The sequence below is a fragment of the Euwallacea similis genome, chromosome 13, assembly GCF_039881205.1.
Source record: "Euwallacea similis isolate ESF13 chromosome 13, ESF131.1, whole genome shotgun sequence".
NCBI lineage: Eukaryota > Metazoa > Arthropoda > Insecta > Coleoptera > Curculionidae > Euwallacea > Euwallacea similis.
Genome location: NC_089621.1, coordinates 2,787,613 through 2,859,701, shown reverse-complemented (window position 1 = coordinate 2,859,701; position 72,089 = coordinate 2,787,613). Strand labels below are relative to the sequence as shown.

Sequence of the window (72,089 nt, the reverse complement as noted above, 5' to 3'; positions counted from 1 at the left end):
TTTCCTCCGCAAATATACATTATTTTTTAAAGTGGAGTTTATGAGAAAAACGGTTGAATAATAAACTGTATAATAAATTTTTGATAATTTTATGTACGCAATAATGACAAAAAAGTTCACTTTCCTCTGAGCATCTGCCAGATTCCCAAAAAGAACCCTCTGTTCCTCCCATTCAGCTCATATTTTCGGTTCAGTTGAAACTATAGGTTTTTTGCTCCTTCCGCGGAGGTCATTAATAGTCTCCAATATTGAGTGATGCATCATTGCACAGAAAATGGTAAAAAAGCGAGCGGGCAGGAACTAGATATGAGCCAGCCAACTGAATTATGCCGCAGGAGGCCGCGGATTTTCCGAAAATGAAAAATAACACAGTCGGGCTTAGAGCCTCGCTCTATGGTCAAGTTATTTATATGTCCCACAATTTGTGTGTCTCTCTATCTCCCTATAATCCCTACCTGCCGTTTTGTTATTGGACAGTTCAAATGCAGTTTATTGCGAATTTTTCGTGACGTTAATAAGGAAAATGCACCCCAAATTGCGCTTTGCCTTTAATTATACATATACGGAATCGTTCAAATAAAATTTAAAGTTGGACCCTGCTATTTAGCATAATATTCCTGTTTCACCCGACCGACAGGCCGATTGCTAATCCGTGCACTCATCGCGAGAAGGGCTCCTGCTTAGGGCCCTTTTAAATTAGAACAGAGCTGTATTTAGGAATTTCTTTAAAAAGCAGGGGATTCGGTTGTGTGTAACAAAACTGTGCTGAATAAGGAATTTGTCCCCCTTTTGTCTACCAATAAGACCGTTCACCAATTTGTCCAGAACAATTGTTCAATTATAATCAAGGTCGTCAGTTAGCACAGTTTTCCTTCACCATTTGATCGGGAAAAAACGAAAAAGTTTGTTTAAATGGACAAAATGGCGAAACTTCCTACAACTTCTTAACAATTGAGACTTCATTTCACCTAGCAGGCGTGTGGTTTTTAGGACCTGAGTGGAGTCCTGTCCTGAAGCCATGGACTAACCCCTTCATCATCTCGAAAGACGTAATTATAATATTTCCCTAATAAGCAAGACAGAGACAGAAGTGACTCACGCAAAAGTAAATTATACATTGAAAAGGCTTTAATATAATGAATTCATTCATATGCATGAGTCGAGAGAATGCCGCGCGCGGCAATATTTGGCCCCGGCGTCGTAATGAAATGAATTTATGCAAGGCTGTAATGCGGGGATGTTTAGCATACAGCCCTTGCCGAAACATCGAACTGTGTGTCGGGGAATCTGCCCCTTCCTATTCCGCAACGGCCTTCCACGACATTACGACGTGATGCCCCGAATATTGGATATTAATTGTACCAATCGTGACATTGTCGTTGGTCCGTTCCTGAGGCCTGGATGCGATTTCCACTGCCGCTTTTAAATTGCTCCGAAGACCGAGTTTTCCATCATCATCACAACTATGAGCATTTTCCTCTGTCGCAAAACTTTACGTTAAAGCTCCCATATCGACTAGTGTGATCGAGTGTATAGCTCTAACGGTATAATTAGCTACATAGCTGAGATCGAGTGAGGTAATTAGAGAAAATGTTACGTTTAATTGCTAATTGAGTTTCTGGCCGGGGCGATGTGACTCCAAATTTTAATTACCTAATTACGTGACTGCCACTGCATCAATCGAAGAACGCTATCGGAAGTGGCGAAGGCAGAAAGGGGGGGTACTAATCACCTGCAGCCCTTTATTACCGCGGATTCAGGGGAAATCCTTCGTTATCACAGCGAAAAAATATTGTTTTCCCTGGATAAGTACGCCGTCGAATCAATAAGGCAATGCACGCTCTAGATTAGCGATTGAAAAGAGAGGGGCCCACAGAAAAGGGACGAAGGGCGCCGATATATCGGATTTTTAAAATTTCGTTCGTCCATCCCCGGGGGTCGGTGCATCAACGGTTTAGACCACGTTAGGCGAGAGGTTTAGTCAGGAATCCGATGATTCTCCAGTCGGGGAACGGCCCCAAAAAGAGGTCAATACGGATTTAGGTTCGGGTTCGAGAACGTTCCTCACCTAATTTAGTAGCCCGCTACAGCGAACACCCTGTGTGTTGGGCGAGGAGGAGAGACAGGAGAAGGATCAGGAGGTTTACTTCCATTGCGAAGGCTTCTGAAAGTTTGCGAGAGAAAGATGAACCTGATTTTTTCCAATTGTCGGACTTCGACCGTCGATATATAGGGAATTTGCGGATAAAAGTGCTCGAAAATATTCATCGACAAGCTGTAAAAGACTGTCCAAACAGGGTTGAAAGGGGTTGTAATATCTCCTTTGCTTTCCCAGACCTGGGGCCATTTTGCAAGGAAAGCCATTAACCCGGAGAGATATTTCTAGGCCAAAATATAGTTCCAGTATAATTAAATTTGTTTGGAGAAACGCTCAAAATGACTACATTAGACGATTTTAGGTCTGGGCCGATTGCTGGCATAAAGAGTCTTTGGGTACCTGCCCACCAAGAAGGCATTAAATGGGAGAATTCCTGTTGGGGGAATTCGATCGTTGAGACGCCCTAAAAGAGGTTTTTTTCCGATAAAGCTTCCAATGGCAAAAAATCGGTAACTTAAGAGGTAAGACTTCGGTTAAGACACCTGCTCAACCCTCGTCTTTTAAATTTAGCTGCCCAGGAATTTTTCTGGTTTTTTGGTCGCTCTAGCGAATTTAACTTGATAAGTACATCCATTTTCATATAGATATCTGCTAATCAGTCACAAATGCGCCAAGGGTGTCGACCTATGCCCCCGGACTACATCACCCCATTTTTCCCATATTTTTTCATCCCTTCCGACAGCCACCCCCTCCGGCCAACATCAGCGACGGGGACCTCTATTGGTTAATGCCGATTGGTTTTTTCCCTTTTTTTAATTTTTAATGTGTACAGATTTATTGTTATATGTAGTTATGACTTTCCCGGGCCCATATATACATTATTTACAGATGAATATTTATTTTCAGCTGCAGACATTTTTTATATAAAAATGATGCATATCGAAATTAAGCGCTCCGGTTTTTTTTTCGTATTTTTATAGGCGTTTGCGTTTTTTCCTGTTTGTTGCATTTTAATTTTGATTGGCGATTTTTAGCGTTAGTCCTAGATGATTTCGGAAAACGAATCATTAAAGTTTTTTCGAGGGCAAACATTGGGAAATTCGGGAGACCTGGACGCCGGGTGCGCGTCGCTTGTGGAATTTTGGGTAAATTTGCCTTAAACATAAAGAAGAAAAATTCCGAAACTTAAATGAATAGACTTGGAAATTAGTAAGTTCCCTTCGTCAAAATGTGGGACGCTTTTGACCGGAGTAATGTGGGAGTTTATTTAGCGTTCCAAAATAAATGCGGCCCTGATAAAAAACGGCCGGAATGTTTTTTATGTCGATAAAATTTATTTTTATTTTTACGTATGCGCAAAATGTAATTTGTTTTTTTTTCTATGCGTCGGAAAAATTCCCGGGCCGCGGACCGATGCGAAAAAAATTTAATTGTGAATACGTTTAAGCATATTTCTATTTTGATATACAGTTTCAATTAAAAATTAACATGTATTGTTGAATTTTTCGTCGGATAAAAATTATTTTAATGTTTTTTTTTTTTTTATTTTCGCAAACGGAATCAATTTGGACTTTTTAATTAAATATCTATGAGGCCGCGCCGGCGAGGATGGAATACATTTTTTCCAATATTATTAATTCAATAAAAATAATTTATTACAAATATTGCATTGGACGAAATAAAAGAAATAATTCGATATTATTTAATTATAATGTGAGCTCGCCTGGCTTAAAAACATTCACTTGAAAAATAAATTAAAAATTGACAATATTAACAATTTTCCAATCCACGTCGATTTAGGAAGAAATTAACTGCAGCCTGTTGGAGATGAGTGCGGGTATGGACCAGGCGGTGGACCGTTTCTATCGGATTATCTATGAATTAAAAAATATATTCCGAGAGAATCCAGATATTCCAACAAATATCAAAAGTGGGACACAACAGACGCTTTGAAAGGAAAATTGGGAATCGAAACGCTTAACGGGCCTCAGCGTCACCTTTTGTCAAGAAAACTGGTCCGGTGTTCTGGCGACCAGATACTCGGGTAATCACTGAAGCACCTCTGCTACCTTATCCAATTCCTTTAGGAATATAACGTCAGGATCGAAGAGGGCTACGAATTGCTACCATCTAATCAACTCGTCTTCCGCTAGTTGTTCCACACTCTCCTCATCTGATGTGATTTTTTAAAAATCTACTGTCTCTTTAGATCATTTCGGGTCTGTTGTTTCGTCCTTCGTGTAATTGAAAGGGCCCTCCTGATGGCTTCGTACATTCCTATGCGCGGTTTGCGTCCTTTCAGGTCGCGAGGCAAGACCACTTTTCCTCCTACCAACCACTTGGTCTTTGCCCTTCTGGCCTTGTAACGTGGCACTCTTGATGTGTGGACCCGACAGAAATTTTTACTTTTCTCTTCAGCAATGAAAATTGTGTCTGCACGTTTACGAATTCTCCTGAGGTGCTTCTCTTTGCGTTGTGACATTCATACCCCTTTTCTGCATGGTCATCCCTAGGTATGTGGTCCTTTTATCTTTTTTTTAGCTTTTCTCGTCCTTCTTTCTAATTCTTGGCTAGTTTCTGATATTTCTTTGGCAGGCTTGCACACAAGCACTCTTACCCATTATACGTTTGTCCTTCAATTTTCTGGATGTGTCACTTCTTTCTTTCTTCACCAGGAGTGGTTCCCGCAACTTGGCAGACAAGGCATCTAGGGATCACCACGTGGAGGTGCGGATAGGTCTTCGACTCTCATTTTTTCAGTCTCATCATGTTAAATGTTTCAGAGGATGGTGGTATTTTTAGGCTCATGGAGCTCAACAAAAAAGCGTAAACCACCCAGATAGAAATTGCGACCACTTTGCGCGTTGAGTTAACCTAAGAGTGAATATCCTTAGGGCTTGCTTGAGGATGAAATTAACGATCTTCCTTCGAATGTGGAAGATCGAAAAAAATGCTTTTACGCCTCTCGAAGTGGGAAAAGATCCACACTCAGCGCTGGCTTTGATAAAGTAACTTCGACACTTTTTAAGAACTGTGCTTCCTGTGGCCTTTCGAAAAGGGCGATTTTCCTACCAGCTGGAAGCATTCCTGGCTTGGATCAACCTTCAAACTTGGATCGGATAGGACAATACGAGATATAGGAATGCTTCGTCCAATTTTAGTAGTCGAATTTTCCAGTCGGACAGTTGCTATATCAATCGTAAAAATCAGAGAATTTATCATCACACAAGGGATCTGTATACAGGGTGTAACATGTCATCATGGAGGTATTTCAGGGAGCAATTGTACTCTGCAAAATAATCAGAAATACACCGTTTCCGATATACAGGGTGACAAAATTTCACATTTTTTATGTATTTTTTTGAGATTTACATCCAGCGATGTTCCATGGCTTCTATACCGTGGTTATAGTACGCAGCTTCGAATGTTTTAAAGTAGGTATCAATTTCGGGCTCCACATTTTCATGATTGACAAATCTCTTTTCACCGAACCATTTTTTCAAGTTTGGAAAGAGAAGAAAATCTACGGGGGCTAAATCTGGCCAATAGAGTGGATGAGGAAAAAGTTCAAAACCAAAATTATTGATTTTGGCTATCGCGATGACGGAAGTGTGGGCTGGTGCGTTGTCTCGACGAAGTAAGATTCTTCCGCCAAATGTGGTCGCTTTTTCCTAATTTCTTCGCTTAAACACTACAATAAATGTGTTTAATATTTTCAGTTTATTGTTTTTCTTTTGGGAAGATAGTCAACAAAAATGATCCCACGTGCATCCCAAAAAACTGACGTCATCACCTTTCCTGCACATGGAACGGTTTTCACCTCCTTTGAAGCCGATTCTCCCCTTTCATCAGTTTTTGCCCAATAGTGAGTAATCGCGACACCCATCCTGCGCACAGTTTTCTCATATCCAACTGTTCGGTCAAAGTGCGGTGTACAGTACTTTTTAAAATCCTTATCATGTCTGCTAGCTCGCGCAATTTTAGCCGACAGTCTTCCAGTAAGGTGTTGTGAATTTTCACCACAATTTCTGGAGTGGTCACCTCATTGGGTCGACCACTGCGGAGTGCGTCTTGACCGCATTTAAATTCTGCCACCCGATATTTTACAGTCGTTGACGAAGGACCGGATTCTTGCAGAGCAGAATCTAACTCTGCTATGGTGTTGGAGGGACCAAGAACTTTTAAATGAAAGTATTGAATCACGCATCGATGACCAATTTTTTTCACGTTCACAAAATCTCTGAGAGCCTTAAAAGAGATTAAAAACGGCTCTAAACCAAAAGAAATCAACGGAGCACCCAACTTTAGACATAGGCTTTTTAAAATTAAGTTTCTGCAATAAGGCAAAATTTCAATTAAAAAATCACTATATGCCAGGTCGGACACTTCTGGGACTATCCTCGCACTATCGCTTCCTGAAATATTGCCATTATGATATGTTACACTCTGTATAGTCCTTTCCCTGCCACGTTCCGGTTTTTGGGGAGAAATATAAATGATCCCAGACGTCTTGGTAGTGATATTTACAAGATAATAATAATATTCAAGAGGGACGTTCCTTGGGAGATTCGTTCCTGGGTTGCCTCAACTGAGCCCGTCCGGCCACCCCATGCGGCCTCCTAACATCAACCCTCCGAATAAGTAAATCAGAACAATTTTGGGGTTTTTGAAATCAAATTTTGCAGTGTTTTCAGCCGCGTTTTTCAGAACGAACCTTCCTCGACTAACGCCCTATCTAAATGGCTCAAAAGCCGACGTCTCGATTGGTTGAAACGGTCTATCCAAATCAAGTTAATCTCACACGATTGGACGGTATTACAAGGCATGATAATTTGACAGTAATCGTTAGTCGGTAATTGCCCATCAAGCTTATTAAACTGACCCGATTTCACATCACAAGCAAAAATTACCAAGTATTAATCACGGAAATCTGACGGGGTAATTGTTAGCCTTCTCAATAAAGTATCGGTGTTTCAATACTGAGGAATTTAATGGAAAAGGAGTTTAAATTATGCTAAGCAAAAGATTATGTAAACATAAGTCATTAAGGAAGCTTGTTCGATTAAAAGTTTATAATGGCCAGGGGCCATTCTTGATCATAATTCATCTGGTGCTTATTTGTGGTTGTTACACAGGAAAAATTTTGGTTTGCTAATGGATAAATGAGAATTCAATCGTTTCAAGTGGCACTCGACGGGCGCCCAAGAGATATCTCCATAGTGGAAGTTTCGCAATGGTCGGGTGGATGAGTTTAAAAAAATTGCTTTTGCCAAAGTCACGAAAAACACTTCCTTAAGGGTCGAATTATTAAGCTTGAAAAAGCTCTGAAATCGTTGGCGCATCACAGCCTTTTAAGATTCAGCAATTTTCCGCATTTTCTTCGTCCATTTCGTTTGTTGGCTTATTTGCATTAAAAATCTAAGGGTAAGTGGCGAGAGGGGGAGGGGGGGGGGTTGTTGCTGCTCTACTCCTTCCTCCCTCGTTTTTTATTTCTTCTACCTCGTCTGTCGCCGTTGTTTTCATTAAAATTAATTATTTAATTTCATCTCTGTCTCTCCCAACTGAAGCATCACGATAACATGGTTTGATGGACGAATGTTATTTGCGTTAAACATCTAGGAGTGTGTGATGAATTCTTCCTTCTTTCTTCATCTCTCGTCTCTTCTACTTCTTCTATCGCTGTGGTTTTCATTAAAACTAATTATTTGATTTCGTCTTTCTTTCTCCCATTCAAGTATTACGAAACCATGGTTTAGTGGGCGGATGTTATTTGTTTTAGAAATCTAAGGGTAAGTGGTGACGAAAAGGGTTGTTACTGCATCCCTCCTTCCCCTCTCTTTCCTCATTTCTTCTCTCTCCTCTATCTCTGTTGTTTGCATGAAAATTGGATATTTGATTTCGTCCCTGTCTCTCCCATTGAAACGTTACGAGATCACGGTTCGGTGGGGGGATGTTATTTGCGTTAAAAATCTAGGGGCACGTGCTGAGGGGAGGTTGTTGCTGCGCTCTTCCTTCTTCTTTCATCCCTCATTTCCTCTACATCTTCTGTCGCTACAGTTTTAATTAAAATTGATTATTTAATTTCAGCTCCGTCTCTCCCATCGAAACATTGCAAGACCATTATTATTTATTGATCAATTATCAGAATAGCCCTGTTATGTTAATCTAATATCCCCCGATGCCATTAATTAATTTGTAGAAAGTAGTATCAGTTGCAATAATAATAACACAGTAATCTAGGTTTCATGTATTATTTCCCACCTGAACAGGGACCGGCTTGAGGAATTTTCATAAAAATCCGTTCAGAGAAACGAGTTTCTTAATTATATTAGACCAGTTGATAATAATTACAAATTTAAATCAAAGTGTCAACTAATATTATTGACTTGTTTGGAGTGCAATGCAAGGCATGCGGCTTGGAAAATCAGCCTTATGCATTAATACATGAGGCAGCCTTATGCCGGCAATGGACCTTCAGAGAGATATCTTCAAAAATCCTGAGCATTTGAAGCGCCTCACTTCCGTGAGGAGCGGAATTCTTCATCGTCGTAGGAAAGCTCTACTGCGAGCTTCGAGAGGCTTCACCGCCGCATATATATATATATATATATATATATATATATATATATTCGAGGATAAAACGTTATTATTTCCCTGTTTATTTAAATTAACCCGCAATAATCGTAATTTTTCATTACCATGTCTGCACGCATTAAATCGTTCTCCATATGTGACACTTCCAGATCATGTTTCGTGAGTGATACCCTCAGATTTTCACGCTCGTAAGTTGTCCCAGAATTATCAAGGAAATGGAGTTTTAGCGGTAATTATTGTTAAATCTTCGGCAGGAATGTTGATGTTCGTGCATCCTCCAGGACTTACGCCTGGATCAGTTTGGCCGAGGCGAAGAGGTGGATGCTCTTGATGGCGCTGTCGCAGCGGGAGCGTGGCTCCCTATGGGCGGATATTGGGCGCGGAGCGAGTGCCAAAACTCTTAATAAGACCATTTTATAATGGCAATGGTACTAATTTATTCCGAACTCTCTGCGGCGCGTATAAATGGGTCTAAATTCAATTACCAGATCAGCAATAGAAATTAAGCCGAGCTCGTTCTGAAAGTTATTACTTTAATTACCTCCCTATGTATAAATATCAAACTTTTTGCGATTTTTCTTAACGCTCAGTTTATTAGGTCTACTTTAACTATTTATTTCATTACCCTCGATATTTAAACTGTTTTTGATACCGAGTGGACAGCTTTATGTAGCCGATAGCGCATTCGCCCGTACATAACTAACTATCACATAGTGAGACGATTTAATTCCGAATCGATTCATCTATATCGAAATAAATTGCGAAAGTTGTATACGAAAATCCACCTGATCGAACAATCGCGATCGTGATTTTTATTGGACATTTTTATGGGAGTAATTGAAGTTTGGCAATTTCGGAGAGACCGCACTTTAAATGAAACATCGAGTGCGCCTTTTTCCCGCAAAAACGCATTAAAATCGGACAAAATGTAAATGAAAATTCAACCGCAGAAACGAATGGCCAAGTCAAATCATCAAACACAATAAAAGTTCGCATGAGGGCACTTTTTTTGATTTTACTGTAAATCACATCGGGGCGAAGGAAATGATGACTGCGCGGAGGGGCTGAGAGTGACGAAGAATGTTGCGTCTACTTAGGTGTTCAAGTGGTGCTAACAGGTTTTCTCCTTGCTAAAGAAGGCAAAAACGACATCTAGGACCGGCAGTTTCTTGCATTGTACAGGATGTCCCATATTTGACTCTCGACACGGGAGTCTCGGAGACCGTAGGAGACACACAGCCGGTTAAATAGAGGCAATGTCGTGCCTTTACGAGAAGAGCGCTTTGCCTTTCTAGTTTAATAAAAAAATCCAATTACTTCCGGATATATCCGAAAAAACCAAAAATTGCTATTTCCATTTTATTTTTTTCTGCCTTAAATTATAGAGAAACATGAAAATAGAGAACGCTTTCTTAAGGCGCATTTTCCCGCGCTGCGACCTGAAAATGGTTTTTCGGAGATACGACGTTTCAGTTTTTCAATGTCATCATCAACTTTTTTTCAGATACGAACCTGACTTTTTTTATGAATTCTATTAATCACTGACAATTAAAAAACATCCATGTGTCGCACTTGCCGATTGGCGACGTCTAGATCAGAAATATTCATTGCAGGGTTTTGAAAATATATTTTAAACATTCTGGTTGTTGATTCAAGTCTGAACTGCGGGCAGGCCAATGAACCGCACCACGGTTACCCATCCACTTATTTGGAAACATTCGGTTTAGCAATAATAATATAAATAAAATAGACAAGTGTGCCGCGCCTGTGACACCAATCGCTATGCATCTATGTCTGTCATGTAATCAATGTCTGATATTTATTGAACTATTCATTTTGACATAGGGGTTTTCGATTCTTACCTTGAAAGTGGAGTAAGTAGGATGCATCAATGCAGAATATGAAAATGTTGAAGCGTTGTTTCTCTTGATAATGAATATTTTAATCTAGACCTCGCAAATCGGCAAATGCGACACATTGTAGTTTTTCAATTATCAACGACTAGTAAAATTTGTAAAAAAACGGTCAGGTCCCTATTTGAAAAAAAAATTGATGATGGTATTGAAAAACCGAAACGTCGTATGTCCGAAAAACTATTTTCAGGTTGTAGCGCGGGAAAATGCGCCTTTAGAAAGCGTTTTCCATTCTCATGTTTCTCTATAATTTAAGGCAGAAAAAAATAAAAAAGAAATAGCAATTTTCGGGTTTTTCCGGAAGTAATCGGATTTTTTTTTTAATTAAAAAGGCAAAGTGCCCCTCTCGTAAAGGCACAACTTTGCCTCCATTTAACCGACTCTGAATCTCCCACAGTTTCCGAGGTCCCTACGTTGAGAGTTGAATATGGGACACCCTTTACATTGGGAACCATCTGGTGGTCTCTTTCTTTGCAATGATCGGGCCTTTGTCTAGCTGCTTCACGGGGCCTCACTGGTCATTTCATCGATTTTGGTCAGCGACTTGCTGAATTTTCCTTCAAACTTCGCAACCAGACCGTCGCATTTCTTCCGGGTGTGCCAATGTGCAAATAGCTCGGCATGAAACAGCTCCCAAGGCAACGAGATCTAAAGAATTGATGTACCTTTAATCTCTACCAAAATTATCATTTGTTCGCTCTTTTTAATTTTTATTTCAATTTAAATCCATTTACTCGATGTTTACTAAGGAAATTACTTACAGCTTTAGACATTCCAAACAAGTATTCATTTTTTTTCGTGTAGCTGCGCTAAAGTGGGGCTTAAGTTCCTGCTCTTCTGCATCAGAGATGGTTATTCTTACACAAAAAAAGTGAACACTTGTTTTGAATATCTAAATCACTTGCGGATCTGCTTAGTTAACATCAATTAAATTCATTTAAATTCAGAATATAGGACGAATCGAGAGTAATTGAACGTCTGTTTGAAATAAAAGATCAATTGAAGTAGTGCCTGTTCATCTTACGCATTTTCATACTGCAAACGGACTCTACGAGCATTTTCTCAACATGAGAATTGAGCATTTCAAGTCGGTAAAAGACCTACTTAAAGCAGATTGAAGCTTTATTTCAACACAACATTTACTCGATAGAAACGCAGGCAAAGCTGCAGCGAAGAAATGAATTTATAATTAAAAACAATAAAAATACACAAAGTTACACGCGTTAATATTGAATTATTTACGAGTTGTTTGATAATGAAAAACCTAGAAAACGGCTTTTATCTTCGACGGAATTTGAACCAGCGGCCACCTCCAGGTTCTGGCTCCATCTACCGAGCTGTACAGGTACAGTGGTTCGCTCCGCCTTTTTCGACATGTTCCTTCAGGTTAGTTCAGCTGAGCAGTCGAGCATTTTGAAAGGGGACAGGATCGTATTCACGACCCGAGACACTCACATCTCATTTTCCCGCCACGCTTATCCACATACCATACCTTGGTCGTGAAGTGCCCATGACCCTCACGTTTTAGATCCCTCGGTACTTCGTCTGGCTTTTGGACGTACCTTAGCTTTTCAGGTGTTAGTTCGGGTTGGAAATCAGCTTGTCTGAAGTAATGCCTTGAGGCGGTCCCGGACACGAGGAAAGGGCGCTTAGTCGATCGGTAATTTCAGGACGAAAACGCTATCCCAGCTCAAAGAGGACGCATAAGGTTACCTTAGCCCTCAAAGTCTGTTAGGCAGATCAACCTCGGAAAAAAGGTTAATTCAGGTAGTTGGGGACTTTAAAGGGAACGGGAACGCACTCACTCAGATCCCTCGCAGCCTCGTGGCTCCTCGCGACTTAAGCTTGAGGTTCGGGTCATAATGGTGCACTTCAGAGCCTAGGGGTGTAATATACTATTATGATTCAGTTACTGCCAGCGCAGTAGCTGAATATTGATTGATCGATACACATTTCTTTTAACAGTTGATTAAGTTATTTCGAAGCATTTTAATTTTCACTTGAAACTCGAATTACTAGCAAATTAACACGGAAAAACAGCGTTACGCGTTGTATATGTAACGCGTATGTAATGAGATTTGATTCAACTCGTTCGTTTACGGATTCGCTCGCTAGCTCGTAAAGCCATAATAAATTTATATACTTATTGCCTTAATAACTGCTATTTCTGGTATCTAAATATCTCTAAGTTTTGACTTAAAAGTTTAATTATTGGAAAATTAACATAAAATCAGACATAAAACGTTATATATGTAACCCGCGCGTAATAAGATTTTATTTGACTCGTCCATTTACTTAATAGTCATTATTTATGAAATTTAAATGCCTCTCTTAAGTCTCAAAATATAAAAAATCTTACGTGTCTTGCGGTAACTCAGAGCACATTTTATCACGCCAAAAGTCGCTTTAAAGCTTCACAGCTCTGATTGTACGGAGTGTTTCATAATAGTATGTAAAAATTCGGAGGGAGGATTTTAGGAAAAAAACTGCCATGATCGTGGGTCCGTTTTCGCTTCTTGTGTGAAATGCAGGTTAATCATTTTTTTAAAACTTTTTTTCCTAGTAAGTCCGTTCCGGCTGTAAATGTTTTTACGGAATTTGGGGAGCGTATAATGAGTGTAGAGACACATCTTTTAAGGGGAAAATGATAGTTTCAATTTCGCCAGTGGCGTCCCCACTGATGTGACTATGAGCACTTTAAACGAAAAATATGGCTTTTCATTTAAAGGTTTTTTTGTTTTTTTTTTTAATAAAAATAATTTTCTAAGTGCTCCATATTTCTGTGAAAAACGGTATCTTGAATATTTCTCACAATGTTAACCGTTTTCAAAGAAAAAAATGAAATACTGAGAAATTGCATTCAAGTTATTCATTCGTTGAGCATAATGAAAAATACACCAGGGGTTTTTCAAAGAGTGCGCGATAACATGCGAAACAGGACGTGCATCACCTTATTTACTGGTTCTTTTATAAGTAACGTAATGCACCTAATTGAGTCTTGTAGCTCTAATGTTAGTTGGAAAATAATGTTTTTTTTTTAATTGTTTCCATGGAAATGGTTAATTTTATGAAAAATATTTCCGAGATCTTTTTGTCACAGAATATTAAGAACATTATTTTTATTTTTTTAAAAACTAGCGGCGATCACATTTTTCGTTAAAAGGTTCAGGATGGTACCAAGGGTGGTTTCCCTGGTCAAGTAAAAAAATTTGTTTTTCCCTCGAAAGATGCGCCTCTATAGCTATTTTACTTTCCCTAATTTTCATAAAAGCATTTAATGCCTGTACGGGCTTAATAGGAAAAAACTTAAAAAAAAAATGTATCATCACTCTTGGTGGTAGACATTTTTATCACGAGTTTAATCCTCGCTATATCTCATATAAAATATAAATTTTACGCGGAGCTTTCCTCTGCCTTTCCTCGATGCCGCCAAGGGTTGGGGCCCTTAACTCGGAGCCCTTAATTGTGCTTAATTTTCTAATCGCTATTCAAATTAGCCCAAAAAACTTTCTCCTCGAAGGACTGGCAAGGGCGAAAGGGTGCCTTTACTTAATGCAGATTATTCGAACAATAGAGCCGCGAAAACAATTCCAGAAAGTACCCAAAATTTGATTTTTAGATTGTTTGATATTAATTTTAGGAGTTGATAAGCAAAATATCAAAAAAATTAAACATGCAATTTTTATTGAATTCAATTTTGATTACAACTCCGGTAAAATACAATTTGATATCGAAATTTCTCCCGAATGCCTCGTTTTTTATTAATGGAATAATTAAAGAGATTTAGTTTTTTCGAATAAAAATTAATGGATTTTACATGCAAAATATAAAAAACGCTCCCTCCAATATAATGCTCATATATGCGCGTTCGCTTTTTTTATTTTGCATACAAAATAAACTGCCTAAAATATTAATTAAGGCTTTATTCGGACTGCAGCCCGCCCCCTAAATGCAGTTTTTTGATTGGCCGATTTAATATTGATAGAAAAATCGCATTTACCGAAGAAAATTGTGTCATTTTAACCCTCATAGAAGGACCAATCCGCAATTTGTTCATCAATTTGGGAGATGAAATTGATTTATTCATAGGACGAGCTTAATGGTCTTAGCTACCAACTTTTAAATATTAAAGTTAAGCTTTCTGATGATTAGCCATTGAAATAAGGCAGCTTTTACGGCCGGTTGCATTTAAATTGAGCTTTTTCTGTCTCACGCACTCTGAAGTATTAATTACAGTTTGCGAGATACTGAGATTTGAGCATAATGTTTTGCTAATATAAATGTAAATTCTCGTGTTCATCAGGCTGTTTAGCGGGTAACTTCGAGTAATGAATAAAATTACGCAATTTTTCTCTATATTTACTTTAAAAATCACTTTGGTAGCAACAAGACATTAACAAACATTAATTCGATTCAAAAGGCATTTTGCATACATCCATTTTTTGCGCACTAATTGCGGCAATATTTAAAATTTCCAAGCATAACAACAATTAATAACGAACCTAATTGCAGGCGGCCTTTAACGGCTGCACCCTTGTGGTGATAATCTATTAATCAGACAGGTAAATAATAATTAATTGATAGCTAGATCGGTGACATCATGGTCAGTCACAATGTGACGGAAAAGAATAAGGTCGAATTAAGGGAAGTACATTCCTAGAAACGCCTGCGGAACAAACCTGGTCAATGTCTCGGGAATTGGGGTTGACAAGCGGGATCCAGGGGGAGCACCGCGACGCGGGCGATAGGGCCTGCAATGTTGGTTGCATATGCTCGTGCAAGTGAGTTCGTTTACGTCGCGATGCCTTTTTGTGTTTGCAGAACTGTTGAAACCTCGGCGATATGCAAGTAAGCCTAATAAGGCAATTGCAACTTATACATAATGTAAACTAAATTTCTTTTTGCCTTATTCCGTATGCATGGAATGGAAAATGCAATAATTACATTAATCCGTAAACGTAAAAACGTAAAAAACTGAATCGCAGTGTCTTATTTGAGACAAACATGCATTTGATTAAGGGCAATTAATTTTCAGTCGGACAGCGACATTTTTGCATGTGAACCGTTATGATCGCGGCCGAGTCCGTTAACCAGATTTGCAGAAAAATTCAACGAATAAGGCCGATATTGACCCCACCCAAAGGAGGTCCTGCAGCCGTGTTCCAGACAGCGATTTTCAATCTAATCAAAATCGGTAATTTCATTTGCGGCCTGCATAATATCCCATTCTATTAGGAATCAATTACGGCTTAAATTAATTGCACTCATACCGCATTTTTTCGAATTGTAATGAAATTACTTTATATTGCATTAATATTTTTTAGGGTCAGTTTGCTTATTAGCTTTGGGCGTTCGCGGAGATAGTAATCTTGGTGTGCCGGGGTATTTGCCTCTCCGTCATTTAAAAGCCTCCACGAAGACCTATTGGGAGGACTGGGCATTGTTTTGTTAGCATTATTATTCAAAAATACGTGGTTTTTTTTTCAATTCGGGGGACCGTTTCATCAATTCCCGCGCGAGCTATCAGGAAATTCAGGCCGCGTTTGAATAATTAGTCCCTGCTTCGGCCGTTTTTATTTCGCAAATAAATTATGGACGGCCGCCCTTTTCCCTGCACCGGAGGCCACCAGCCGCCCACCCTCGTGTGCAGTCCGTCCACTGGCGGAGATACGTTCCACCGTTGCATATGTATGATAAGCAGCCGCGAGTTCCTCTACAGTGTGTTGGAAATTCTACTGGAACCGTGGCAAAGGGTTTTCCACCAACGTTTTATATCTCGCAAGGGTGAAGTGGCATGCTCGGTGGGCGATGGGGGGGCGAGCTCACCGCGATACGCGAAGTCAAACTGCAAAGTGAGATTCTAAAATTTGGTGTATCAAAATGATGGAAATCCTTTAGTTTTCTTTAGCTAGTGAAAATACAATTTTCTATTTGACTTTTCATAAAATTCAATTTAAAACTTTTCACCTCTAGAAAAGAGCATACAGGCTTTAGTGCCTTCCGCAGATAATTGAGGACTCTTTAACTGCTCGCTCGGGCGTACCAGAGGCGCAAACACCCCTGTCCTCTCTCTGCTACATAATTCAAAGTCCATCGTCCAATTTTTATTATTTTCCACAGTCAAATTCCCTCTGTTTTTCTGCCGTTGCCGCTCTCGGTCAGCGAGGGACTTTTCCGATGCGATCCCGCGTAATCATATTTCCATCCAATTCCGGTTGGCTCTTCATTTTCCATCTCCCATCCCATTAAAGGCTCGCTAATGCCCCCACGTGATATTTTCAGGTTTTTCATCAGCACCCAAAGTCACTCTTTTGTCACATTTTCACAACGCAGTGGTAGGTTTTTTCCAATATCTACAACCTGATAGGATTTTGCGGGTCCAATACTCCGATTTCCGTCGAGAGTGATCCATCGTGGTAATTCAGGTCAAGACTAAATTGAAGACGTTTGATGCGACGAGATGGATTGAAGGAGGATGAAGAGGTTTTCTGTGTAGTTAAATTGAAAAAAAAACGTTCTTGACTCCATGGAAAGGAACGAGGCCTGCGAATGCCCAAAATGCAAGTACCTGGGAGATTCAAAGGGAAACTGGACAATACAGCTAAGATTTTGTTGGAACGGATGGATCCAAATGGATGTCGGGGCTTGAATGAGTTGGAATATGGGTAATACATCAAAATTGGCCCAGTTCCAATCCATCTTTGATACATCCAAGATCCATCCATTTCATCCGACTCGAGATGCTGAATAATGGACACGTCTCATTAATTTTTCCATTGTTCCAAGAGGTTGTTTTGTGAAAACTGAGTGGTTTTTGACCACTGTTTTTTATTAAAAAAGCCAGAAAGAGGGATGGGAGGGACGGATGAAGGAAGATATCTTAAAATGGAGACAGGTGATTTCCCTAGAATCTGGAGCGCTGCGTCTCTCCCGGAGGCTTTTGCACGAATTAGTTCCACAAAGTGTTATTTTATTCAATTACCACACAACACCTGCAGGTCGCAACCTTTGATGTGACCCCTTTTACCCATCTTCAGTTAAACAAAAGTCAAATACAAGTTCGAATTAGCCTTCGGAATATATTAGGGCGCTCCTATATCTCGGCAATTATGGCGCCTTTGTAATTATTGTTATTCAAAATTATGGCATTTTCGATGTTTTATTATGGTGATTTAGGGGCGTCGTGCCGAATTTACTCCTTTATTCCTTTAATGTCGTTCGCTAGGCATCCTTAAGAGTCCCAGGCCGGCAAAAATTTGAATTTGAATAATAATTAATAGACCCTTAGATCGTAGTTTTCAAAGCAGGAATATGAATGCGAATCGAGAAACCTGAGCCGGGAGTAACATTTTCATGCAGAGTCCTGCTTGAATAATAATTATTGAAGTCTGCCATTAGTCAGTTGCAGGTCTCATAAACATCCGAGTTGGGGCATAAATTTGGACATGGCCGGTATGTGTTTTAGACACGTGTTAGCTTCCTGATTTAATTATTATTAACACATTATGATCATAAGATTCGGCCTACAACATGAGAGAATCAGTTACAGACAGCCTCGATTCGATTTGCATAAAGATATTAAAAACGCTAATTGTTTCGTAAAGAAAAAAGGGTTGCCGGGGAATTACAGGACGGGAGGATTAAGTGACAAAATAGCCATTTTTTCGAATTAGGGGCTTAATGGCGAAATGAATTTTTTAAAATTTGTTTACGAAATATTAAAATTTACATCAGTACTGTTTTTAATTATGGAGACGGATTACTGCGCTATATTGCCTCGCGCATATTAAACAGCTTTTTTTTATCGTCGTGTAATTAGAGTTATGTTCACAAACAACATGCATATACAGGGTGTGCGATTATGCTCAAGGGGGAGGCAGGACGATGACCACCCCTCCTCGAGGAGTGTAAAAAGCCGCAATAATCACACCGGAATTATTATTTTCATCATATAATGGTGTAAGCGCAATCTAAATGCAAATGGTCTTATGTTAATTCGGTCGCTCTGCGCCCATTAATTTTAAGTAGCCTATAATTAAATTTTATATTATTTTTCCGGGGGGCGACGGGGGACAGTGATGGATGTTTCAGCTCGTGCAAAAACGGCTTATTATGGGTTTGTAACCCTTTTAATTAAAAATCGCGGACGCAGCCATTGCATGAGATTTTTAATCGAGTTTTTCGGGGGCTTATAATATAATGTTGCGCCGCGTAGATTTATGACAAATGAGATTTTTAAATAGGATCCTGTAATCATGTCCCAAGGTTGATGCTGCTTTAGGAAAGTTCACCAATTCGCGTCCATTTTCTTTATTTTTCTACCTCTCTGCACAACTACTATTATTCACCTTCTTCTAAGCCGTATTTCGATCCGAGGAACGGACGAAGCAAGTCTATTGTCCGAAAGTTCGTATCATTAAAAGCGCCCAGAAATAAAATGAACAATAAAAAATAAGTGCGAAATTAAAAAAAATCATACCTTTGGGAGAATTTGCAGGGACACGTGATTTTTCTAAGAAACTTGGACCCGTCAATTCAGATAAATGAGCAATGGCTTCTAATTGGACTTCAAAACTCAGTGCTGTACACAAACTTCAGAGAGTTGCACCTAAGTTGGAACTTACCAAAAACCAAACCCAAAAATAATTTCTTAATTTTGTCCGTCAAAATTTGTAACTACCGCCACTGTTCCATCGGAACGTAGAACTGCCACCATTGTGCTGCTATCATCCATGACCGCATGCAACGTCAATTGCTCCGATCATAGAGTCGTCTTTATTTATCACGCAAAGGCAGATAAGGACAAATATTAAACTCTTCTTCCTATGATCCCAAGTCAGAGGCGGAACTTTGGGAGCTCTATCGAATTTTTTTAATGTTTGGGGATTTTTATCGGAGACTCAAACCCCATATTAAGCGCAGTTTGGCACATATCTGATTTAGAAACTCTCTCATAAGTCATAAATTATAGAGCTGAATTTTCGGGGTGTTAAACCAGTTAGAGGCTTAACTTTCTTTGGGGAACTGCCTGAATAGAAAAAACATATAATTGTTGATTTTTTGGGAGTTTTACAATCCTGATGTTTGGAAACTATGCTTCTCTCTCTCTCTCTCTCTCTCTCTCTCTCTCCCTCTCTCTCTCTCCCTCTCTCTCTCTCTCTCTTTTCTCATGTTTTAAAGCCCAATCTTCAGGTCGTTAACCTCTCTAGAATCAGGAGCAGTTACACCTCTTTTGGAAGCAATTTTTTTAAAGTTTGGATATTGTAGGCGTTTTTACGCCCTATGGCACGGTCATGGCTCATGAAAATTCTCTAATAAAATATTACAGTTTGAGGCTGAACCTTCATGATATTAAACCCCTTAATGTCAGAAACGTAATTTCCTTTGGGAAACGCTATGAGACTTCTTAAGAATAGGCAAATATTTGGAAAATATACTGGAGTTTGGCCCCCCCTTTTAGGCCGTTGGCAATAGCCTAATATCCAGGACACTCTATTAAAAATCACAAATTTTGAAGTTCAGAGCGTGAAGAGCTCTAAAGTCAGTGGCGTCAGCGACCTTACATACTCAGTCGTGTTTTCCCAGGCCGACTAACACCACTTATCCTGAAATAGTTGTCTGAAGTCACCTGATGTACTACGATGAGGGTCAATTTCTCCAAAGTTCTGCTCAGGACAGCGGGGGCACAAGCCAGGCCTTCGAGATTTCGTGCAACTACCAGCATTAAACTCATTTTGTTTGGGACACCCTGTATCCCTAAAATGGGTAAATTTCTCATCTTTCCTGAGCCTCTAGCTCAGTAAAACCTAACCTAAATCTAAAACTAAGACGATCTATGTTGCATTCCGTGGCCACTCTTCCTCTAATTGGCTCAATTAACGAATATAAACCGAGATGCCTTTATACTGACCCAGAGGCGAAAATTTTAGACCGGATCGTAAATTACGCCGATGGCGGTTTCGCCATTGCGATCCGGCCACGCAATTAACATAATATATTATGACTAAGCTGGAACTGAAAATTAGTCGGATTGTGCTGACGTGACCCGTTCCGTTCAATCGTAGGCGGTTGAGTGCAGAACAAAATCTTCCATGGTCGTACCGAACTTTTCTTTCAAGAAAGTCATCATTTTTTGCTGTTTCCAATTTAGCATTTCCTCTATCTTCATTGTAGCCAAGGCTGCCTTCATTGAAGCTGACAACGATATGCTGCTCGGGGTTCACTCGAAAAAACAGACGGGACGCCACTGAGCTATCTGAATGGGAAGTTCAATTTAAATTTAGTTGCAGGAGCGCCTTCTGTAAATCCATACACACGCAATCCGAATCATTAAAACCTGTTTCTGCTTCTATTGAAAAGTCCGTTTTCATTATTACTAATCGTTTAATTATAATATCCTAATTATACCATCGAACAATAATTGCTTGATGGTGGAAAATTTATTAATGGATATCTCAGTAATTGAAGGTGTGGATTAGATTCTCCTGCATTTCACTACATACTTAATTACAGGACTATATGACATGTATTTTAACCTTGAGATCTGATTTGTTCCATCGTCACTTGAGCTTAAATGGTCTATGGTCAGTGATTCAGAAAATGGGTAAATACATATACACACACGCATTTATGCCAAAATTAGCTATTCTTTTTGCTCGTTAAATTTTGTAATTATCACCACTGTGTCATCAAAATTTGCCATCGTCAGCATTGTCATCCATGGCGGCGGCACCTGCTCCTGATCATATAGTCATCTTTGTTCATCGCATGAAAGTAAATGAAGCAAACTCCTTTCTGGGACTCAGTACTCAGAGTGCTTGAATAAAATCGCCCAGTGCTGATATTCATCGTATGAGACATAAAAATAAAATGTTTTTTTAGTTGGGCGATTGCAGTTTGGAGGGGTTTTTGGGGTTTGGGGAGTTTTCGTATATGTACGTTCAAGTTAAATCCTTAAGTAAGGACTAATTTCACTTATCAAAAAACCATAAATCTTAATATTGAAATTTATGTGGAAAAAAATAATGAAAGAGCAAAGAAATCGGGAGCTGGGACACCCACCCTTGACCCTGATCTCCGTCTGGGGATCTCCAGAGTCATCCCACCAGCTGGGATGCCACAGATCGTAAAGGCACCGCAAGTGCTGTTGGTTCTTGGTTAATCGAACGCTCCTTCTATGTAAAAGAAGAATCTTTCTCTGTCTTAATGGGATATAAATTTGATATGTGGGATGACCACTGACGAAGACGAAGTTATTCAATTACCAGAATATGCCGTTACAGAGACTACTTATTTCCGAATCGTCCGAGTCGTTATCCGAGCAATCAACGCATGACTTTTCATCACCGAGTGCAGCTGCAGAGAATGTAGTGAAATGGAAATTTCTTTTTTTCTTGTTATCATTATTAATGCCTATTTATTTTGTTATTTTGTTTCGTCCATTGTTTTCGTTTTAATATTAATATACCTATTAATATTCATTTCATATTGTTGTTAGACATGAGCAAAATTTTAATTGGCGAGCTCTCTACCTATTTTTTTATTCGCAATCACATTTTTATCTTTCAGATTTTAGTTTTCGTTAAAAAAATAGAAATCTCAAGAGAACGTTCTCGGAAATATCTCCTTTAGCGAGAATATTTTCGAGGAATAACCCCACAAAGATTTTTCGACAATTTTACGGTACTGGGCTCCATTTTGATTTTTCGAAAAGTGTGTTTTGTGCCGTCATTTTGAATACGAACATCGCATGACGGTAACGTTTTGAAAAATGGAATTTTGCGCTCTTTTGAATGCACGAGAAATTTCGTTGAATTCAATATCGGAAAGGAGGCTGCACCCGATTCGAATAAAAATTGGAAAATTTTCGAAAAATCAACGATATTCAAAGAAGTATGTCCAATAGAACTAGAGATACACCATTTTATCTAGTTTCTACTTTGCGTCTCGCACATCAAACAAACAAGAAGTTTTTCACTTAAATCGAGGATTTATCATCTCCCTCTCATCATAGTGTCTTCCACCATTCCGTCGGTTTGGCTCTTCATCAAACCTGGACCAAACTATATTGCGAATGAAGATACTAAACGACAGGGTGAGTGTTAAGAAGGCTCAGTAGTTAATCCTCGGAATCGTTCGAGAAATAATGAGGGCCGTATTTCAAGCCGGCACAGCTCGGTTTAGGGCTGCGAACCCTGAAAAGGGTTGCGTTAAACTTTCGACTTTCCGCCAGAAACTTTCAAATTTCCCCACGAGGATGAGGCGCACCAATACCGTAAAACTTCCATAGATCTGGATCTTGTCTCCGCGCTGTTGTCGATACACTCAAATTCGCAATATTTCATAAATAGCCTCCCCCGGACGTCACCGCTGCCGCCTCTCGATTCCTCCCCCCACCCCGAAAACCCACCCTCATCGGCCACCTAAAATACGAAACTGGACATTCGAATCTAATTACAATTCTTGCTCATGCGTGGCCCTGATAAGGGGGGGACGCGAGGGGGATGTCCGGGGGGTGCGACTTACCCCCTTCCCACCCGCACCGTAAGGGGTAAGTCGCGAAACAAGCGAAGAGCGGCCCGCGACGGCGACCGGCAGTTGTTTCAGTCAGTCAGTTGTTTTATCGCGGCTTGCCTATTGAGATCGTTGCAGGGGATCCAGCCGCGGCGATTGTCACATGTTTTTGAACGTACGCGATGGCGCGAAATTGAGTTTTTTCGAATTTGAATATTTTTGAGTTGGGTTCGGAGAGCGGAGCTTGAAGAGATTTTGGCGCGTTTACTTATACACGATTTAATTGGCACTTGGTTGGCTAATATCGCGGATGTATTGGACAATACATTAACTATTTAAGCATACTTAAACGAAGGTTAAATTGATTGAAAAACAGTTTGATTTAGCCGAGGCATCATTGATATTTTGCGGGAAAAAATTGGGCGACTAGTGGTTAAGGCAGCCGAGGAATTGAGAAACTTTCCAGGGAGAAAAGAATCGGAGGTCAAAACGGCGGGATATTTTCAAGACTGGTACGCAGTTGTTGCACAAAATAATTTGCCACATTCTGGTAAGTTTTTCCGCTAAAATTATGACTAGTTTATGCTTTATTATGGTCTCACATTAGTTTTAATGCGATATGAACAGTCAGTTGGGTCGCAAATCTCCCACCATCACTTTCATCGCCAATAAAACCGCAACAAGCTGGAAAACCATGTATTTCTCATTATTGAACTACGTACCTGAAATTATCTTTCATGAAGTTTCTGCAGGCCCCTATTATTCAAATCAGCTATTGTGGCTCAAACTTATTCTTAATAATGAAAGAATCGCGTTTTTTCGACTTCAATCAGATATCCTTCTTTAACCTTAATTATTATTTCTTTCGGTAATTACCTGTTTTGCTTACGCTTGGCGTTTGTATCGTTAAAACCCGTCAAGCACCGTATAACACCATTTTCCCTATACGCCATTTAACTAGAGAGAGTCGATGCTTGGGAATACCCCACAATAACCATAATTCGAAGAAATTCTGTTATTTGGCTAAGCATATAATTTATAAATATATTTAGATTATTTCAACAATTTCGTGAAAATTAATTTAATTTCTTTGGTTTGTTAGAGCCAGCCGATCAAATTTTCAAATTCGCCATGGTAATTACGCGAGTTTACGTAACGTAATGATGGTTTCTAATTTTTGGGCAATTAGGCGCGAAGGAAATTGGAAAAAGTATTAAGTAAAATTAGCCTCGGGAATTAGATCATATCATTACCAAAACTAATTACGGTTATGCCGTTAATGGACGATGCTCTGCCATGTTTCTTCCCCGGTTTTACCTGACAACGTTCAGTCTAAGTCTTCCATGAAATGAGAATTTAAGGCACTCCCGATAAAAGGCGCGAAAAAAGCTCTATTACAAATTTCGTTTATACCATTAAAGTTTAATTATTTTGTTTTGTTTAATGGTCTACAACATTCCTATTCACTTACAATCGAGGCGAGAAATCATTAAAGAGCATGATCGTGATTGACGGTTCTAACTCCATAAAGAAATACATATTCCTGTACCTGATTGAAAATCGGTATGCACTTCATTTATATTTATTTTCAGAACTCGTAAGTCTGGAGAGCAGAATATAACAGTAGAAGAAATACAAAGAATTGAACTAAAAAAATTAAAAGGCGCATAAATTAAATCAAGGGTAATTCGCTTACTCCTGAATGGCATGAAACTGAATGCCCGATCTTGGTGGGTTCGGGAATTTCCGTAAGGATTCCCCACTTTAGTAGCCAATAGCAAGCCTCGTTAATAAATTGTAATTTATCAGACACATGTCAACTCCACTACTCGTTTTTAAAGGACAAAACTAAATAAACACTTCTGGGCAAATTTGTTTAAAAAATGCTCCTCGTTAGGACTTAAAATTATTCAAAAATTTGAGGAATTTCGTTTTCCTCCTATGCTCAAGCGAGCAGACTTGGTTGCATGAAATACTATTTGAAGAAGTCGCACTACTAAAACACTTTAAGAAGAATAAATATTACAAAATCCGCATTGAGAAATAAATGTAAGAGGAAAATTAAAATAACACAGCAATTGCGGTTAATTTAAGAATAACATCTGATTATGACATGGTGATTTACACAATAATTTTTTCCATGAATCAAGACTGGGGATTATTAACGGAGTTGTTAATAATGATTAAACACTTGAATTAAATAGAGGAAATTAAGAAATTTTATATTTAGAATATTCGTCAGTGGTTTATACTTTTAATTAGTAATGCCATTAAAACTCAGTTATCAGTGTAAAACGGGGAAAAATTCGCATATATATGTCAGCAAAAGTATTAGTGTCCAGAGTTTAACTGTGATGTTAAATATAATATCAAAACTACTCGTAAATAATTATGCACGAACCAAAACAGGCGGTATAAATCGAGTGCTGGGAGGAAATTTTGCATAAATAATGGAGTTAAAAGGGAAATAATAGCTATTTAGAGTGTCTGGCGATAGCAAATATTATGCATGTTCACATTCCGATATTGGCCGAATTACGTAAATTAGACGGGAGTTCACGTTTTGGGGATGGAATTTTGTGAGATGATCAATGATGCCTTAAAACTGAAAGGGAAAGTGTTTAATGCAGGATTAAATTGTTGCAAATCCATTCAAAACAAGAGACATTTATAACGTGAAATTTTAAAAATTACTCCTGCTGAATTTGCGGGATTAACGGCCAGTTTTAGGGATTCGCGGAAGTCGAATCTGAGAGTTCAATTGAGAAGTTAGTCAATTGGGAAAATTTATGCCTAATGCCTTCAGTTTAAGATCGCCCTAAAAATTGTCGGTAAGCTGGTGAAATAGCTGGGAAATTAGGCGGAAACCGTTCATAAATCGTGTAAAAAAAATTTAAATATATTGGGACCAATAAGTTGATGGTTTTTGTTAACACGGAGAAAATCCTATAGAAAGCTATAGATCTCAATTTTCTTCGGGAGAATTGCATACCTGGCACAGTTGAACGCCTTGGAGAAATCACAAAATCAGCTGTGCCAAACTCACCGGACCTTAAATACGACCTCTCTAAAAATGCAAAAATTGCATTGTTTGCACCTTTGAATGATTAAAAGCTAAACAAACTCTCATCCAATATTTTATGTTTAGCACGAAGTGTTATCATACTGCCTTTCACGAGCTTTTCGATTATCGTGGACATTGTCGGTAATAGAGCCTCAGGCCTGTAGTTTCCGGGAGCGCGCCTATTATATACCGGATTATATACCCTTATTATATAATGGAAGAGGAAAGTCACCCTCTGCAAAAGACATATTTATAGATCTAGCCAACGCTCCCAGAACATCATCCAGTAGCGCTCTGAGAGTTTCGATGCACGTTCCATCCTCCGTCTTATTGCTCTGGAAATAGCAAAGAATGTTTTAAACAGGAATGAAGAATACTGAGGGGTCCGGCAAGTTTCTTGAATGCACGAAGAAACTAAATACTTCTAAAAATTGGAAAATGGGGTTCAGGTGAGTTCAAGAGATATATCAGGTTCCCCTTGTACGTATATTCTAACTTCACTCATACCATCCTCTATCTCTTTGATATCAATTGGTGTAGCTGTATTCCTCCACTGCACCACACACACCCACACACAGAAAAGCTGTAAGCTATGGAGTAATAAAACCCATTGAAGCTGCGGGACTCAAGCAACTCTGAGTCGGAACTGGAAGTACACTCATTACTTCGAAGATCATTCATGATCCGCCAAGCTTTTCTAGATTTATTTGAGGTGCCATTCATCCTATGCTTGTAGCAACGATGTCAATTGTTTGTGTAACTTGGTTAAAGTCCTATAGAAGGCTTCCAAGGGATGGCACTCAAGGTTAAGTCTCAGCCACTGGACTCGGAAAAACTCCTCCTTTAGAACTTCCTCTCACATTATCCTCTTCTTGCACCTTTCTTTTATCCTCTTCTTGCACCCTTTTTTTTTCTTCTCCTCGACTGCCCTCTTCTCTCCTGTTTTCTAATCCTCTTCCATCAGTTCTATTGGAACTTTCTGGTCTCCTTTCTTCCTAAACTTTCTTCTGCCTTTTTGGACTTACACTTTTCTGATTTTTGACATCAAACACTCGTGTCCGCACTAAGAAGATCTGGATGAGAGTTGATTGGAATTACCAAAAAAACGATCCATTTTCTCTTGCGAATTATTTTTTGTGGCATGGTTAGTCAGAATTAACCCGACTCGAGTTTCGAACTAGCCTGCACGGTCAGCATTCCTGGCTTATGCTGGAAATGTGCTTTGTCATTTTAGACGATTAGAATTAGGAGCTAGAATGATCTGCTAGCGCCGTTTAATGGTTTTCCTCAAACCGGACGGACCGTCTGGTAAATGGTTCTTTGCGCGTTTCAGCGAGCTGGTCTTCGGAGCCGCTTTCCTCAAATTCCAGCAAACTCGTTTGGGGTTTGGTGCCCCCCAGCACTTCTGCCAACTCAAGCTGACGCACATGCACTACGAAAATTTCAAGTTTGCTCTCTAATTGATTAACTTTGTTCTCGGAACGTAGGGCTGGTCCATGCCCAGGGTCTCCCGGCACAAACCCCTCATCGGGAAAGAACAAAAAACTAATAACGTCACGTTTGGTCATCAAGATAAGCCCGATCGGCACTTAAAACACCTCAGCATAACAATCAAATTATACCGTTGGAATCTTCAGAGTCATCATTTTTAATGTGTTAACACCGTGGATTACAATTAATATTATTAACTATGATTCGGGGGCTTATTTGAATTACAGAAACCGGGGCCCTCTGATGTTCTCTGTTTGGTTTCCGTGAGTCACACAAGGTGTTCCTTTTCTAATGGCACTCATGGGGAAAACAAACGTTGGTAATTTTGACTAATTATTAAAATAATAAAAATCCGTTGGAAAGCTGCATCGTATCGGAAGTATGATTTATTTGAACTGAAAATTACTAATTATTTTTTTGCTAATGTTTGTTAGTACGAGAGCTATTATTAATTAGCCATAGTTTTGTTGCGGCTATAAATAAATATGAAAAGCGCGTGTGGGCAAATGCTACAGTGAGTAATAAAGCGCACCTTTAGCAATTCGACAATGCGGCCCAAAGTATTCTTATTAATGACCGAGCCATTTGCATTTCAGATGTCCCATTATTAACTATGGGACGTCACAATAATTAATAACAAATGAAACATTTCAGACAGTGGGAGCACTTATGTAATAAATTGAACAAATTTGTTAACAGGCTGTTCCGCGTTAAAGCATTAACAAGAAATTAACGAAACAAACTCGGCATTATTATAACAAATTTGACTAATAAATCCCGGAGAGGGAATATTTAACAGGCGATTTTCCCGCGAAATATATGTTGAATGTTCCATCGGTTTTGAAAGTTTTTAACGCTCAGAATTTGTGTTATTTTCTTATCGTGCTCATTACGCTGCACACAGTTTTGTCATTCCCGACACACGTCCATCGCAGAATTTTTATTCTTTTCTAATTTATCCTACTTAACCCTAGTTAAGTTAAAATTATGTCAACATTGTTAACGACAATCAAAGAAAGTACGTAATACGAATTACCATACCACAATAACCGTTTACACAGCGCTGAGAATGGCCGCGTTTACACCGGAGGAAGACTAATTTCAGCAAAGAACGCAACGAGCAAACGACTCTGACTATCATAGTTTGCTCAACAATAGCACCGTTCCCACAGGAAACGAAACCAATTCCGGATCGTCAGAAACAGTCAGAAGGATGTGCAAGGAGTCGCGGTATGCTGCGCATATTTCTGACTGCGTGTGACGGTCCGGAATCAGTTTTCGGAACCGACCTAATGTTTCTGAAGTAAACCCTAAAATTACTCGACAAATTTGAGCTCCATACAAAATCATTTTTACCTCAAAATTTACTGCATTAAATGGGCCGCAGTTATAGGGGAAATGTAAGTCCTCGGGAACTGAAAGGAGAAACCAGAAACAACTGCTCCCAGGACTAATACCTCTACCGGCATTGAATTACACTATTTTTTCGACCATTTCATGGGAAAAGCGGAATTTCCTAGATTTCAAGTATTTCCCTCAAGTATTAGCCCTCGAAGTGGTTGTGCCGGGTTTTCATCCTCCCAACGGCCCCTTACACGAGGCTTTTTGTCTACGGCCCACAGTGGAACGATCCTCTAATGAATGTTGGACATCTTGCCATAAACTAAAATATTTTTCCGGGACATGACGGTTACAATATGATTTATTATTGTACGTACGGCTAAAGTGAGTATTAAATGGTCCTAGTGTCTGAAACGTATGTTTGGTTCGTATAATTCGAGATTTTTTAATTGAATTTGAAAATTTTTTTGGCTCCAAAAAGTGCTTCTCTTTGTAATCGTACATCTTTATTGAGTGTCTCTGGATCACCCATGGTCTAACCTAAACATTTTTAATATGTCAAAACCTAAGGGGCAATCTTAAGGACCGAAGTACAGGAAGAAACGTGAGGAACGAATTTATATTGTATATCCGATGTCGAAATAAATTTCGTAAAAATTCCCATCAAATTTTAAATATATCTTACCTCATAAATCAAAGAATTTGATCGTTAAGGTTCTACATTTCCCATCCAAGAAACGATGAGTAATAAACAGATGTTATTAAATTAAAAGCTCCCTCACTATTTTTTTAGCTTAACGAATAAAAGCTACTAAGCTGTGGAAGAAGAGATTCAGAGGCTTGACTACGTATGATGAAATTTTACGTGCATGTACAAATAGCTGTAAAAATGTATTTAGTTTGAAAAGTAAGTTGTTTTCTTGTTGGTTCCATATCTCCATTGTTCAAAAGCTCATTAAAATCTTAAACAACATACGAGCACGTTAATTGGACCCTCTTGAAATTGCCATGGTTTTTGAGATATTTTTTCCGATTTGGCATAATATTCAATTTCTAGCCTATCCATTGCTTCTGGTGTAAACGCGCCCATTACCTTCGATACTCTAATGAATCATTCTTTATTTAGAACACTTTGTATACAATACTGATTCGAACAAACGTTATTTTGTAATTACGTTTATTGTAAATTGGGTTATTTATTGCCTCTTTTATTATGATATTTCGACCCGGTCTATGCGAAGAATATTTATTTGAGCCGTGTAATGGGAGTGTCTCAGACGTTTAGACATTTTCAGCGTTGCATCACGCAGTGATTGTCACTAATAAGGAATTGTAAAATTGTAGTGACCATTCATTTTATACTTATTTATCGTAAATGTCTCAAAATAAATCGGTCGCAAAATATAAAGAAAAGCCGCAAATGGACTTGCGAAAAGTTTATCGAATCAAATACCTCGAGGTAAAAGTTTGCTCGAATTGCGGAAACGTCGCCGGTTTTGAAGAAAAACCGATCAAGAGGGAAAGAAGAGGCCCATTATGGAGTTCTTTAGGCCGAAAAAGTTGGGCAAAGAAAATGCTTTTTTCAGGAGATGGCGTATCTCATTAAGATAAAGTCTTTGGTAAATCCGGTCTAATGTTTTAACGTTTACGTATTTTTAAAGTTCGTGAATTTATGTCAAGAAATCGGATAGAAGCACGCCAATGACGTTCAATCTGGGTGATAGAGCAATTCAAAGAGCACCTAAACCCAAATTTAGAGCACCATAATGTTAGTCTTATGGAAGCACCAGATTTTTAAATCAAACTTGTCAGAATTTCGAGACTTTTAATTTATTTGTATCATTCAAGATTATGAATTTATACCTCATATACCAGGAGAACAACACTTATAAAGTTCAACCTGTGCAATAGAGCAACTCAAAGAGAGCTTAAACCCAAATTTAGAGCACTGTAGCGTTAGTCCTATGGAAGCATTAAATTTTTAAATCAAGCTTGTCAGAATTTCGAGATTTTCAATTTCGTCACATCATTCAAGATTATGAATTTATATCTCGTATATCGGGAAAACAACATTTCCAAATTTCACCCTGGATAATAGAGGAACTTAAAAACTACCCAAATCCAAATTTAGGGCACTAGAGCGTTAGTCCCATGGAAGCACCAAACTTTTAAATTAAGCTTGTCAAGGTTTCAAAATTGTCAATGTCCGCGTATGATTCAAGATTATTCATTTATATCTCGTATGCAGGGAGAGCAACACTTACGAGGTTCAGTCTAAATAATAGAGAAACTCAAAGGGTACTTAAATTTCAATTTAGAGTGCTGCTGTGTTAGTGCTGTGGGAGTACCAAATTTTTAAACAAAGCTCGTCTGTGTTGGAAATGAAAGATGACGTTTCAAATGGACTTCCTGGCCTGTTGCCCTGCATAAAACCCCCGAAATATCCAGGTGGTGGAAGTAACTTCTCTCTCTCCTTTCCACCTTCAAACGTTTGGGCTTCTCTGTCCCCCCCAAAGGCAGTTGAACCGGGTTTTCTTTGCCTCTCTTTGGTCGGCTATTCGGAGGTGCAAAGCGTACTTTCATAGCTTTTCAAGTTGGGGATTATCTCGATCTTTCGCTTTAGCTCATACTTAATTTTCAGAGAGTTGACAGCGGTCTCGCGCCTCTTTGTATTTCGGATCTTTCGCTCGTTTGGCTTTAGGAAAAAAAGCGATGACCTGTTGCGCTTTCGAGGTGTTGATTCGAGCTTTTATGGTCATTTCGTTCCACCTTTGGTCTTTGACAGTGTTTGTTTTAGCACTTTACCGCTATCTGGAGCTCAGGCAATTTCACACGTGGTTTAATCCCATTTTTCCGGAAAAGCCTCATTACATGTAATACAAGATAACACGAATCTGCTCTTGTTTGTAATTATAATTTCCTCATTTGCCGGCTTGTTTATGTCCGTGAAGGCATTTAATGCGATGATCGACTGCCGATTAGATCTAATGGGAAAGTTTACACTGACGACTTGAGTGCAGAATGAAAACAAAAATAAGAGGCAACAGCTTCTATGCAAACACGTTACATTGCGCCAACGGAATCATTAGCTGAAAAGATCATTAAGCTGCCCAACCAAACTTCCACGATTCGGCTCGCCTAATTATCTTCATTAATCATATTTAATTAGCATATTTTTTATCTCATTACTGTGGCCAACTTGCTGACTTTGTTTCACGTGGGAGGGACCTTTAGCAACGAAGATAATAATATATTGTTTCGATAGTCGCTTTTGTCGTCGTAATTAGTTACCTCTAAATTAAGACTCTATATACCAGATTTAGGTTAAGTAAGAAAGTTGTACCTGAATGTCTTTAATATGTGACAATGATTCTAATATTGGTCGTGTGGGCGTGGATAATGAAACGCAATTATTAGCCGTTACGAGTGGTTTATATATGGAATGTTTTATTTACCATGGTTACGAGAGATTCTTGAATAGCTGCGTTGATGTAATGACTAAAGAAATTATCATATATAAGAATAGTTTTTAAAATTATCCATAAAAACCACTCATGCATTACTATCTCAACTCAAAGTTAATGGTCTTAATGAGCATATCTTTTTCAGTTCCTAAGTACAGGGATGCATTTGATGCACTGACATCTAAACTAATTTTAGCTAAAGTTAAAGATAAGTCACTCATACATCAAAGTTACCCTTCTGGTTCAAAATAGAGATGTATACAAATACTTTTTGTTAACATTGGCAATGTTGCTTGTGCCGCGGCAAGTCACGTGAATTATCGTCTAGCCACTAGGACGGCGAGGAGTGTGACTTACGTGCCCAGCGGCGTTGCCATTTACGTAAAGAGACAACTAAAAATCTTGAAGTGCTTGAGATATTTTAGTGGATATTGTGTAGACATCAATAGCTGAGGATTGCGGATATTTTTCAATAATGGAATTTTATATTCCACCAGTAGGGCATGCAGAAGCCTGTATATTTATGTATAAAATTTTACTAGAAAATTAATCCAGATTCCTCCTAAGACTGTAATGGTCTGTAAGGGGGCCTTGGCGAAAATTCTTGGACAGTGGGGGAGTACCGAGGTTTCGCTACTTTTCAAATTTTGAGCGTTGATATCTCTCGGGAATCCGTGGAATAATTATCTTCAAATATATCAACTTAATCGTCTCAACAAGCTCTACATATATATACTCGCCCAGATTGCAATGTCTTTGTTTCTTTCCCGAAAATGGAGTCGTTTTTACTCGCCCTTCGTGTCCCTATTAAACTTGTCTGATATGCATACTCCAATTCTTCTTTAACTGTCTTTCTGCCATCTGTAACGTGCGACTCTTCTGCAATAAGGTAGTCACCTCTAAGGCGGTCATGGACGAATGTATTGACATAGTCATTATTTGCACCATCCACAAACTTCTTAATTACTATATCCGACATCCAGCGACCCCGACAACAACCCAGTGGGAAACGCCCGAAAAATGCTTAATTACTAGGAGAGAACCATTAATGTCGAGCCAATTCATTTGTTATTTGTGATTAGAACAGCGACGAGTCTCCCTCATTTTTTCCTTTCATTCGATGGGTTAAATTGCCCCTGAAAAGAGTCGGGCGTCCCGCCTAAAGAATCAAAATCGTGCGTGATCGAAACAAAAGGCGACGTTTTGAATGGGGTCGAGGAGGGGTCGCCTTCAGTGCGAAGTGCGGTGATTATGTTCATTAAAGTCAGCTGGTATTGTTTTTTTTTGTTTCGGCCCTAAGGGGGCAAACGGATAAAGCAGAAAATGCATGTGGTTTAAAATTTTCGAACCACTGCGCTCGGAATTCTTAAAAAAAATGAATCGACCTTGGAGCGTCGTGGCGCCTTGCGATAGCGAAAGTGCACGTGCGGTAGCGTCGCGACGCCACGTGAGAAAGGTTAGGGCCGTGACGGGCCGAAAGAAATTCCCCCTGGTTTTTTGCCGCCCCCACTCCATTCTGGTGCGTTGCCGCCGGCCGGCGGAATCTTGGCGGCTTGCCACAATTTCCTGCAAGAATCTATTGATGCGTTCAGCTATAATCTAAAAGCAAACTTGAGACATAAAATTGCCGGATAAAAAGTGTGGAAAAAAGGAAGAAATTGCGTCCTTGAACTTGGCCCAACTTTCCTTTTCGCCGGAGTCAATTAACGAATCTTAGTGGAAAGAGAGATGGAAAAAATTGGCCTGGAACGTCGTCTCCGCGACGGCGAAATTGCTCGGAAAATAGGTTTAAAAATTGGGATTCACTCTGTCGGCCGTTGAATGGTCTCCAGACTACCACCTGGAAGGATAATTTGTCTTTTGAATAATCGTCTCTGGCTAGACTGAACAGTTTTGTTTATTTTTTCAGACGAATCAGGATGCGAGGCTGATATGGCCGAGGGCAGCGTGGAGGAGGACAACGGCGAAATGTTGGGCCCCTCCGGGGCGCCCCCCATGCCCATGCACGCCCCTTCAGCACCGACCAATTTATCCATCAAAGACGAGGTATGTACATATTCAAAAAAAAACTAATGAAAACGAGCCGTGGCTTGCGCATTAGCACACAGAAGGCACAATACAACTTATAGCCAAATCGCATGTTCTCAAACTACTTATTAAACCCGGATAAGAACGGGAGATTTTAAACTTCTGCCAGTACTTTGTTGTTTCGCTTTTGATCTTTGACGAGATATGACTGACATTAAGAATAATTCCGCTTTAATTCATATGTTTTAATTATGCCGAAACCATAGACTATGTAAACAACGAGTTAATTTCTCGATAAGGTTGCGTTATGAGCGAATGGCATGTTAGAAGTGAGTTTGAGTTAGTCGCGCTTAATTGCTAAGAGAAGAGTGCAGTTTTATGGGTTTGAATGACACAAAATCTGCGAATTTATTAAAAAAGCCATCGAATTTTCGGGCGGAAGTTCAGACGCTTTGGAGATTGCACTGAGGGAGGGCGAACATTGGAGAAGCTGTTCGGCGAGGTAATTGAAGATAATCGTTTCTAAGACGTTCTTTTCCCCTTTTTTTGAATGTTCAGCCATCTTCTGGTCGACTCTAGGTGTCCGGGATAGGAATGTGCTCTATAAGGAGAACGCAGGGCTAGGATAATAGAGACAAGTTTAAATTGTCGACATCTTATTTTTTCTGGAAGATGCGAACAATCGCAAAAAGTATTTTTTAGAACGATTTCATGAGTGCTTAGAATATTCCTCGATATCTCAAAAAGTTGCCGCTAAGGCTGCTTTCCAGTGCACATTGTGCCGTAGCTTTACTGACCCCGGCCAGACGAGAGATACCCTGTATGCCGTTAACTCACCAGTCTATCGCTTTTCAATCGACTATCAAGAACTTTCTCTATTTCCTTTTCAGACTAATAAACAACAAGCAACATGTCTACTATATAAGTTTCGAATTTTTAGCGTTAACGCAGAAGTAGGTAACAACAATAAATATGAAGTAATAAAATTACAAAATGGAAATTTGCAAGCAAATCTGCTTTGATGCCGTTCCATCGGTTTCAATTCATGGAATTCAGCATAAATAGTCACAAAATAAAGCAAATAATTGAAGAAATTGTGCAAAAAACGAGATTTGGTTCTGGAATGTGCCCATATTTGAAATAACTGGATAAAAACTTTCCTATTTTCGAACAGAATGACTATAGAATCAGGTTTTTTAGGGGGGGAAATGCGCTAGAAGAGGAGGAGGAGACAAAAATTGGCCTAGGTGTGGGGCATAATTGCTAAAATTTACTCTGCATTCTTTAAGAAGCAGTGGCGTAGATTGGTCTCTTTTAGACCGGATAAAACCTACAATGTCTTCGAAGAAAAATGACTCCATTTAACTTTTTTTATCATCATTTGGTTTCTACTGCGACCTAATGAGGCCCTTTCACGCCACCATCGCTGAAGGAATGGAGATTTTCCCAGTTACACGCCTTACGCATAGAGCGATTATGTAGCTCCGAAATCAGTGGCGCAACTGGCCTGTTTTTACGGACAGAATTTTTCAAAATTCCATGCTGGTTTCTGTGGTGTCCAAAGGGGAATTTTCTACATCCCTGTTTCTTAAAGACTATAAGCATTAGTTTTAGCAATGGTCGACGGTGCGAGAGTGACTATCCATCCCGAAAATTATTGGGGCAACATGCCTCTTTTTCTCCTCAAAATTTCTCAAACATCTTCTTGCTCGAAGAACTTGGTTTCTACTGTAATCAATACCTTCGTCTCCAACAGGAGACCTTTGTGCTGTCCCCCTGGGAGGTTCAAGTTTATAAATTTCCCCGGATTCTTACAGTTAGTTCTATGCTCCAGATTCAAAAACCAGGAACGAAAGTTCCAGAAACTGGCTGCAGAATGTAAAATACTTATTTGCCACAGGGAAAAACCTATTTTGTTCATGTATTCAAATTCTCACAAGTCGCTTATATGCATCGAACAATAAAAACACGAGTGCCAGCAACATAATAATTATTAATGCATTTGCCGAGCTAATGTAAGCCATGATGAAATTAGAAATCCGATTTGGTCATATAATTAATATTAGATTTTAATTATTTAATTAACGTATGGGATAATTTACCTTAGACTAATGTGTTGTAGAAAGGAAAAATTAACGCAAGTAGGGTACGCGCGATTAGGGGGCTGCTGCACCGCGAGGAATTTTACGTTAAACCAAATCTGCTGCATCGGTAAAGGCAAGGGCGACTTTACCGCCCCCGTTAACTCTATTCACTGGCTTAGAGCAAATACGAAATGTAAGTAATATTGAAACGCGTTTAATTTGAAATTAATTGCCATTGCCTGACCCTTTTTGTAGCATTCACGCAAAAAGATTTCAGCATTCAATTACTGCGTATATAGATTACCTTAGTTCACTTGAACTAATTAACCGACAGATTTAGCAAGATTGTTTTTAATAAGCAGCTTTGGAGAGATACATTTGTAATGGGTTTTTCTCAACTTCTAAGACTTCGCATGTAATTTTTTCTATAGGGGCAGTTAAGCATTAATCTTCAACAAATACCCGCAAGCTTTGCCTTCCTACACGTTAGTGAAAGGCTCATTACCGACGGCGGAAAAAGAAAATTATGATTATTAGCAATTAATTACCAAGCTGCGATATCTTAGATTATCCCATTTCATACTCGATTCGGCTTTTTTGCCGACATTCTACCACTATTTGCAATGAAATTCCTCGAATTCGCAGAATAAACTAAAACAAATCGACAGCCAGTCCGGTTCGTGGTTGTTTATACGCCGAAGAAGTGATCCGATGTGTTGAGAGATCATTACCGAACACCCATCCGGAATTGGTTTGAAAGGAGTGGTAAAATCCCATGAAGTAAACGCTAATAAAACAATAACACACATAAGCCCCACGGTGTTAAAAACACTCGTGGAAATGCGAACCCCTTCTTCGCGTCTGAATGAGCTCCATCCAGCTCGCCCTTTCTATAAAATTAATCTTTAAATCTGCATAGTTATTAATAATAATAGAGCATGAATCACCGACATGTGCCTGGTGGATAATGGGGAATTTCAAGGGTGAGAGAGCTGGAAAAAATCACCCAGACGGATTGAGCATCTTTGTTATTGAGCATATCCCCGCGCAAAGGAGAGGAAACAGTTTACCAAACAATTATCCCCATGTCCCACATAATTGTTATATCTTTATGCGGGGCAGCACGAAACTCCTAAACTGGACATCAAAGTGGTCTTTACAGCACCCGAGGGGCAGTAAAGGGGTCAACGGAAGCGTGGGGGAGGGGAGGCTTAAAACAACCCTCCCAAGGGCTTCTTCAACTCGCCATTTCGAAGTTATCTCCAGAAAACAGTGCGTCTAATTTGGAGGGTTGAGATTTAGGCTTGCTATAGGTGTAAAAGTGAGCTCATATTAGGTATCGTTTTCTATATTGGAAACTTGGAAAAAAAGGCTAAACGTCGATACTCTCCCTGCATAGGACGAACTAATCGCAAACGAAGTTAATCTAAATTGCGCAAAATTAATTCCATTGTATTTTTCGCGTTGTCTGCCCCTCTCTTCGGCGGATTTTTCTATGGGGGCAGAGTTTTAATTACCAGGACTGATCGAAAGTCACTTGATTAATATTTTTTCTCAAGAAAAACGGCTTTAAAAGCAATGCTCATCTGCCCATGTGGAAAGGTCTGGTATACAAAAACCAGGTTATTTTCTCAGATCAATTATGATCACATGAGTCATTAATGGTGATACGGTTCAGGTTAGATTTACACTATACCAGGCATCTTTGAGAGGGGATTCTTCTTTGTTTTCGGCCGATTAATGGGGAAATTGCATGCAAAGTAGGTATGATGCTCTTACCTGAATTTTAAGGGAGCTTTCAGTATATTTCTTTTTCGTTGAGGTTCTTCTTCCTGATTTCAAAAATATGCGATTTACTTCAGGTTAATCAATCCATGTCTCAACTACTAGGTTGCCATGCAGACTGAAACGTTTTGAAAAATGATTCCAATGTGGGTTTCCATGCTGATTCTCAATTCGTTTTCAAGTCGATTTTGACACTGTTCTGAAACGAGATTGGGAGAGATTTTTACAAGAGACAAAAAAGATTTGCCATTGGAGAAGCAATGCATTATGTATTTTTCCATTTTTTAAATGGAAATAAACATGAAATTAACAATTATAATATCGAAGAGTGGACAAACAGAAAAGGCCCTTCTTTTATAACGCCTTACGCGAAGCGGCTCGCCTACGAACGGCTGATGAGTGACAAATAGCTCGAAACCGCTAATGGCTCGGGGTTTTGAATATTCAAAACGCTTTCAATCTGCAGAAACGTAGTAAAAGTTGGGTTGTTAAAGCTATCAGATGATTAATAAGATTGGAAAAATTTTTTGTAGGTGATAATTTCTAACTGTGGGATTACAAGGAAGATAATTGTGGTTTTAGCTTGGAAATTGTGAAACTGGAATTCACACATTTTAATTGGATTTTTGGGAATCTGCTGAAAGGAACTGTTTTAAAATCTTACCTTCCTTCTCAACTACTAGTAATGTTACATTCTTGGCAGGGTAAATTACAGCAGGTATCCACCGCGCAGCTGCCGTGAATGTTCTGAACTCACTCCGAAATTGAAAACCTTTTTGGATGTTTACACAAAGGACTGAGCTGTGGTCCTCTCTTTTTTCTTTCCATCCCTTCCAGGCTCTAGTCGCATACCCGTATGTCTTCGGATGTACATGGCATAAAGTGGGTGCACTTACTTGATGCAGAGACATGTTTGATGAAACCAATAAGTAGAAACACGTAGCGCCGGGTTGCCCAACATCCTCTTTCCATTTTCCACTTGGCCGCCTATTTGCGCACTTGCCACTAACTTTTCCTACGTTGTATTAAATGTCTGAACAAGGGAGCTGTGGAAAACCTGCCGGAACTAGCTTGAAGTAGCTCTCATACTGCGAAGAGGTTTCAAGTGGAAAATCCAATGTGTAAGCTCAGTTGGTCTTCGGCTTGCCATCAAGGTGGCGAAGAACCTTCAAATACCCCATTCCAGAAATCAGACAAATCACAGAAGTTCGAAGTTTTTAACTTCTTATCGTTTTTTAGTCGTTTAGTCCATGAAATGGGAGGGTGAAATCAATTTTGCAGAAGATAATGGATGAGTTTGTTGGATTTAAAGGTGCGTAGTTTCCACCCCCTCAGAGCATTTCCGTGCGATAGAGATTCCCAGCGATCCCTCGGACTTAGTAACTGTTTGTTGTAAATCGGGCAGTGAGATGGAAAGAATACCCCCCATAAAGATAGTCAAAATGCCCTTTGATCTAAATTAAAAACGAACTGAATGGGCATATTAGTCCATAAGTTATAACCCTCTCTCTAATGCCAATCAGTTGTGCAAAATACCCTTATCCCCACCCTCTAGACGAAAAAAACTCTTAAACCGCCATCTTCTCAATTATAATTTTTAACTTGAAAACTGGTTTTTCGAAAAGTCTTAAAAAATCACATATATGTAGAAAATCCTCGCGCATTCGGCACATTTTTTTCGTTTTTTTTCATACTAATTCTAACCTAAAAATTATTTTTTAAATTTGAAAATGGAATAGGTTTTTTCCAGAATGGGCTGTAGGTCCAGTTTTTTCCTTTTAATGATAGTAATTTTTATGGCAAATCTAAGTGTATATAAAATGTGTTACTTTTTAAGTTGTGCCATATTGAAAAATGCAAAACACTCAATTTTTTTGTGCTTTTTTTTCAATACCGAATTAAGCATTTAGGCTATTTTGGGCATTTGATGCTTTTTTTATATATCTATTTGTGAATAGAGTATTTTTTTAAATTCTATATATTTCGTAGTCATATTAAAACCGTCTTTGTAAGTAGTAAAAAACCGTTTAATTTAGATCGAGAAACAGCAAATAAAATGCGATAAATAGATACTATTGGATTATAAAAAATGCATCAAATGCCCAAAAAAGCCGAAATACTTAATTCGGTATTGAAAAAAAAATGCTAAAACCCTGAGTTTTTTTGCATTTTTCAACTGGCGCAGCCTAAAAAGTCGAACATTTTATATACACTTAGATTTGCCATAAAAATGCTCAACATTAGAAGAAAAAACTGAACCTGTAGCCCATTCTAAAAGAAAAAAGTATTCCATTTTGAAATTTTAAAAATCATTTTGAGGTTTAGCGGGAAAAAAATTGCAGAATTAGCAGGAAAAAAACGAAAAAAATTTAGCGAATGCGCGAGGGTTTTTTATGCATATAGGTGTGATTTTTTTAAGACTTTTGAAAAATCAGTTTTCAAGTTAAAAATTATAATTGAGAAGATGGCGGTTTAAGAGTTTTTTTAGTCTAGAGGGTGGGAATAAGGGTATTTTGCACAACTGATTGGCATTATAGAGAGGGTTATAACTTATGTACTTAAATGTTCACTCAGTTACGTTTTCAATTTAGATCAAAGGGCATTTTGACTAACTTAATGGGGGGGGGTACTCTTTGGATGTTTTCGAAAATGATTCTTGGACATGCATGGATGGAAGGATGATTTGCAGGTTCATGGACACTTCAAGTGACGAACGAAATCAACTTTTCAGGAAACGGTCGACAAGTTTGCTTCATCCTCGCTTGTTAGACATTTGCGAAATTTGACTGTAACGCAGTTCCGACAATGGTGATGCTGATGAGCCCAGGTCTGATTTACTCAAGGGTTTTCTGATTGGTCCTCGTACCTATAAGTTATCTCTCTCGTTAATTTCGCTTTGTCCGTGAGCAGAGTGTATTTCATTAAAAAGCTGATTATATTTGCTAAAAAACGCTACATGTTTTAATTATCTCTTCCAAATGTGCTTTTTTTATGCAGCCGATGCATTTTAATTCCGATCGGATCAATACAGCCCCCGAACCAGAAAAAAGCGCGCCATTTTTATACATTTTATTGTTATTGCTCGGGGGGTGGGTCCCTCTGCACTCTGTCCTTTTTCGCTGCTATCCATTTTTATGGGCTTTGTTCCGTAAATATTTAGAACAACTTTACAGAGCCCAACTGGTCACCACATAAATTAAAACATCTATTTATATAAGTCATTAGCTGGTGTCATGCAAACAAACACTCATGCTTCTTAACCTTTCAGCAAAGAAACAATAAAATGCAATTACACGTAATAAATTCCACCCATGTGCAACTCGGAACGATAAATTTTCAGCACTAAATCGCCATTTCATTAAGAGATATTATTTTTGCAACTTGTACTTTTTCTGTTTGTTTAGGCCTTGATTGTTTTCACGCGGGGTGCTCTCCTCTGCATTATCATATAAACAGTAGCAGCAGAACAAAACAAACAGCAAAGAGAACTATAGGGGCCTTTCCTTGATTGACTTTAATGCTAAATCGTAAAGTTAATTACAGAAAAACCCGACTGCAGCACAGATGTTCTCAAAAACTCATTAGTAGCGAACATATTCTGCAATTTAGTTTATGTTTCTCGGTATTACCTACTACTCGTGCGCTAAAGAAAAACTATATGCAAGCTCGTCCTCTTAAAATTATCCTCATTCTTTTAATATGATTTTAATATGATATAGATTACAGTTCGGCTTTTAAAATATGCATGATTTAAATTTATGATTTTGATCGATGTACATTATACCATGTTACCATACTAACCTATTGCAAACAACAGTCCCAAGGTCAAAACCATTTTCTCAATCTTCTTAGACTGTTCGATAATAATTAAAAGGGGCCCCCATCAGGACTATAAATCGAATTATAGAAACGCAATTACCCAGCCAGTGGCTGACAGACTCATTGGCGTCCCGCTGCTTCGTGCGGGGGTGAACTCTTTCGTTTAACATAATTAGATTTAGCAATCTTTATCGAGTTTTATATTAGGCCAATGAATCATAGGAAAATGCCCATTTCGAATAGTACCGGCAGTGAGTTTGCGAAACGCAAACGATTGCTGCTTGAACGGTGGGTTATTTCGGGTTAGTATCTCACGCCGAAAGATTGTTAAAAAAGGGCGAGGACAGGGACATATCGAGGAAGAACGACGACGTCGGGTCAGTTTTCATTGAGGTTCTTTATCGCGTTTTATGCGAGGCCAACCGGCAAGTGCCCACTTCCAATCGCGGCGGTAATGGGCTTGAGAAACGTAATCGCTTCTTGAATGATAGGTTAGTCCTGGTTAACATCTCACACAGGAAAATTGTTAAAAAAGGTGAGACCGGGCATACAAGGTGTCTCTGAACATAGTGCCACACATTCAACCACATATTCTAGGCCTCAAAATATGACGAAAACTTCGTTGAAATTATATGTCGAAATGTTCTTCATTTTCAATACGCAAGGTGTAACAGGTTGGCCCCTGAGGATGATTTTTTATTAATATTTTCGAAACGTTTCGAGATAAAATAATGGAATTTCGTAGTTTACCATAACTTTTTATGCTCTTTTTGAATCGATATGAAGAAATTGCCACATTTTTTCAGTGGCGGGTAGTACGGGGGAATAGTACTTGAAAAGGTACTTTTGTTAAAAGTTGAAATCTTCAATAGTTTTCGAGAAAATTGAGATATAACAAATCGATGGATTCTATGTTCTATTAAATAAATATCAGATTTAAAACCCAGTTGGCCTTGAAATTAAACAAAAAATACTTTTGACATTTCCGTATATGACAGCACTTATTAATAAAGTTTGGTAGTTTTTCGTCTTTGAACACTGTTTAATTACAATTATTGTTAAAGAAAATGAGTGGAAAAGGTTTTAAATCTGATATTTATTTAATAAAAAATAGTATCCACCGATTTATTAAATTTCAATTTTCTCGAAAACTCTTGAAGATTTCGACTTTCACCAAGAGTACCTTTTGTATTTAAAAATGTTCAAATTTAATATTTTTCTTGTAAGATCTCGAACAAAGTTAAATACAAAAAAGTTTAGATGCTTTATAAGTGCTACTACCCGCGTCTGGAAAAATGTGGCAATTTCTTTTTAGAGATTCAGAAAGAGCGCAAAAATTTTCAATAAAGTACAAAATTTCATTAATTTACTTCGAAACATTTCGAAAATATTAATAAAAAAACATATTCAGGGACCAACCTTTCACACGCTGCTGCATATCAAAAATAAAGCGCCTTTCGATATATGGTTATATGAATTTTTGTAATATTTTAGGACCCAGGATACGTGGTTAAATTTATGGCACAATGTTCAAAGACACCTATCAATGAAAAACGATATCAGGTGAGTTTCCTTGAAGTCGCCATTCAAAGTTTTGGAAACTGATGACCACGACACGATCATAGATAAAGGAAAAGGGGTTTTCCCGCTTTTCAAAATACATCTCATCAACTGAGAGGAATGTGGAACACTACAGAATTACTGTAATAAAAGTGGAAATCTGGAAATAAATAAAAATAAAATTTGGCCAAAGAAATTTATGGTTGGAGAAATATATGCATGATCGCAGGCTTACTTGAAAATATCTGGATGTTGAAGAATCTGTAGGATGGGCTGCAGCAGGAAAATTTTCTCCACTTCCAGAAGAAAAAAACGTTTGAAGAATCCTGAAAATTAAACGAAGATATAGATCACAATTGACAAAGAATATTTGAAATACATTAAGAGGAAATGAAGAAAACATAAAACTGAAACAGAACACACAGGAGACCTGGCAACAAGCTGAATAAAATATATCAGGGCAGAAACTTGACCAAAAAAGTGTGACAAAAACTAATGGATATTTCTATACCAGAAAGGAAACGTCCGGTATTTGTAGAATCGCACTAGTTGCAGAATATACCATTTCCAAGTATAACTAATTCATAGGGTGAAACTAAAACTTGAAAATAAGGAAGGAGAAAGTTTTACGACGTTTAGGGAGGATATATGTGTCTATTTCCCTAGTGAGTTAATCTACATGGAGAGTCTGAAGCCTAATGGAAAATAATGGCGTGTAAGGCCTTTTTAATTTGAAATTGAAAGAAAGAAGTTGTCAACGCAGAACCACGTCTGACTCTTTAGCACAATGCACCATACTTCTAATTCCGCCCTAAACTCTTAAATTGAGCGAAGACCCTTAACAGCTCATCAAAAAGAAATTCATAATCAATAGCCATGTATCATTTAAGGATTACATGATCTGAAACGTCGTCTTATTCCTGCTATCTCCATTGAACCACGAAGCCAGTCAATAATTGCTCATTTCGGCTTTCATTTGTCATCTCTCCCACGGGACTTTCATGTGATAATCCGGCCACAAACCCGGGCTTTTATCGCAAAAATAATAAGTTTAAGGCTTTGCTCATTGTCCTTCATTGATGAGAAGCCAACCTGGTTATTCTGATTAGAAAAATAGCTCTGTGCAGTATGTGGCAAGAGCGCGTCCTTCATTTGTCTTAATGAAAGCACATGAAGATTCAACTGATATGTCAGTGTTGCCGCTGTTCGTAATTTTTCTTGCAAATTTAGTTGAATGAGACTGCCAGATAATAATGAGGGTCAGAATAACAAACTTGGAGGCTACTCAGCTAACTGTTCGTAACTTAGTTCAGGTAGAGACTGACCCTTTGCATCTGGAACTAATTAAAGTTGAGCTGAGACCGCCGGTCAGACTCCGGGCGACCACTCCCGAACTCCGACTGATCCGTTTCAATTATAAATCTGGCACTTCTGCCGGGTACTTCAGAGCAGTTTCTTTGAGTTGAGTTCCGCATAGACCAGGCCTTTCCATCGACGGCCCTAATGTAACCAGCCCTCGATTCCCTTTCCGAGGCAATTACGAATTATAATTTATTCGTCTCTTTATTCTCCACGACTCCCTGCTTCGCATAATGAGAAATGTTGATTGTAACCCATTCGAAGGCCTTGTTGTCAAGTTTATCTTTACGTCCAGTTTATTTTATGTGGTAATGGTTGTTTAATCAAAGTCCTATTTTGGAAAAGCCATTATTTGTATTGCGGGCGAATATTGGGGGTTAGTGTACGTACGAATGGTGTATGCTTTAGGTTAAGATCTTTTGAAGGCGGTGCGATTTGGCAACGTCGCTAGTTATCCAAAGGGGTCCAAAAAGGGGTTTAAGCGACGAGAAAGGGACGAAAGGGGGGAAATTAATGTTATGCAATTCTACGAAGGTGGGAGAGTAAATGTAATTAATTATCTGTGTTCGTAATGACTCTGACTGATGAGGTGTTAGGGGGGTCGTCTAAGGGGGATTGAGCGTATATATAGAGGAATCAAACAAGTTTCCAAAAATTTCGGAGGTGAAGGAGGTAGCGAGTGATTTTTTCTGGCAAACCAATCAATGAGTAACAATAAATGTCTCTGCAGCATAATTCAATAACGTACGACGCACAGTTCGTTATGGAAATTTAATTTCATTATAAGTTATCCGCTTTAAATTGCCGATCCGAGTCCGAATTATCGGCCCCTTACGTTGCCCAATTCGTTGCCAGTTTTTCCCATTAATTCCGTAATTATAATAATGATTGCTCCCCCTAGTAATTTGCCGACCCGACGGCTCCTACGACCCCTCCCCCCTCTTGTCCGATTTCTAATCGATTTTCTATTACACAACTAAACTAAGTATATACCGCTCGGGGCCTTAATTTGTCTTGTTTCTTGCCCCGCATGTTATTTCCGTGCCTGCAAATAGAATTATGACGTCTACGGACGAGTTAATTTTAATCACTTAAAAAAACTAATTAATATTGGCCCATTTCATCTGGATCCCCCCTTCAAATCCGAACCTTATTTCGAATCGGTTCGACGAAATAAATGAAAATGAAGGACTATTGGTTTTTAGCTTTTGTTCCGCCACCGCTACCGAATGTGTGTGTATATGTTCGAAAATCAGTTAGGAGAACAAAGGGGCCAGCCTCCCCCTACGAGGGGCGAGGGGGTGTTATCGGCCGCCGCGTATTTTTTATTTTCTTTGTGATTAGTCCGCGGCATCAGCTTCTGTTTTTCGCGCATGGCTTTTTTTCGTATTAGCGGACCGGACAGTCCAGTGGCGGCTACCACTTGCCACCCCCCAAAGAGCAGAAACACCCCAATGGGCACTAATCCCAGTACCCCGTTGCCGAGGCTCAAGAATCCCTAAAAAACAGCCATCTCTTGGAGGAATGCTTGAGGCGAGCTCATGTATTGCGTTCACACTTCCCTTTCAATGAGGAGCGATTTTTTTCAGAAAGTGTTAGTTGCGCCAAGAGGGACCGAACATTCCAGGAGGAAGGTGAAGCTTAATTTGAAAATTTCTTGCCCTTAACATAAACTTTCCCCCAGTCTTCAGTTGCTCCATCGCCCACAAAGTTTGGCTTCCGCTACAAGCGAGGTCAAAAATTAGCTATCAAAGAACAAGAGCTTACAAATTTGTAGGTTTTTTTACAGGACCCCGTATAGTTCCTATATTGATTGGAGTTTATTAATTTTCCATCTATTGTTTTAGGTAGAGAATTGTGGTTACGCCTCTGTCGAAACTGCAGCTAATTTATCTTCAGTTTCGCGCCTATTTTCGACGCCGCTTTTTTTCCTCTATTTGCCGAAAGATCCGGACGCACGCCCCTGTTCGCAGCTTCAATCAGTAATTTAAAAACACACGCGAATGTGCCCACGTATTGATTTTTAATAAAATTCATTTTTTCGGTTGGCAACGGTCCGGCCAATGGCAATCACACAATCACTAATGGCCAAATACTGCATAATTAACTAATTATGAAATACATTTATAGCTTTTTTTGCGGGCCCCTCCCCCCTACACGGCCAGGCCCGCTGCAGTTCTAAATTGTATTATAAGGTCCCGTGGTGTCTGTTTTATTGTTTCGGAGGTAATTTTGTTAGGGGTGGGGAAAGGGGAAGTGATGGCTCAAAGAGGTTTATGAGCCCCCCTCCGTCACAGTTTAAATTACACATAATTCCGCCTCCATTTTCCATATCATTTTCTAATTTGAATTTGAAAAATTTACATGATATGCAAGAATGTAGTTGGGCAAGAGGGGCTTTGAAGTGACTATCACTGATTACGATCCATCACATGGGGTGGATAATTACCCTCGGGGGACTTGACGATGAAAAATCTGCACAAACATTTGGAAAAAGGAATAAAGTAACAAAAGATGATGATGAAGAAAACTGAATGAAAGGCTTCGGCAAAGGCTCATTCAATTGGACTTCTGTAAATCAAAAATTATTTCCATGGGGTTTTCCTTCATGAAGGACACCAGCTTTATGGATAGAATGAGAGAAAAAGGAGCTTCAGAAAATTAATGATATTCTCAGTACCACAAATGGTACGTCCAAGAGATGCATAACTAACGAAGATTTTTTTCTTAGTTACTGAAGAAATGTTCCTTAGCTTCTAGGTTTTTCGAATTGTAGCTGTTTCAAGTAACCTTCCTTGCCGATTTTTAATTTGTTTTCAAGTTTTGAACCAATAAACTCAGATAAATCTTGAGTGCAGGAAATGCTCATGGAGTGCAGACTAGGCCGTAGGTGATAAAGTTTGGAAATCAGGAAAAATTGCACATTTTGAACTTAAATTTCAACGAGCTGAAACAGACGACGAAAAAAGTCTTCAAGAGACAAGAATTTTTCGAAGTTGCAGTAGTGTCCAAGAGGAGGACATACCAAGAGACCCTGGGCGGATGCACGCTAACGAAGGTTTACGACCTCAGATACTATAGCGAATGACCCTGATTCCTGTTTGTCTGGATATTTCAATTCAAATCCAGAAAGGTCTTGGCGGTGAAAATTTTGTGGCTCACTGAAACCCTTGATGAAGGACCTTCGCCAGTCATGCGATACGAAGCACTCCCCTTCTGAAATTTAGGTGTTAACTCCAGTTCTTCGAAAACATAAGATTTTTGTCTTTCTGCATTTTTTTCTTGGCCTGTCCTTCTCCCATATATATCCAGGGCAAATGTGTTTTTCCAGGCCAATAGAAATGCCATTATTTAATGACGACTGGCAGCATAAAATGGCTGACGTGCCGTATATCAAGTTTTTATGGGAGTAATTACGGTATGTCTTGATCCCGAACTGCACTTAATTTTATAAATTTTTAAAATCTATTAGTATACCAATTAAGTCCCGACCAGGAAAAACTGCCCGTGCATATATTGTTTTCCCTATTTTTATCTGCTTTTCATGAATTCTTAATAATATTAAGAGGTCTTTGTTTCTCGTTTATGTACATAATTTTACCTACTATGATGCACATTATGTTAATCTCCGGAAATTATGTGAAAACTCAAGTCGCATGGACTCTTAAGGGTTTATTTCATGTCATTTAGATGGTTGCATTTTTAATAAGGTACAATTAGCCATCGATCTCCGCATGTTCATTTAATGGCATGTCTTGGTGGTTATAATTTCCATGTTAAATTGAAATTAACTTGGAAATATAAATTATGTCCTGACTTTAACTACCTGAGCGACCTGTCGGTGAGCCCCTCTATTATCCCTGGTAGGAAATTCTTTTTAAGCCACTTTATTTGATACTAGTCACTCAAGCTGATCATAACGGGAAACCAATACAATCTAGTAGTAGAAATTTCGATTTCGCGCAATCGTCGCAAAAACCCTCTCTCTGTCTGGGCTTCGTTCCTGGAACTGTAATCTTATTAAATTTACATATTAATCAACGGATTTTAATTATCCCCCCCCGTCCGCCCCCCTTCGGCCCTCCGTCGGAGCACAACGCGTCGCCGTAATTTACATTAATCCAATAATTGCATGGAGGTTTGCTAATTAGAAATTCAAATGAGGCGGCGGAGGGACGAGGGGGAGGGGGCGGCGAGGGGGTTGCTTCACCCTTTCGCTTGAGGAGCGAACTGGCCGAGTCAGTCCGAATCACATCGATTTTCTATTTCAGCGATTTGAATTCCATCCCTGTTTTTGGAGGTTAAGTTCTTGGGGGAGCCCTCACTAACAGCTCTTCTAAGAGATTTCCTTTGGTCAATGGTTCGAGTTGGAAATAATAAATTCCTTTTGGAAAGCAAATACGACATCCAATTACGGTGGTTCGTATTATTCAAATTCCCCGTAAAAATATAATAAAGTATCACCCCCTCTCGCTGCGAGAGGGCATTAGTCATCCACGTCCCACCGCTTCTGTCCGGTATAAATCACCATTATTGGCCGGCGGCCGGTTTTTTTTCGCGACGCCGTCTATTAAAAATGGCCGCTCCGCTATCTGGCCGCTAAGCCTCCCGTTTTGTTTATGCTTATATGGCTTGGTTTCCATTATTTTTCCAGATAGCAGAACGATGGATGCACTGGTGGCTCATTTAAGCACTTTTTTCGAGTTTTATTGGCAAGCCGTCTCCCTGGACGTGTCGTCTGTCCACCTGTGCAGAAATGCGGCCCGGAATTGTCGCTTGCATAAGTTTTATAGGTCTACATTTCGCGTTATTTATTGGCCAAATGGAAAAATTCTGAACTAACTTACCCCCTCGTTAATAACCTTTTGATGTTGAATGCTTTGTATTCTAACTATCAAAAAATATTCAAAAGTTATTCTTTAACATGATTTTATCTATTTCAACGCTAGAATGGATAGAAATATTTGAAAAATACTCGGCCCGCTTGTTACGATAGTAGGCCGCCTTGTACTTTTTGTTAGACCAAAGGCCTACAATAACCTGCTTTAGGCCGTTGTGCGTCAATACAATAAAATATGATTTAAAAAAATTACCACAATTAGTTTAAATTTCCATTATTGCCAAAGAGAGTTAAAATATATCTCTCACGTTACATGTTTTACGTTCCATGCATTTTTGGCGTGCCACCTACCGTTTGACTGTTTTCATTGCTCCCTCATTCATCACTTCTGAAAAGCTGATAAGTTCATTCTACGACCATTTTGTATAGGCCAAATTTTCCTCGTGGAGTCTGGTATTCAGGTTCGGACATCAAATCACTGAGAAAGGCGGACCTTACGTTGAGCCCGAAAAGTTTGTTGGATTTTATTTCTACGAAAGGCAAAATATAATCAAGAGATGAATAAATAATGCACACGAAGGCCAGAACCAAAAAGTTATCAAATAGTGTGCAAATAACTGCTCAGATCAAACTTGGAGAGTAAGGAAAGTTAGTTAAACGACGCCACTGGTTTGTGACGGTTGCACCAGAAACCCCCAAAGGAACATATTCCAATTTGCCCAATGTACATTTGCGGAGGCAACGGTTATAACCGTCATTTTTTTTTAGATATTATATGGCATGACGGCTATGGTCGTCATGAATAAGTTCCTGTGTGGCAGTCAGGACCATCAGCTTTTCCGTACAAATAACGAATAATCATTAGAAAATATCTCGTAATAGTCAGCGAACCGTAAAGTTAGAGCGTTGATTGAAGTCATTTGCTATTTACCAGTAAACATCTGATGAATGGCAGTGGTGTCAATATAGCGACTATAGCCGTCTTCATTAGAATTGATGTAGCATTGTGAAATTCTATGTCTTTGTCGCATTGCTGATCTCGTACTATGAAATCGTTGTATTTTGTTTATGGAGTGATTATGACCAGGTGATATACTCCTTGAGGTTCGACATGCCTCTCGCCAATTGGAAATGATTGCTGTGTCATCGGCATAGCCAACCGCACTATAGCCTTCCGGTAAGTCAGTTTAACCCCTCAGTTTCCAGGCTACTAATGGTTTTCAAGACAGAGGCCCACCACAGGTCATTTGAATGAGGATTGATGATGAGGGATTTGAAGAAAAACTCGTCCATTGTTGTTTCGAGGGGGGAGTTTTTTAATCTAAATTTGAAAGAATTTTATCACTCAACCATATGCATTCACCGCATTCATTTTTGTCGTCCCAATCCCTATTATACAGGCCGGTAAAAATAATCGCAGTCGACGTTACATCTCTTTGTTTTCGCGATATTTGCACCACTGTTGCAGAAGAACGAAAATTAAAACGGTATTCAATTTAAATGTAGGGAATCCGTGCTGAGTTACCTAAAACGCTTCTTCCGTTTGATTAAAGCTAAAGTCAAAATTCAGCCTTCCTAGGAATTAAAAACCTGATATCTATGACATACCGCCTGTGTGGAATTCCCACCCCCTCACAGTCAGTGGCATGACATAAGATTCGCCATAAAATGGTAATTACCGTCGCTTTGAGCGTACGCCTCTGCCAGTTGAATAAGATCCTCAAATACTTCCTCCTTCATTTATCCTCGGGGATGGGTCCGATATTGGACCGAAGGGGGTGCGATCATCCCCAGCCTATTTGTTATGCATTGGCAACCCTGGCCACCGTCCGCAGCCGCATAATATTTCAATATATCGGAATAAGGCGCGGCATCTAAATAAAATTTTTCAAATGGACTCCGGAAAGATGAAATCCCCAATATCTCGTTATATATTGGGTTTATGTTGATTCGGAACGGTCATTTTAATAAAAATTCAGTTTATGAAATGGCTATCGCGTGTCTTATTTATTTATTTGGTTTCCCGAGGGCTTTTATGCCAGGATCTAGCTGAGGTACTTTGTAGTTGTAGCTCGACCGAAAGTGCATGTCTAGTTAGGCAAGATCTATGGAAGGGGATTTTGCCATGGGCGCTTTTTGATTCTCAGCACTTTCAAATATCTTCAGGGATCTAAAAAGTAAATGAAGATAGAAGGACGCGTATAAATCAATCTGACCAATCGCCGAAAGCCTGTAGAGATGGGGCAAAGAAGTTGGGCGAAACGAAATAATAAAAAACCCCGGGAGAAAAAGTTGAAATACATTTCCTCGATATCTCGTATCAGTTTTAATTATGAACCGCTCTGTGCAGTTTGTTTTAAATGAATTCGCAATTGATGTGTGAAACCGTATTTAATTAAAAAACCCTTTGTTTTTAAGTCTAATGAGCACTGGCTGAGGATATCGAACGAGCCGCATGGCCAGTTACAAATGCGAACTCAGTTTTGCGGGAATTGCTAATATTTCGATGAATGAGTCGAACGCTTTCTTCGATTCCGCAGGGCACAAATAAACATTTAATTAAAAAACCTTTTGTTTTTAAGTGTAATGAGCGCTGGCTGAGAATATCCAGCGACTCGCTTGACCAGTTGCAAGTACGAACTCGGTTTGGAAGGAATCGCTGAGATTTCGATAATGGAGTCGAACGCTTTTCGCAAGGCAGGAATGAACGTTCAATTAAAAACACTTTTTTTTTTTAATGCAATGAAAACTGGCTGAGAATATCGAGTCGCATGACCAGTTACAAGTGCGAACTCATTTTCACGGGCATCGCTAATATTTCGACGAACGAGTGGAACCCTTTTTTCGATTCTACAAGGCACAAATAAACAGCATGACAGTGTAAAAGCGGAAAGTGTTTCGCTCCCTTTTAATGGCTCACTTTTCGTCTAATTTAGCTGCGAAATTCTCGATAATATTATTATTACTACTTAAAAGTAAGTTCTGCAATCGGGCGAAGCGTAATGTCTTCTCGCCTCTTAATTTGAGGCATTCATTTTACATAAAGGTTTCTAATTACCAAGAGCAAAGCAGACGTCGTCGCCTGGACTGTCCCACATCGAGTACAGCCATATTCATTTATGATAATTTGGTTGTAGTTGTGCCAGTTCAATTCATCTGACTCTGATTTAAACAATAAAACTCCATAAATAAGGTTTTTCTATTCCAGATCTAGGGACAAAATAAATACTAATTTTTCCTTTGTTTATTCAAGATTGACTGTTTTCACCACATACATTAAAATGTCGTCCACATCAGCGCGTTCATCCTGACAGAAAACCAGAGTTTGTTATCTTTTCATTATTATTTGTTGGTGTTGAATCGAGATAGTTTTTTCTTTATTTCAGATCGATTCAGGAGCACTTATCCACAATCCATGTTTCGTACAATAACTGCAAGAATTCTATCTACATTTTCACTTTGGTTTTTCAAGTTTAATTGCTCTGTATCGGTTTAAATTTAATTTTCCTCTACTTCTGGCGAGTTGTCCTAACAATTACGTGGCAGACTGCAAGAATCACGTTAAGCCTTTTCTATGGTTTAGTATCAGTAGCTCCTCTTCTGTATCAAAATGGTGCTCTTTCACCATCATCAATTCCAAATCCAGCATAAATTTCTTTCACTCAAGTCTTCTTCCGAGCCGAATATTCGAATGCCCCAATTTCAACCAGAGTTTCTTTTTGATCTAAAAATGGCGAAAAAGCACTTATTAGTTCCACTGAAACTCTTCTCTCATATATTACAGTTTCAACCGGAGTTTTCTTTTCAAGCTGTTTCACTTTCAATTTAATCCTCTATCAGTCTTTTTAATTTTTACCCGAGTTTTCGTTCAAGCGGAACATTGCGGGGAAAACATCTGTTTTTTCAATTTCAGTGTTCATTATAAGCTGAAAATTAAGAGGAGAGGAGGTTTCAATTTCAATCTAAGCCATGGGGAAAAGTCTGAATTTGAACCCAAGTTTCTTCGCAAACTGAAAATCGTGAAGGGAGCACTTGTCAATTTCAATCAAGTCCCTTTTCAGTCGTTTTATTTTCAATTCGAGTTTATTTAAGCTGAGCTTTGTGGACGGATAACGTAGCAACTTCAACTCGAGTTTTGTTTCAGTTGTGTAGGTATCGTAGGAGAAAACTTTACAACTTCAAGTCGAGTTTTCGTTTTAAGCTGGAAATTCTGAAGAAAATACCTCTCAAATTCAATCAAAGTAGGTTTTCGGTTATTTTAGTTTCCATCCGAATTTTCTTTCAAGAGAACATTATGGGAAAACACATTTTAGTGTCAAACTGAGTTTCCTTTAGAAACTGAAAATCGTGAGAAGAATGCGTTTCATTCTCAATTGAAGTCTATTTTCAATCTTTCAGTTTCACCTCCAGTTTTCTTTCAAGTTGAGCGTCACATGCAGAAAAGTCTCAGTTTCAACTCGAGTTTTCAGTTTAAGCTGAGTATTGTGGATAGAAAATTTTACATTTTGAGTTTTCGAGTCGCCATCTTTATCAACAACTTAAGCTTAAGCTGAAACCCAAGTAAATTGCCAACGTGTTTCTAAGATGTCATCAAAATCGTCACTTTGTGAGGCAGGTAGTGAGAAGAGTGAAGAAAGGAAAATGAATGTTAAAAGATAAATAAAATGTAATTTAAAATTTCTCATGGTGACATACAGGGGTGAGGCCATCTATCGGGCAATCGATTCGCGGCATCTGTGAAACACAGGATCAAATTATTTCTATGTCACTATGTAGATTATGTAAAAATTATAGAAATAATAATATTTTGCTTACTTCTAAAAAGTATTTCTTAACTATTGCTCACTCGTTTGCTCTTCAAATAACAAAATCTGCAAATGTTGTTGCGTAAACGAGTACTACGCACGTTCTGCAAGTTATTCAAACTAATCACGCTCCCATTGACTGGTATACGACCCCTTGGTATGATTAGTATGTACGAGGTCGTTTTTCTCAGACTTTCTGCCTTGTTTACGACCGCCTCCGCGTCTGCAGATAATAATGGCGGTCCGCTAATTTACCTTAATTACATCCATGGTAGCTACCCGGCCTAATATATTATGCATAACCGGTATCCAGTACCATATGGACAATTTATGGCACTACCTTTTGGAAATATAGATTACATCCTATATATGAGCCCATAAAAAGTACACATACACGGTGTTTCATTGTGAATCGAGAGACCCTACTTAAAGTGTTCGAAGAAACTTATTGAATTAACAAAGGAGAAACGTCAAAATTTGGCAACATCCACAATGGTTTGACAGGAATGTGTGTGACGTAACACTAAGTATGAAGACATGGAAGTTTAACACATTTAACTGATGCGAGGTTGCTAGATGTGCGAGGAATTTTTTTGTGATAACACTATTAGGTCCGTTTAACACTGTTCGATAGACACCATAAAAAAATTACATTAGAGTCGTTTTCCCCGAAAAAAAACCTAACACCGAATAATTAAACAGGCCTGGCAATTTGATTTGCATATTTTCGTCCGCCAAACTCGTTAGTCATTACTCATTAGGACTCGGGCTTTCAGGAGGCGGTTGTAGGGGGGTGTGCTGCCACCGGTCAAACTCATCCCTTTATTTCATGCCGGAATTTAAAATGTATTTTTTCCAATGTTTACCGTTCAAAAATGAATAATTATCGTTACGTTATTGACGATTGTACTACGTCCGTGATTTTTTCCCGTAAAATGTGAATCGGTCCTAAAGCCGCCCCTGGCGCTGTTCACCGATGACCAACTGTCACTGCGGGGCGCGAAATAAAACTGAAAAAAAAGAAAATCGCGAAAAACAAATGATTGGTGGATCGGTGGCAGTCAGCCATGTCCACTCTGGACGAACTCGTCGGCTTTTTCGCCGTCCGCTACGATGGACAATTCTTTGACCGTTTTTTGTTTTTGGTCGATAGTCCGAACGGGGGCGCCGGAGGACCGGGACTAGTGTTCAATTGTTTCGAATTGAGGGGTTTCTTTTTTTTAAAGTCAGCGACGTTGCCAAACTTTTATTTCCTAACTCGACGAAAACACCCAATCCTTCGGTCAATTTACTCTCTTTTTCATTTCTTTACTACGCCGGGCATTTATCTTCGTTTATTAACACCCTTACAGTTCGAAAGGGCCATCCCAGGAATACTAACGAGCGCTGCATCATTTCTCAAATTCGAAAATCTACTTTTCTAATCTTGTTGCAGTCCGACGTGGAATACTAAAACCGGCCAGCTTTGTTTCAAATTAAATATATTAGAGGTGAAGCCGAAACAGTCTTGTTCGAAATAAGTAAAACGGTTTTCGGGGTTTTATTTATCGTTTCCAGACACTGTTGAAACTCAAATTACCGCAAACTGATGATTTATTGTTAGGCAAAGAATATGCATTAGAAATGGATGCAATTATGGTCCTTTCACTCTTCAACTTTTTTCACCTTCAACATTCCTTCCCTTCACCCTTCAACCACACATAAACATTCCTGGATTTTTTGGAAAGGGACACTTTTGGCTATTTTCCCTTCATCTACTCGATGTCGATCTTTTTTAATACGAAGAAGGTAGTCTTGACTGACTTGTTAGAGCTTAGACCAGCAAATCTTGGATTTTCGGTCTTGAGCGGTAGGGAGAAAAACTCTTAAGCTACTAAGCTCTCGGTAATTTTTATTATCTTCATCAGGGTGCTAATCTTTCAACACGTTGAAGGCAGGTCCCCAAAGGGCCACGAAAACATGGTCATATGTCAGGGCTGTTTAAAAAAGAGTAAAATGAAGTTATAACTGTAATCAGGTTTTATATAACTATGACGTATTCATGTTTCCGTTGCCTTTAATAATTTCGATGTTTTTCAGCTCCGTATGCTGGTGTATTCAGAAAACCTAGAGGAAACTTTTGGTAAAAATACTGTACTCTTATGGTGTATGTGCTTCCCAAATTTACTCTAAATATTTTAAAAATTGGAAGAGGTGCAGAGTTCAAAAATGTGACAATTCAAGATAACTCCTCTGTAAAAAAAATCAAAACTGATGATGGTTGGTGAGAATCGAAACATCGGGTTTCAGATATGATATCGCCACGTTGTAAAAAAGAAAAAGTTGCAATAATGAAGTGGCAATCGTTTTGAATTACCTCGCCAAAGCATCCGAGGGAAAAATTAAAACATTTTTCCAAAATTTCAGTATTTTCAAATATCTCCGACAGTCATCAGAATTTCTCAAATTTTAAACCGGCATGTTCTTGAAATCCAAATCGCACAACTTTGCCCCAGTTCAATCGACCTTATATCTTTTACGGCTACTGAGAACCTCATGATTAAGCTCCAGCAACAAACGCTCTGTATAGGAAAATTCTACTTAACATTACTAATATAATCTACAACTGAAATGAGCATTTCTTGTACGAAAAACTTAATCTAAGACGCGCTAATTCCGAGGATGCCACTTTAAAGGTTGAAAGCAAATGACCCCTCCACCACTGCATCAAATACCCTCTAATTCCGCCCTAATTTAGCGCGAGGGAGACGTTTTAATCAATAGCTTACATGTAGAGTTCTATTAGAGGCCGGTGCAGACCACCGCTCTCTATTCTAAGATGACCGTCTCAGACCGAATTTCGCCCCCTCCCGACTTCCAAGGGTCCGGCCCTTTTAGGTCCCTTTCTCTTATTGCAGCCGCCGCTGCCCACGGGTAATGTGGGATACTGCCCAAATATAATCAGGTTCTGTATTGGGGAAAATCTGATTATCGAGTCGTCGTCTTCTTGCTCCGTTTAACCAGTTTAGCCTTGGCAAAGGCCAGTTTTTTACTGGAGATCATTTTTTTAAGTTAAAGAGGGTAATTTAGTCTATATTTCTCTCAGTTGACTTCCTCGTTGGTCCCTTTACTAATTATCTGAAGCCGGGCGATTCCTCTGCGATCGATTGTTCTGTCAGTCCGACCGTCCATCTATCGTTCTCGTCCGTGTATTTAATTAGAACTGAATTAGACGCTATTTGTCCAGTTGTAAATTACAGGCTGTGTTATCCTTGCCAATCATGTATAATTCACAGACGCCTCGAATTCGTGTACTCAAATATTTAGAACTCCACTGACGATCTGTCTGCATGCCAGGAAACCGAATCGTTAGTGCCTAATAAACCAATCAGTTCGTCTAGAAAGATTCGCCAGGAAAATTTGACCGTTACCACTTAATTTTCACGCAAAACACTTATCTTTTTACTCCCCTGCTCCGGAAAAAGAGTCAAATGGCAACCGGCAATTAAGGCGTCCTCGATGCACTGCTTTCCCCTGTTTTGTTTTAGTTTCAAAGGGTCAAGTCAGACGGCCTCAAGTCCGAAATGGCCTTGCCATGTTGTCGGGTGTCATTTTAAATCCGAAATTTGCTAACGGCTCAACACAGCCGAACAATTTTGAGCTTATGGCGATTTAGAAGTGAAATGAGCTACGTGGTAGCAATCTGGCGATTTTTGGTAATTTGCGTATGGGGGCGGCGCTACGAAAGATTTTTAATTATATTGAAGCGGAAAAATAAATAAAATGTCGATTTTGCTTTGGAAAATCACTAGCGTACAGTGGGTTTAACTGTTTTCAGTCATTTGTCTAAATTTAGCTAAGCAGATTTAATCCACAGATTCATAAGTTCTCTTCTTTCGAACTGGGGCCAGCTACGCTTTTGCTTTTTACCAGTAAGACATAGCAAATGAAGGTTTTGGAAATCAGTTGTGGAGCAGTTTTACTGTCAAAACCAATTAATGCGCGGTGCATTTAATCATTTTTCGGTCAACAATCGAGCGCGACAAAGACTTTTTTGCATGTCTTGGGTACAATATTTTTTCTCAAGAACGCGTGTGCTCTAATTTTTCGGTCTTCTGCAAGTTCAATTAAATATTAGCGTGCGCTAAAGTTTTTTGCGGGGCGTGTGCGTGAAAACTTTTTACCTCACGCTAATATGTAAATAACCTAAAATAAGCTTTAAGGCGTCTTTGATGCAGTTTAAAGACTTCTCTCGGATATAAGCTTAATTCGCAAATTCTATGTCCTAAAATTTTGACTACTTAGAACCTAAATCTGACAACCACGCGACATCTTACCCCTTTCCGGCCGCCTTCCCGCTCCTCGACCAGGGTTGGGGAACATTAATATTGCGAAATGAAGCTCATTTGCATTTAAATAAGGTAGCCGGTACGGGCCCGGCTCTAATTACACTAACTACACAAAGAGCTCTCTGCTCGGTCCGGCCGCCCCTCGTTAAGGGGCAGGGGCCACCCTCGGCCCCCCATTATGCGGCGGGACTTGCCTGATTATCATTATAACGGAATAGATTATGTAAAGTTGGTTCGGATTCTCTCAGAGTGGACTGCGAACTCCGTCGTTGTTGTCTGTTTGTTTGTGTCGCCCCTGGATGGGTCGGGGCCAAGCGGGGTCGATGGAGTGTCATAAAGGGCTCGTTACTTGCTTACCAAAGGCATTGTGCGCTAATGCATTCAAATTGCAGGTGTTTTTACTTATCAATCTCAGACTATTTATTTCGTTATTAAAATGCAACGAAACGGTAATAAGAAATGCATTGGCAACAAGAAATCGTTCGGTATCTCATTTTAGCTTGCGCTGGGGCCATTAGCATTAGTTACGAGCGTCTCTTAATGACTTTTGAAAGCCAGTAGCCATAAAGCATCGCCTTTGCGATACCTCATGAATAGGTCTCGCGCCCAGGAATGCGGGTACTTGGGCGTACGCGACGGCACGCCCATCGGCTGCCCAGCAGGATTGATCTCTTCTATCAAGATTGACGCAATACTTTCCGAAACTTGAAATGGGGGCTAATCCGAAGGATATTCTAGGGGGCACAATATGAATAAAGATGAAGAGCGACCCTGTCTTGTGTTATGCAGCGCTTGAGACTTAATTCGATTACGGGCCAGCACATGTCTCGTCCTCCTCATGCCTTATCCAGAAACTGGATTTATGTTCATCTAGGAATTTCGTATCGGTAGTTGCAGGTAATCTATTTTGAGAATCAGTGGCGGTGGGTGGCAATATTTACAGACACTCCCAGAAACAATGGTACAAATCAGCATTTTGGTGCAAGAACGTAAAAAAATAGAGCAATTCCGTCAAACTTGCCCTATACGAAAGTTGCTCGTTCTCACTCTACTGGGTGTCAAAGTATCAACTATAGCAAAGGTGTCAAAGTGCCAAGTATTTTTTTGTTCTATAAACTGGAAATAAATCTTCCAATTTTTGATTTGCAGACTTGAAATTGCACCTGGGAGGTTTTTGGATACGATAAGTTCATTTGCATAACCAACTTAACCTTTTTTATCAGTATTCAGGGGTTTACGGATCTTAAATTCCCAAAATAATTGAACGAGTTGCATTAAGAGAAAAGGACTTCTCGATATAGAAGCAACCCGAAATGGAAATTCCTGCAAACTTTCTTAGAAGTCTCATCAAGGCCCTCAAACTAAGTACAGGAATGTGTATATACTCTAAAATATCTTTTAAAATGCTGTAGGAAAATTTCAAAATTAGTGAGATTCTCTTCTTCAGATCTCCTTACTAAATTTTAGATGTTTCGAACTACCGTAGGCGTTTTTATGGGAGTTTTAAGAGGGAAAAATGCACAAAAAGTAATTTCCAACTTTGTCCAATTGGATTTTTTTGTAGTTAGTGGGAGAAGGTTCAATGTCAGTGACCCCTTAGATCTTTTTAGTAAATCACAAGTTTCATCGATTTGCAGTTTCACGCTAAATAGATAAGGGCGAGTCAATTTATCTGAAACTTATTCGCCTTTGAGATACAGATTATTCGTCTTTGAGATCGTTTCTCCACACCATCATACTTCGTGCACCTTCTCTATAACTGATTAACACTCAATAAGTAGCAAACCACCGTAATATCAATAATTTTAAATCTCCGACATCACATAACTCAATACAAAAGTATCGGAATTCTGGATAAATTTGAAACTCTCCCAAACCCCCGTCCCTGTTGTATAAGTAAATTCCAAAAGCGGGCCTTGCCAGAATAGCATTCACGTGATCTTCCATCACGTTTATCCATCAGCAGTCTTCCTGGATGTAATATGCATAATCCCGTCGAAGCGGTCAGATATTAACGCTGCCCGCTCGGCAAATAATACAAATTCATGCATAATTCAGGTCATCTTCGGGCGCCATCATGGAAACACACTCCTAATGTTCTTATTTTGGCTGTTCGCTCTCTCTCTAGTTGCAAATGGCACTCTGATTATAAATTGAACCGAGCTGATTAAGATTACTAATTTCGTTCCAGGAGAGCGATTGTTCCGAAACGTCCAGTGTAGGTTCGCCGTCACCTGCAACTGATCCGGGGTGCACCGACTTGTCCTTGTGTCCTCAAAGACCTCAGATGCCGCCTCAGGCGAGACATGAGGACGTTCCTCGGCAAGCTGACGGGAAAATGCCTAGTCCCGGACCACCTTTACAGCACAATGCTGTAGGACAGCAACAATTGAATGGAACTAGTAAGTAAAATCCTCATCAAATCATTATGTTGTTTCTACACTAAATAGAATCTTCTGATGCTGCTTCTTCTCAGAGATCTCAAATTGCTCAAGTTCTTCTATTAACTCTTCTGAAATACATTCTGCAATATCTTCAATGTACGCTGCAATTATGTAGTTTCTTTTTCCAGTCCATTCCAAAGCGGGGCTTCTTGGATCTTTCAAAGCTCCTCTTCACTTTGCTTCAGCTTCACATATGTGATTTCTTCCTTTCAAATTCTTTACAGTCTCGTCCAAAATTTTATTGATATTAATAATCTTTACTGAATTTAAGAATATGTAAAAACGGCTCAATTTCACCGAAGTATTTCTGCACTACCATGGTAGAGACTTCGAGTTGCTTCTCTAGGGTTTCTATCAAGTCTCTTTACGCCTTCAGAGCGGACTAAGAATTGAAAGTATCTCGCCGCGTTCCTTCTTGAGCGTTTTTCATCAATTTTTCTTTACGTTTTCTTTCAACAGCTCTTCCTCCGATTCGATTTCAGAGCACTGTTTACCCCTCGAAGCCCCTTCTCCCCCAATTCTAATCTGTCTTCATCACCCTTCTCCAAGGCTTCAAAAAGTTACTTCTTTTTCCCGGGACACTTTAAACAAATTGTTTCGATTAATACTGCTTCAACTACCCCTGCTCTTAAATTTACATGATGATCCCTCAAGCTGCATGTACATGCAGCAATTGCAGAGAACTGGAAGTAATACATTTAAATAAAGAACAATTTGATTTTTTAGTGGCGAGCCTAGCACAACTCCAAAACCTACAAAATTTGGCATCTCTGCACCAAACCCTGCCTCAAGTGGCAACCCTGGCAGCCAGCCTATCCAGCATGGCAAATCTCCACACGGTTCAGGCTACTAGCACCAGCACTAACATGGCCAATGGGCCTTTGAATCTCAGTGTGAACGCCGCTTCAGGTACAGGCTCAAATCTGCTTTGTATTCAAATTTGTTAATTGTATGAGAATTATGACTTCAAGCATCCAGGCTAATGGTAATTAGGTGCGTGCTTTGCCAAACTTCCTTCAAAAAAATTGACCAATCTCCCCATAACAAGTGATTACAAATGGGTTTTTAATTACCAAAGCAATCAGTTAAACTAAAATTATAATTAAAAGAATCATTAGATTCAAAGAAAAACCCGATCCGCACTAATTTTGAGCGGTTATTCAACATTTTAATTGCGTACGCCCGAGCGGTGTTTAATATTCAAATATCGCCTTATTACCTATGAAATTGTATTACATTTTTCCGGTAAGTCACCCGGTTTAATTGCGATTATGGCGCAAAACTTATGAAAATCGCAATTTGCCTGTCGGTAGAATTTTTCGATTTTATGAATAAATTGGGACTTGTGTTTGTACGCGGTGAAATATACAGTGTGTAACGCACGGAAAATAATTGTTTATCCGATTTTGGCTGTGATGGAAAAACTAGTTTCGCCCAATTGAAATTAATCTCTTAAAATTCGGACACGCGAATCGTTCCCGAGATATTGAACCACACATTCGCACGTCCTCAGGCTATATAACTCCGATTGATTTATAAAAATAAACTCATGACGCATTCACGTCTTTAAACCAACAATATTCCTACATATACTTTACATTCTGTAAGTTTTCAGTAATGGGATTTACCGATTATCCTAGTCGCTTAATAATAAACATATTTAATTTAATTATTTGCATTACCTAAGGAGCGGTACTTAATAATCGTTAAGAATATTACTGCATTCCTGGTACTGAAAAAAAACAGGCTTAACTTGAATGTGTGGGCAGGCAAAATTGCTATTTATCATAATAACTCTATGAAGGAAGTGTTTGGTTTTGTTTTGACCGCTGAGAGATACAAACAAATTTTACCGCTCCCACCTGTAGAGCGATCTAAATTCAAGGCCCGATATTGACATTCTCAGATGAAAAATATCTTTGGACCTTCTTTCTCCGTAAACCTCGTAATGATTTGCTGGAATATTAATTATAATGAATTTCCAGCTGCAACCCCCCGGCCGCAGCCCAGCAGCATACCATGCGACCACCCTACGAACAGCATGGCCCCTCTGAGCTCGCAGCCCCCACCGGCTTCTTCATTACACCCCCAGAACCATCTTTTACCATCTCCCCAGCCGGCACCCATGCCTCAGTTCATTTTAGCATCTGGTCAGTTGGTGCAGGGCATCCAAGGGGCGCAGTTGCTGATACCTACCTCACAAGGTAAACTCTAATTAATTCTTATAGTTTATTTCTTTCATTCAATTTCAACAAATTCAAATCATTGAACATGGACCGTATATGGTAATCAAAAACCACCTAGAAATTAACAAAAATCCCAATTTCGCAAGAACTCTTACATATGGTAACTTTTCCGCACAGAGGCCAACAAATATTCATAAAAATTGCCATTCTCACTTCGCCTTCGTGCCTATACTATAATTACGAAATTTTGCAGGTTTGGCCACTCAGACTATCCTCACCATACCAGTAAACCATGTAAATAGCAGCGATCAGATGGTTAACTTGGCTTTAAACAATGGACAAGTAATGCAAACCTCTTTAGCGAACCTCCAGGCAATGGCTCAAAGCAATTTGCTGGCCAACAACCCTCCACCCCCCCCTCAAGGTATTGATTTAATTTTGAAGAATAGTTGAATTGATTCATAGAGGAAATTAGATAAACCAAATCTTCAGATCAAAACCTCTTAGGCCAATTAGATTTTTTTTCAGTTCCTACTGCAAATGGAACCATCAACCCCCAATCCCTCTTAAACTCCGCCTCACTGCAACTGCTGCAATCGCTGCCGCAAATGATCTCTTCGCACACCCCCCCACAACCGAACCCATTGCTCAACTCCCTGGCGCCGCCCTTGCTGAACCAATCAACGCCACTACTGAGCCAGGCTCCGCCCTACGTTAGCCAACCGACAACGATGTTCTCACAAGCACCGCCCCTGTTGAGCCAGACTACGCCCCCGAGTTCGCAAACTCCACCCTCGAGACTGGTTACGGGGAGTGGAAGCTATGGAGAGACGAAGACTCTGCCTAATTATCAGCCTCCAGTGATTTCTAGGAGTGCCCTTTCACCTGGATTGAATGGGGGAGGGAGGAGCAGCGCAGGTGCTTCTGAGAGCAGCAATGTGAAGAGAAGTCCTAGTTCGCTTAGTCCTGGATGCAATGATAGTTCTACTGCGGATTTGCTGATAGATTCTCCAAGTAAGTTTTAGTTATAGAGGCTTGATTGTTATTGTCTTAAATTGCTATTCGTAACGGGGGTTTAATTATTATTAATGCGTCTCGTGTAATCTAATTTATAGATACAACGATTAAGTAAATTGAAGTGGGGCTTCGCCTATTGCCTTTTTTAGGGCATAATGTGACGTTAATTTGTATTATTTCCCTCCCTAGACCAGCCGACTATTAATCAAACAAACAGCAACGTGGTAGACGGAATTAATTTGGATGAAATCAAAGACTTTGCAAAAGCCTTTAAGCTGCGAAGACTGTCTTTAGGGTTGACGCAGACGCAGGTGGGTCAGGCTTTGAGTGTCACTGAAGGACCTGCGTATAGTCAAAGTGCCATTTGTAGGTAAGTTTTGGCTAAAATTGTAGAAGAAATTAGGGTTGTTTGTAAAGAAATTCAAGAGCCCATAGGGTTGGCCATTTCAAAAAATTTTAGTTCGACATAAACCATCCAACACTAAACATTCCTCTTTGTTCCCAGTGCCCTGGCCTCCCAGATGGTTGCAGCTGCCCAACAGCAAGCAATGTACGTCTGTATTTTTCTTTTTCTTACTAAAAAAAATCAAAATCTCCGAGACTGTGACAATATGAATACATATAATATAATAAAGCTTCTCCTCGGATATTTTCTTTTTCTTTTAAATGATATAGAATGTAAGTGGTCTCCCTCCTTATAGAGTAGTTTTGTATTGGCGCCAGGGCACTGGCATATACTTCCTTTTGGTTAAAAGCCTCAATTGTTGATATTTATAAAATAAACACACATTATGCTAGTGTCCTGTGCCAATCACTTTGTGCTATGCAGGATAAACTCTAAGCTCCATATTGTTTAGGTTTGAAAAACTGGACATTACCCCCAAAAGCGCCCAGAAAATCAAACCAGTACTGGAACGATGGATGAAAGAAGCTGAAGACAGGTATTTTGTTCCCAATAACACTTTTATATTATTTTATAAAATTAGTTTGTCAAGGTACAAAAGCGGCCAAAACCATCTAACAGATTTTATCGGGATAGAACCTTCGAAAAAAAGAAAAAGGAGGACGTCTTTCACCCCTCAAGCCCTTGAACTACTTAACGCTCATTTTGAGAGAAACACCCATCCTTCAGGTAAAATAAAGAATTAATAAAACCGAAGATAATGATTTAATGAGTTCTTGCATCATTTTAGGTACTGAAATCACAGGCCTGGCTCACCAATTAGGTTATGAAAGAGAAGTGATCAGAATATGGTTCTGCAACAAGAGACAGGCGCTAAAAAACACAGTCAGAATGATGTCGAAGGGGATGGTCTAGGGGTTCATATCAAAAATAGTTCTGTAAGGCGATCTGTGATTCTCTGGATATTTTACTTGTAATGGCGTGTAAGTTCGTGAAGCTTCCGAGATGATGTTTGTATACGATTAGGCGTAATTCTTTTTAAAATATTCATTTTAGGATGGACATATCTCTTATGGATGTACTTTGAATAGAAACTTAAGAAGGTAATTTATTTCCCTTATTTCTAATATGTAAGTCAAAATCTGAAAAATTCAAAAATATTTTTGTACTAAATTTTCGGAAATTTTCGGGCGTTGTAAAAATGTAAAATTGCATACTGTTTCGATCTCAGCACCTTTTGTTACTCAGTTTTAGTCGAGAATGTACATTTCTGTAAAATATGTAATGGTGATTTAAAAAAAAGCGAAACTTTAAGAATACTCCAGCGAGAGCTCTCTTAAAAGAAACCAAAGTTCCTACGTATAGTTTATGTAAATAACTACGTGTATAAAGTGTATTTAATATGAAGGACAAACACATTAACAGAAAAATATTAACCACTAAAACTAATAAATAAAACCAGAATATCTCTCCACCGATTGTAATCAGTCAAAATTTTGCAAAAACATCAACGACAATCACAATGATTTCCCAGTTAAACTTGCATCATACTACCACGTAAGAAGGTATCCGCGAATGTACTAAGTTGAAAGAAAAATCCGTGTCAAAAAATAAATCACACACTGTATAATGTTATGTAAATAGTATAGATAGGAAATATAAATTATTGATGCTATTTTAGAAAACAAATCGTGTAATGTAACATACTAAATTAATACTAATTCTTTAATGTGAAAGGAAAGTGCTGTAATTGTTCGTAATAAGGTAGTCGTACCTCGTATCTTCAAAAATAAAAAACATTGAAGTAAGGTGATGTTTCAATTTAAACGTTATAAAAATGTATCATGTTACAAAAAACCTCAAACCAACCAGCAAGCTGTTATTTTTTCGCTGAAAGTACTAAAAATGGTAAATTTGGCAACGTAGTGGTTTGCTTTTATTTTAAAATAATGCGGTTTATAAATAAACAAGAGAATTGTTGCTGGGTTAGACATGCGCGGCCAAGACCTACCTGGGACCTGCGCGGTGTATGTTCCCCAGTCGGACCTGCGTGGCCTGGGGTTCCGCGGTTGGTGGGTGGTACAGAAAATTTTCGAGAATTAAAAAAGGAAACTTCCTCACTATAGCTACAGTAGGTCACGTTCTTTGTTATAAAAAAACATATAACGGATACCGAAATCGCTTCGACTAGTTGTATGCAAACGAAGTATGACTCATACCAATCTCCCTCATAATATACAGTTATAAAATCGTATCTTAGATTTCCTCGTATTTAGTTACTTATTTCATATCACTTACTTCAAATTATTAATGCTCTTACCACATTTAACTAGACCACATTGGTTATTTTAATGCACTGTGAAACTTCCCATAAATAAACTACTGAAATTTCGAAATAAGTAATGAACATTTGTAGGTGATATTTGAAGTTAAATATCTCCGAAAATGGGAAAGGTATTTGAATGCGACTAAAAATTGTTTTAATTCAAATTGCTACGTTGGGCGCAACTTTGGCATATTAGCATACAGAAGCATATGATGGTTCGCGATATGTTTGACCGATTTCCGATATCGTATCTGGTTCGGTATGTTTTATATCTAATATCTACTCAAAGCGATATATCTATTCTCGCTCTCATAATGAATGTATGCAGTTGACCTATGAAAACTCGTTTATGGGTAAGAAAAGAATAAGAAGTAAGCGAGACGTACAGAGGAAAACAAAAAACTAGAAATTGCTCAAGCCATTTCTAATCTCATAAATTGGCGCTAGATTAATGATATTATCAGTGAGGAAACACTTTATTTAATTTATGAGGGGCATCCCAGTTCAATTGTTTAAGAAATAATACTTATTGAAAAATATCAATTTTTCATACTTACCACCTACTTTAATAAATTAACATTGTGTGTAAAACTTCTTCTTTTGAGGTGTCTGGTTTCTTTCATAAAAATTCTGAATGGAAAATTTTTGATAAAATTCGCTTGAACTCTGCATAACCAAGTCGGAACCAGTAAATTCAATAACTACCCAAAATTTCTGTTCAGGTCTTTTGAAAATTATCGATAATTTAACAAGATGTCAAATTTCTGTTAGGATTATTCTGATTAACGTTAAATTATCACCACTCTGGACCTTCATATTTTTCTGGTTCTTCTAATACTAATTCCAAATTCATTGTATCATAATTCCTGGTGCTCTATCCGCACTAACCTCAGCATCTTCGCTTATTCACTCGTCAGTACCTAAAATATTTATATAAAGGTAACTCAATATACAATCTTTCAGACCTAGATGACCGGGGTTCCCACGATGGAACCTGAACAGTCGGGGTTCCCCGATCGGACATGCGCGACTGGGGGAAAAGATCCAAATATACAGTGTGTTTCATTTTAAATTTCGATGTTGCCATTGATGTTAGGTAGAATTGATTGTTACTCTACACAAGGGAACCCATTTCTATAAAATAGAGTAGGACCTATTCTGGCTGTATACCAGATTTGAAGAAGTTGTATTCTACGTGAGTCACCCTGTAGCCACTATTCTATTTTTAATTTTCAACTACTTACATACTGCAAAATGAACTTTGCAGTCAATTTTTTGTAACCTATTCCGACCATAATTAGCTCAGCTCTGAAAATGGAAAATGGGGAAATATTTACTAAAATCTAAACTGAAGACACAAATAAAATCTAATCTAGCGATAAAGCAAAATTTGATATTCGCAGTGTCGAAAACAATTAATTAATTTGTTTGTTCAGTCTATCAATCCAGATATAAATCTGAAGCCTGCTTAAATGCTTAAATATCAGTCTAAACCTTAAGATAAAGCACATAATTAGTGTGGGTATCACTTTGATGTATCATGATTTTTACAATTTTATGATAGTTTATTGTTATATTGCAAATGAGGAAATTCTTCTGCTTAAGTACAGCAACTGGTCAACTAAATCAAATGACAAATCACTAGAAAATATTGCTCATCATGTCCTAACGATTACTTGTCCAGTACACCGTGACTTGACACTTTCATGACCATAATTATCAAATAGACAACAATTACTTGATGTCAATAAAAATTCCCAGAATTAATAATATTAACAAATACTCAGACTCACGGTTCCAATTACCCTCTTTTTTTGAAAAAATCATCAATCTACTTAATTCTGACGGACGATTGCGTGCGGTCAATAAATTGATTTTACATTGATTGCAATTGATCCAAGGACGATTTAGAATAATGAATTAATTGGACAGCTTCTTTAAAAGAATTCCAACTTGAGTAAAGTGGAACTTAATTTATCTACTGCATTTGGACAGCCACACAACAACAAGAGAAAGCTAGTTTGATGTAACATTTAAATGGTAATATATGGAATTTGTGAGTAGCATTAGCGGCAATATGACTAAACATTGTGATAAGCCACCATAGAGGTTTGGGAAGATTTAGACCTATTACGACTGTGTGCTTCATTCCAGCTCTGTTTGCATTCATCTTCATTACCATAAAAGTGGTAATTCCTAGATATAAATAGACAAAACATGATATTTATAAGTACATGCATTAGACGATCAATGAGTGAGTAGTACCAGATAGAAGTACCGGCGTGAATTTCGCGGTCACATCGCAATGACTGAGGTTGACTAGTGACTACAGAAATGCGAGATTTTTAGTTTGCGTTCAGTGCTCATGCTATTCAGGTCGGCCATCAGCCGGTATGGACGTGTTTCATCAATAAATACTTTCGTGAGGCTTCATAAATGTAACTTGAGTGTAATTGTTCGTAATTCTGTAACGGTTATTATTAAAGGTAAGCTGCCGGCAAAATGTTCAGTATGATAATGGGAACGTAGAATTAATATCTGTGTGTCATTGACTGGATAAGGCAGACATATTATTAGTAGCTTAGATAACCACTTTAACTTAAAGTATGAAATATTGACGGTGTGTCATATGACTTTTTGATACCAAGAAGAAATATATAGTTTATGAGATTGTACACGGCACTGCAGTATAAACGATTATTTAATAAAAGTAATTATTAGTATTATTATTATGGGAGTTAACAAAACGAGCCGATGTACCTTTCCAGACTTCACATTATAAGACAAAAATAATGAAATATTTAAATACTTATATTGAAATAAAGACATTTTTAAATACTCCTCTTCCAAGCTAAATCCACGAAAATCAATCTAAAATAATCATGTTTACTCGTCTCATATTCATAAATTTAGGTTCATAGAGTTAGAGAAAGGACCCTTTTGAAAGAGGCGCAGTTACACAACAGCAGAAAGCCACTATTAAAAAAATGGGTACGTTTTCTATCCATTTATTCCATATGTTGACTTTGACTCACATTTCAAAACTAAATCTCATTTTTGCTTAATTTTTTCTGCTTTATTTTGTGACCATTTCTGCTCTATTTCATTCTCTATCTGTAATAATCAATGGCAACCAGTGGAATGAACGGCCGCAAAGCAGAGTTGCTGGCAAATTTCCATTTCGCAATTTTATTTTATTATTTACTTCACACTCATTGTACCTACTTTTGCGTAAATGCTAAAAACTCCAAACTTAAACTCTTTGTTCTTTTCAAAATTAAATCCTATATATTGTTGCGATTTCGGGGTTGGAATGATTTCAGCATACTGGCATTCGACGTAAACACTATTTAATGGCTCGACAAAAACACAATTACAATTTGCCAACTAACAATCCACTAATCACAATGACTATTCACTGGCGAACACTTTAATATGCCTTATTACTATTGCTTCAGTCTTACACCTGTACTAGTTTCACAGTTACTCACTCTTAACAATGGTCTCCTTACACACTAGTTACAGATCTCACGACTAAATGAACCCACACTTTTCTTACAAACATATAACATACAAATCAATATATACAAGTAAGAATATTCGACATAAAACTTACAAGGGAGCAATGAATTATAGCGATGGAGTGCCTATAACAAACCCACTTTTTTATCGCTGCTTTTTACCTATGGCCTCCGCCCGCCATCGTTAACCCCGCTCTCCTCTTCAAGCTGTTCATCCCGAACAAACAAGCCTTTATGGCGTCTCATTAGTCGATCCAGATAAAGGACTTTTCTCTTAAAAGAATTTCTATTTATTGATATTCACACACGAATTGCAGGCAAGAGCAGTAAGTTATATGAGTCGGAAATGGTCATTTTGTGCAAATTATACACGATAACTTTTTTACGAGTGCAACAATTTGTGAAAAATAAAAGAGATTTACTGCCTAAAACTTCAAATTCTGCTGATGTTTGTTTTATCTCGTTGCGCTAGATGCCCGCATATATAAGAAACTGAAGTTTGGAATTGTTAACATTTACATAGAAACGGGTACAATGAATAAATATGAAGTAATTAAATTACGTGATGAAAATTTCCTAACAAAAATTAAAGTATTCGGAAATTGGGGTTTTTTCAATGTAATTTTTGAGTCCGTAGCAATGCAAAACCTGGCAATCGTAGCAAAATATCGCTCTTCACTCATGCCGAAAGCACCTCTACATATAAACTATAAATTAAAAGTATAAACTACTGTAGGACTGTTCTGTTTCCAGGTCTACATGCATTTTGGGTTGCCCACAATCACCTGCTACTCGTTGCAATATTGACTACATTTACAGTTAATGGCCATTTCTACGGAATGCGAATTTTGCAAAAAATAATTGTTAGACTTCTTCAATAATTGTGGTTGGGATAAGAAACAACCCCAAATTGACTAAAAACAAATCTATTCATACGGGAAACACCGAGACTTATTCGCACCCACGGCAACAATGCACCCAAAATTACGTTGCGTTGCAAATTGATAATGCAAAAATGTGGTAATAAAGGCTATGAATAATAAATCTGCATATTTAGTTTTGACTGGAATACATGCACAGTGTAGAAATTAGGGGAAAGCGACAAA

General features: G+C 38.7%; 3 protein-coding genes across 8 annotated transcripts in view; 2 read left to right on the top strand and 1 right to left on the bottom strand.

The window, feature by feature from the left end:
• Window positions 1-21,305, bottom strand: part of Prosalpha7 (proteasome alpha7 subunit) — a 29,419-nt gene extending 8,114 nt beyond the window's left edge. Inside the window, exon 1 of the mRNA XM_066396201.1 lies at window positions 21,296-21,305. The gene's annotated coding sequence lies outside the window, so the exon portion shown is untranslated. The remainder of the gene's footprint in view (window positions 1-21,295) is intronic.
• A 1,899-nt stretch (window positions 21,306-23,204) lies between these two features.
• On the top strand, window positions 23,205-66,944 carry pdm3 (pou domain motif 3). 6 transcript variants are annotated; one of them, XR_010752440.1, is made up of 12 exons: window positions 23,205-23,668; window positions 34,388-34,524; window positions 61,278-61,488; window positions 62,257-62,439; window positions 63,516-63,734; window positions 63,970-64,140; window positions 64,245-64,730; window positions 64,923-65,103; window positions 65,239-65,283; window positions 65,591-65,865; window positions 65,927-66,119; window positions 66,193-66,944. XR_010752440.1 is itself a non-coding variant. In XM_066396077.1 (12 exons), the coding sequence occupies exons 2-12, from the start codon at window positions 34,411-34,413 to the stop codon at window positions 66,049-66,051; spliced, it is 1,965 nt and encodes a 654-aa protein (XP_066252174.1). In that variant the 5' UTR covers window positions 23,205-23,668; window positions 34,388-34,410; the 3' UTR covers window positions 66,052-66,944. The 6 variants fall into 6 exon arrangements, 5 of the variants coding, with proteins under 5 accessions (XP_066252174.1, XP_066252177.1, XP_066252176.1 ...); XM_066396077.1 differs by having other exon boundaries at window positions 65,591-65,674; window positions 65,720-65,865; window positions 65,927-66,944; XM_066396078.1 differs by having other exon boundaries at window positions 23,206-23,668; window positions 65,591-65,674; window positions 65,729-65,865; window positions 65,927-66,944.
• Window positions 66,945-69,722: 2,778 nt separating this feature from the next.
• Ctns (Cystinosin) overlaps window positions 69,723-72,089 on the top strand; it is a 5,431-nt gene continuing 3,064 nt past the window's right edge. The window contains exon 1 of the mRNA XM_066396069.1: window positions 69,723-69,948. The gene's annotated coding sequence lies outside the window, so the exon portion shown is untranslated. The remainder of the gene's footprint in view (window positions 69,949-72,089) is intronic.

What these genes read in the sequence shown, in the direction of transcription:
- pdm3 (XM_066396076.1), top strand. Translation starts at nt 34,411, where the DNA reads ATGGCCGAGGGCAGCGTGGAGGAGGACAACGGCGAAATGTTGGGCCCC. An exon ending in GCTGATACCTACCTCACAAG is followed by an intron (nt 63,735 to 63,969) that starts GTAAACTCTAAT and finishes GAAATTTTGCAG; the next exon opens with GTTTGGCCACTCAGACTATC. An exon ending in GCTGCCCAACAGCAAGCAAT is followed by an intron (nt 65,284 to 65,590) that starts GTACGTCTGTAT and finishes CATATTGTTTAG; the next exon opens with GTTTGAAAAACTGGACATTA.